Source organism: Oryctolagus cuniculus, chromosome 21, assembly GCF_964237555.1.
Source record: "Oryctolagus cuniculus chromosome 21, mOryCun1.1, whole genome shotgun sequence".
Lineage (NCBI taxonomy): Eukaryota > Metazoa > Chordata > Mammalia > Lagomorpha > Leporidae > Oryctolagus > Oryctolagus cuniculus.
The window spans coordinates 28,311-100,399 of NC_091452.1; the positions used below are offsets into that span (position 1 = coordinate 28,311).

Here is a 72,089-nt window from a genome sequence, read left to right on the forward strand (position 1 = left end):
GAATCATTGGTCATTTGGGATGCTGACATTGCAGGTGGCAGCTTAACCCATTAGGCCACAATGCTGATCCCTTCTCATCTTCTGACATGCTGTCAGCATCTCTGCAGGGCAACTTCCTTTCCTGGTGAAGGTGGATGGGATACGAGAGCTCAAATTTTTCATTTTGTTGATGCATGGAATATTTGTGCACACTGTTTTTTTTTTCCTAGAAATGAATTTAATGACAACACAACATATGAAAACCTATGGGATACAGCAAAAGCAGTGTTTAAGTTTAGAGCAATTAGCACCTGCATCAAGAAATTGAAAAGGCATCAAATAAATGATCTAACAGTGTACCTCAAAGACCTAGAAAAATAAGAGCAAACCAAACCCTAATTAATAGAAAAAAGAAATAATTAAAACTAGAGAAGAAACAAAATTGACACAAAAATTAATAAAATGAAGAGCTGGATTTTTTAAAAAATAAACAAACTAACTAGAAAATAAAGGGAGAATACTTAAGTTTTTTTTAGAGTTATTTATTTTAAATTTTAAATTGTGACACAAAGAGAGCATGCTCCCATCCATTGGTTCGCTACACTCCTGAAATCTCCACAATAGCCAGGAGGCCAAAAGTGGGAACTCAATCCAGGTCTCCCACATAAGTGGCAGGAACTTGACAACTGGCCTGCTGTCTCCCAGGGAGACAGGAAGCTGGAGTTGGGAGCTGGGAGTCAAACCCAGGCACTCTAATGTGGGAACCTAATTTTCTAAGTGCAATGCCAAACACTCCTATTTAATTTAGAGTAACATATGCCTAGGGATGATAAAGAGTAGACTAGGAAATGTAGCAGTCCACATTTAACATGCAACTATTAAATCACTTATAGTCCCCATCACCTTTCTGAGAAATGGTGGTAGTAATGGATGTCTTACCTAGCTTGGGCAAAGCAATATAAGAGATCACCTTCAAAACAAAAAGGTAAATTTATATAATTACTATGCTGATTTTGGGGACAGATTATGTGTGACTTGTGTATTTCTAAAGCAGAGAGATTAGTTAGCCCAATTAATAATTACTCAAATAGGGAGACAGTTATCTGGATACTCTATTGTGCTATGCTGATCAAAAAAAGGTTCACATTTCCTTGGTTTTCCTCTTCTCATTTCTAATCTAGTGTGATGAAAAAGTCAGTGGTTTCTTTTTGCCTATATTAAAGATGACAAGTGTTTGATTCTACCAGAATTAATTTGCAACTAAAAGGAAACATTTCTTGGAACCTTTCATTGTTACAGTTTAAACTTTCTTCTAAAACATAACTTTCTATAAGTTAAAATTAGCATCTTCATAGATACTAGCCAAGTCACTTAATCAAATATTAATATCAAAACATGATATGAGGAAGTTGGAAATTTATTTATGTTTCTTATTTTGCTGTAGAGCTGCTGCTTCACTGCATAAAACAGCACCAGCAAATGCAGTATATTGCACAAATTACGATACTATTGTTCTTTCTCTGGCACTGTACAACTAACAAAAACTGTTGTGTATTCCCAGTTACTTCCAATGGAAAGATCATTACATATTTTTTTTTTAAATAACAAGCTGTTTAATATTAAAGCAGAAAGGTACTGCCACAACGTGACAGAAGTACAGCTTTAACCAAAAACCCCCTCACACACAATGATGCATTAAATGCTATTTTTATTTAAGCAAGGCACCCCTACTTGTTCTAAAACATGGGATGTGCTACCCCATTGAAAAAGCAAATGAGAAGATTTTTTTTTCCTATCTAGAGCTGGTTTAAATTCAAGTGAGGCCATTAATGTCCTTACCAATCTGGACTGCTGACACGTTACTCCACAGTTCTGAGACTAACACACACACTCAAGGGTCACCCAAAACCAAAAAACTGCGGGGTGGGGGTGGTTCAGACAACTTTTAAGTTGAGACTAGAATCTCCCCTTACGTAGACAGGCACCAACGTTAAATGCCTTTAGCACAAGGCTTTAGAAAGGCAAAACATTTCTAAAGACATAAAACTGTCAAAATGTATGATTTACACTAACCCGTGATTTTTATGCTTTATTTGCTGTCTTTTTAATTCCTACTCCTATCTAAGTCATCAAATACAGCTAAAATTAAAAGTATTCTGCCAGACCACACTGGTTCAAAGGTCTGAAACCTTCCTTGCTTTGGTGAGCATTTGGTTAAAATAAATCATTATTTTACTCCATGAGAAGTATTATATCAGAGTTCTCAATTCATAGGCAAAGAAACAAAACCTCATACAGATTATTTTAAATGGGAGAGAGATTTTAAAGAACTGTGCTAAATAAAAATATGCAGTCTTCATAATGGGTAATATCCTCTATGAAAACAGTTTAAATCATATAAAGACCAGTTTTTAAAATCAAATCCTGAATAGTTTGAACAACAATTTTAATTTGTGGTTTGTTTCACAATCCCAAACTGAATTTTTTCTTTCTCTTTCTAAATAGTCCATTATGAATTTTTTCTTAGAAGTAATTAATCCAAAAACCCCAAAATCTTTTCTCTAGCAGCTGCTGCTAATAAACTGGAACGTTATATCCCATGTCCAAGAAAGATGTGCAAATGAAATGCTTCTTGCTTCATCCTTATTAGATGGAGTCCCCGGAAGTCTTATTTTCCTTTTGGACATGAATTTAGGAACAGTTCAATATACCTATGATGGACGTGGGACCGGTCCTTGAGCATGGCGGCAACGGTGTCCTCGTGGGTCTCGAAGTGCACATCAGCCTCCCCTGTGGCCTTCCCGCTGGAGCTGTACTCCATGGTGATCCTCACAGGCTTCAGTGGAGCAAAGAAGTTTATAATGTCTTGGGCATTGGCTTGGAAAGGCAGTCCTCTCATGTGGACAAAATGCAGTGACGGAGTAGTTCCCAGATCCACAGCCTCCGGAAGCTTTTCTGACATCTCCTTAGGCAACTCTATTTCCTTCTCACTTTCAAATGCTGTTATGGGGTGAATATCCTCGTTTACTTCATGTTCTTCAAAGACCACTTCGGGTTCAGTTATGTATTTAGCAGTAGGAGAAGATGCCATTTTCTTTCCCTTATGAGAGCCAACATGTGTTCGAACTTCATTCCTTCTGCTTGGAAATATCTCTATATACCGGTTACCAATTTCTTCCCTGTGTTTCAACAGGGCTTGGTTGGCCATCTCGGGTTCTTCAAACTGCACGTAGGCCTCTCCTGTTTTTCTCCTCCCTCTGTAGTCCATCACAAAAGTAATGTCCACTATATTCAGACCTGCAAAGAAGTCTACAATGTCTTTCTCATTGCAGCTATAAGGAAGTCCTCGCAAACGAACCACGCCATCATTTACCACAGGTGAAGATTTGACCTGCAGGCTCTTCATTAAGGCATCCACATCTTCATTGTTTATCTCATATACTTCCACGTACCGCTGACCCATGTACATGCGGTGCCTCTCTAAGACCTTCTGCACATCTTGCTCTGACTCCATTTCAGTTAAGGCATCACCCCTTCGCTTCCCATCTCTTTTTAAGAGGAAGTGTATTCCATTCTCACCATTGCGGATTCTGCAGTCTGAAAAAAAGCTAAGCACATCTTCCACAGTGCACGACCAGGGCAATCCTTGAGCTCGAATGAGAAAAACATCATCCACTTCCTCTCCTATCTTGGATGGGGCCAACTCATACTCAGGGAGCGGTGGAAGGTCTTCCAGGTAGGTAGTTTTGGACTCCTGGCTGTAGCCCCGCGCTGGGCCCGCGGCCGCCGCCAGCGACTGCGGCAGCAGAGGGGCGCGCAGGGCCGGATAGGAGGCGGCAGCCGCGGCTGCGGTGGAGGTGGCCGCGGGCGGAGGGCCCGCCAGCCTCCCGGCGGGCGCAGGCCCGATCTGGAGCGATCATTACATATTTTGACCCCAATCCAGGGATGAGTGTAAGCAAGTTACAATATTATATAAGGCTTAAGATAACAATGTTATCCTTGAATTACATTATTTGTAAAACTAGCTTTTACCACAGATAACTTCATGTATTCTGAATACCAGTGCCTAGGGCCTAGTATAAAAATCACAAGGTACTGTGAAAAAGATGCATATTGAGTTTTATCTGCAATCATTACAAAGTTAGGGTATATTTTCTTCCAGTAGCAGAGTTGAAAGTAGTATTTCTTCCATCAAGATTGCTTAAAGTTGCAGAAGCAAGACTATGACCCTAGAATCCTGACAGAAGAGGCAAAGCAGCTTCAGAGAGCAGTGATGAGGATGCGTTGTCTTTGAGCCAGGTGATTAAATCCCTCTGATTTTTGCTGATGTTGGTTATAATCTAGCTGGTCCAGCTGTTACCTCTGTGCAAACCTAGGCTGAGAATTTCCCAAGGAAGATCTGGACCTCACAGAGCACAGCCAGCAACTTTTAAAATAGTATGAATGGAGGCACAATCCTGATAACACAGAACTTTGCTCTTGCCGTTAAAACCATTGCAGTACCCCCTGACCACCCAAGGCAGTCCCTGGGTCCAGCACCCACCAGGAGTCAGCTGAGTATCAGAGGCAAGAAAAAGGAGGTAACATCCACACAGGTGACAAACAAGGGTCTATTTTCCTTCCTGCTTACCAAGCTGTCCTGAAGCTCCTTGTCAGAAATGTAGTGAGGCTTAGCCTCCGACAACCAGTCTTCAAATGGGGTGATGGTGCTGTGGGAAAAATATCAGGTCTGAATCCAGAGTGCCCCTGTCCAGGTCACAGTCCCCCAAAAGCTCGGAAAAACAAAGGGTCAGCAGGCCAGTGTCCTTCCATCAGGGAACCCCAAAACCAAAGACCTTGGAGCTCAGACAATAGTGAGAAGAGCAGAAACAGTTCTTCATAGAGGCAAGGGGCATCTGAAGGGCCCTGATGGCCAACTCAGCCCCCAGGTTGGGTTCAAACCCCACTGGGAGGGGGTAAATTACAGAGAATAACCCTGGACTTACCCTGGCCTGTTCTCTGGAGTCGAAGGCAACTCCCAGGTCAGACATCAACCTTCCAGTTACCTCTACTCTGGCCACTAGCTTCCCTAGATATCAAGGATCAGACACAGTCCCAACAAGCAGGGATCATGTTTCCCGATGCAAGTTGAAAAGAGGCCACATAAAACACCACACCTCCAAAGCCCAAGAAATTGGCCATGGACCTCCAAACACAACCCTCCAAGTCAACAGTTCCCACCATCTCCTGCGACAACCTGGCCCATGAGTGAAAGTGAAACCAGATGCACACCTTGGTGGTGAAGGTCCTGATGGCACTGCTGAAGCGGTAAAGAAGGAAGGCATGGACATCGCCAAGATCAGAAAGGATCATCACAGGAGCTGCAAAGCAGAAGCTTCGAGGTCTTGTTGGCAACTAGGGCCCCAGGAGCAAGCAGAAACAGAAGCTGATTGCTGGGGAGGTGGAGATGGTGCTGATTCCCAAGAGCATGCCTCTAGGACTTCCAAGGGGAAATAAAAAAGAGTGCAAGTGGCAATGGCAAAGAAAAAAGGAAAGGGGTCTAAGACTCTAATCTAAGAAGCAAAGACAAAGGACAGGACAAAATGGAAAAGAAGAAAGCAAAATAAAACCCTTATCCAAAGACCCCAAGTCATCATCCAGAATAAGGAGATGGGAGACAAGTAGGTGTGAGTAGTATTCCATAGTGTATTTATGTCATAATATGAAATGCTCTTTAAAAATATCACAAAGGATATACACATTATTGTTAACAAAATTAATAAACTATGAGTAAAAGTAATTAAGGTAACACAGGGAAGAGTAACACTAATATCCAGTTTCAGGTATTAAAACAATTCTTTACAGAGTATATAGCATTGTCAAGATGCTAGAAAAATTTTGTAAAACTCTTATGAGTACAAATTTTACTAGAGATCAAAATCCACAACACTTTAAAAATCAAATGCCCAAAACGCAAATATAAATTTTCAAAATCCAATATAACAAATGTAAAATAGGAAAACTCCAAATTAAACCAAGAAAGTTGAATCATAATTTGAAGACTACCAACCAATAAAAGATACAAGAATAAAACTTCAATTATAGAAACAAAATATTCCAAACAATTTAAGGAATAAAAAAAAGCCTATATTTCCCAGATGTACTGAAGTATAAATAAGCAGAGAATATTTTCAAATGTCTTTTAGAAAGCCAGCATTACATTGATAATGATGCAGATAGACCAGAACCTGAAATATGAATTAAGTATAAGCCTCTCTTTCTTAAACAGATGCATATATCCTTAGTATTTTTATAATAAATAAAATCAAATATGAAAATATAATGAATAACAAGTGCCACATAAGAAAAAAATGCAAAAGGTGGTTAACATTTCTAAACAAGCACTGTGTAGTTTCCAGGTAGGTAAAAAACTTGAAAACTTGAGAGAAACACATGACCATTTAGATTAAATGTTAAGAAGCTTTTAGAAATTAGCATGTAATTAAAAATCTGCTAGCGGCATAGTAAAAACTCAATAGCTTTCTTATTTGGATTAATATTGTTTAAAAGGATTCTATAACAAACAACACAATTAATACGGGATCATTGATAGCTTTTTCCCTTTAAGTAAACCTAGACCAGGATGCCTCCTCTGTCTCCAGCTTCTTACTGGGGGAGTAGTCAAGGGAAGGGGAAAGAGCAAAAAGAAAAATAAGGAGTAAAGATCAATTTCTAAACAATAAATTGCCAATAAATTGGAGATATTTATTTAGAGAGGATCCATAAAATCTAAAAACAAATAGAAATGAAAACTGATTTTAATGAGATTGTGAGAAAGATCAATATTTTTAAAACCTACTAGATTACCATCTACCAGCAAAAAAAAAAAAAAAAACAAATGAAAAATATTAAAGGTCAGTAGGCAGAGTGGAAAACAAATATTGACAGAAGAAAAGAAAACAAAAGAATTAAATCATGCGATGTCTTTAAGCATTCTTCAAATCAACATTAAAAAGTATTACAAAAGACCCAACAGAAAAATGAGCAGAAATATGAGGAAAAAGAAAGGCCCAGACCTGAAGCATGTTACTTACCACAAGCTCCAGGCAGGACCCATCAGGGAGAAGGATGGGGCGACACTCCACTCGGTGACCCTAGTGAGTGGCAGGAGCGCAGAGGTGAGAGGCCCTCCTGCTGATCCCATCCAGCACAACCTGAGGTTCCAGGTCCATGCTATGGGGGAATGCTGTTTGGCTACATCTTCTGTGAAGCTGCCTGCGCTCAAGGCCATGCAAGCTGTCCATTCAGGCATGGTGACGTCCACGAAAAGTCATCACGTGGGGTCTTGACATCACAATCTTTCAGTTATGAGGTGGAGTGTGGAGAGGGAGAGGTCTCTGCTGCCGCGAGGCTCCCGAGGCTCGCAAGGGAAGTCGGACTCTGCTGCTCTCCACCTCTGCTCAACCGAGAGGCTGGATATCTAGGAAGCTGAGAGCTGACATGGTGAGTGTGTGGACCGCAGTGTACAGAGGGGGAAGGCGGAGCCAAAGGTCAGGAGGGTAAGTGCCTCCAGAATCTATGGGCACCATATCACCATATTGGCGCTGGTACAGGGCCTCTCTCAGTCCCCTCGGATCCATGGCACCTGCTACCCCCATGCCCTGCTCCTTCCCTGCTAATGAGCCTTCTCAGCCCCCGGAGCCATAGATGAGTAGCTGTGTGGCGGCCGCTCCGCGTCACCCCAGATGTTGCTGTGAGGACGGGGTACTCACTAGGGAGAATGCGGGCTCTGGGTATGGGGTTCATCTGGAGCAGGAGCTGTCATTTATGCGGCCCTCCGTTCTTCCTTCCTTCCCCATGGGAACCTGGTTCCCCCTAGTTTTCTAAACCCGTTGGCTGCAGGGTCTCTTCCAGGATGCTGACCTCTTCGCATAGCTTTTTCTAGGGGGTATCACTTTAGTTCTCGTAACAATAACAGCAACATAGATTGGGTAAGGAAACAACAAAAGTTTTATTTATCCAGGTTTTAGAAGGGCAGGAGAACCTTGTAATTTGGGAATTATCATCTTAACCCTTACAGGCTCCCCTGACAGGCTGACATCTGTATTTTCACTTTCAAAATAGAAATTTTGGGCCGGCGCAGCGGCTCACTAGGCTAATCCTCCACCTTGCGGCGCCTGCACACCGGGTTCTAGTCCCGGTCGGGGCGCCAGATTCTGTCCCGGTTGCTCCTCTTCCAGGCCAGCTCTCTGCTGTGGCCAGGGAGTGCAGTGGAGGATGGCCCAAGTCCTTGGGCCCTGCACCCCATGGGAGACCAGGAGAAGCACCTGGCTCCTGCCATTGGATCAGCGCCGTGCGAGGGCTGCGGCGGCCATTGGAGAGTGAACCAATGGCAAAGGAAGACCTTTCTCTCTGTCTCTTTCTCACTGTCCACTCTGCCTGTCAAAAAAAAAAAAAAAAAAAAAGAAACTGGCTGCTCAAATTTCAAATTTATGTGTGTTTTAAAAAAAGTATTTCCGTTCCATGAAAGCCTTCCCAATCCTGAAGGTATGTATAGTTTACTAAGTTATTTTGGATTTATATTTTAATAAAGGAGTCAGTTTCTTTTTTCTTGTTTTAATTTTTTCAAGATTGACAGAATATGATTGACAAAATTTGTATATATTCAAGGTATGCAACCTGATGTTTTGATATGTGAAGGGACTTTAAAAGTTATGGACAATTTACATTATTTTAATTACATTTTTCATAAACTTTTTGGAGTCCTCTTGCACATATACGTTATGAAATGATTAGCAATTAACAATCTAACACATCCATCACCTTACATCGTTGTGTTTTTAAAACAATACCTAAGACATTTGCAAGCAGTGAGTATATAACAGTGTGTGTTGAATATTAAGATCTTGAGTTAATTTTATCTCATACTTGCAAATGTGTGTTCAGCTAGCATTTTCCCATTTCCTTCACTCTCAGCCCTGACAACCACCATTCTATTCTGTGATTAAGTGTGACTTTCTTATATTCCACATATGAGTGAGATTGTGTGCCATTTATCTTTCTGTGCCTTATTTCAAATAGCCTAATGTCCACATTCTCTTCTCTGTCATGGATCACCATACTGGATACTTTTCTCACCATAAAGTCCATGTACAACCATGCCTACATGCTTGCTAGCTAGAAAAATTCTTGTATATTCTAACAAAAAATGCTGGCTGAGAGCTACCCAGCTGCACCATCTGCTCATGGAGGCTCCCATGTCCTGTCTCTTCTTTGTCAGTCATGACACTTGTTTTTTTAAAAGCCAGAATGACAGAATCAAATCTCAAATCTAGATGATAAACTATGCTTTCCACAACTCTGCTAAAAGTTATATTGTATTCATAATCATGCATTATTTGAGTGAAGTTTCCAGAGACAGCAAGTAAGAATTTTCTGGAAGACAGAGTCCATGAAATAGCCAGAGTTTGGGTTTCAGTTAGCAGTAGTCAATATCACTGTTTAAGATTTTTGTTCAGGAAAGGAAGAACACCAACTAACTGATCCTTAAGATTTGGGGTGGGAAGGAAGGGAAGGAGGGATATAAACAAAAGCAAGTACCCTCTGATTTCCAGTCTTTCTCCAGTAGCCCCAGACTGAAACTCTTGGGGAGGGCCAACTGGTCTCTCTAGAGATACACTGGCCTGGACTCCATTTCCCAGAGAGGATAGGTGCCCTGAGGTATTCTGAATGCCTTTGCATGTGAATGTGGGAGAATTTGCACTTGCAAGGGCCTGCCCTTGAGGCTTTGAACTGGGAACAGAAAGCACATTCACTAATCAGAGTCAGCCCTGAGAGGGCACACTGCTCCTCCTCCCACTTTCACAGCCTCTCTTGCTCCACACGTGCAATATCTGGGAGTTTGAGAGCATACACTTAGATCCTGCCACCTGATGCTACTGTGCCTCTTCATCTGCCACCTGTGGGTCCCATGTGTGGGGGCCCTTTTTTGTCCTACACTCTGCTTTGCTCTTCATGTGTCCTAAAGAAAGGGGACATGCCTCTGGGACTTTCCACAGCAAGTATGGAAAACAGGAAGTGCGGGAATGCATGTATGGGAGAGGGCTGGGTGGGAGGGCCGCTGGTTGCTGGCGGCTTCCTTGCTTCTCAGTGATCCTGGCAGGTTTCCAGGTTTTTTCTTTTTAAATGAAGAGACTTAAATGTGGAATGTGGTCAAGTGCTTTTTTTTTTTTTTTTTTTTTTTTTAATGAACAAAATGGAGTGGACAGAGAGCAGATGTGAGTCATCAGTGTAATTCCATTAAACCAGTTCTGTGAGTGGTCATTTCTATAAGACTTTTTCCTTCAAGCTGGCACTATAAAAGCAGGCCAAGAGATTCCATTCTTAACCCTCTTCCAAATTAGATTACTTTGCTCCTCATGCAACATAAGGAATGCTGGCAGTCATTGACTGAGTTCTTTGAATGCTTAGGGTTGAGGAACTGAGACTTACTATTGACTCCATTTGATATGTGCTCATCTCTCTTCCTGATTTTGGCTAAGACCAATTGTAAGAAATTTCCCCTTTGTATTCATTTGTATTCTCACCAGAGGAAAGAACCTTGGTATTACCCTCCTATGTAGTAGAGGGGGATCTCTGGATTCTGTTACCAGTTGGCATTGGCAACAAGTTTAAGAATAGGGATCCTTGGTAGTAATAGGGTACCACCAACTATTTCATCTTGGGAATCCCTCCTCCCTTGGCTTCTGGAGTATTTGGCTGCCATTGTCTTCTTCTAAAAGACTCAAACACAGGTACTCCTACACATGATGAATAACTTATTACCCACTATTCTAAATATCAGTGTCTCCTTGTTTTGCTAGAATTTCACTTTGTCTATTCTATTAAGACATCAAAGATAAGTGTTTCCTAAATTTTTCTTTTGGTAATTTTCCTAGAGCTTATATTAGACATTTAAAACTGGTTTAAACTCACCTTCAATTAGCATTACACTATTCATTGGGAGATTAAATTATATATCTATAATTTCTTTTTAAAATATTTTTATTTGAAAAAGTTACAGGTAGAAAAGAGAGAGATGAGAGGGAGAAGGAGAGGGAGAGAGAGAGAGAGAGTGAGAGAGAGAATTTTTCATCTGTTTGCTCACTCCCCAAATGGCCATAATTGTCAGGGCTTGGCCAAGTTGAATCCAGGAGCCAGGAGCTTCTTCTGAGTCTCCTATGGGAGTGGCAGGGGCCCAAACAATTGGACCATTTTGTGAGAATTCATGTAGGATGCGTAATTCCCTAGGAAGCAGACTGAAGTAATTCCCTTTTAGTGTCCTTCCCTGAGGTACTTATTGATGTTCATTTCTCAATGACATAATGCTAATATTTACAGACCAATTATGAATAGTCCATGTGTGTCTTACATATGAATTGTCCACAGATATGTTTTCCAAGGCCTTTAAAATAAAGTAAGGAAATTTTACAACAGGAGAGAAGGGTAGCATTTTCTGCTGTCTTGGGTTAGAATCTGCACATTTATTACCCCCTTAGCACTCTATTGTTGTGTTCATCTCCTGATGATTCTTTTTAGGCCACTTTAGTGTCCAGATTCCTGAATGGGTAACACACTCTTTGGCCAGAGTACTGGTCTGTTCACCCAGCCTAAATTAGAATCAGCTAGTTTGTTTACCCACTCCAGGGTCAAGGGGGCCCAGAACTGCTATGGCTGAATCTGCATTCTTGCTCACCCCAGAGATGAACTCTTGAAATCTGTTGGCTCATAGCAGTCTCTGGATTAATGCTTTGCTCTTATCTGTGAGGTATTTTAAAGTTTTCTCTCAAGTCCTAGAAGCCTAGGTTGGTGTTATTTTATAATGAAACATGTGTTTATAAAAGGCAGGTATCAACTAGGACTGTGTGTTCTCAAAATCAGCTGAACTTACCCAGGCATAGATGGAGTGCCAGGATCCTGGCTTCAGGCTGGCACATTCCCAGCTATTGTGGGCATTTGGGGACATACCAGCAAATGGAAGAAATTCCTTTGCTCCTCCCTCCCCTACCCCCATGCCTTTTAAATGAAATGAAAAAAAAAAAATAGATTAAAAAATGATGGGCTCGCATTGTGGTGCAGCGAGTTAAAGCCTCTGTCTGCAGAACTGGCATCCCATGTGGACTGTTCCACTTCCAATCCAGCTTCCTGCTCATGTGCCTGAAAAAGCAGCAGTGGATGGCCTAAGTCTTTGGATCCCTGCATCCATGTGGGAGACCTGAAGGAAGTTCTTTGCTCCTGACTTCAGATGAGCTCAGTTTCAGCCATTGCAGCCATTATAGGGAGTGAACCAGTGGATGGGAGATCTCTATCTCCCACCTCTGTCTCTAGCTCTCTTGGTAACTTTGTCTTTCAAATAGATTAAAATAAATCTTTAAAATATTGCAAAAAATAAACAATGTGTTTTGTCTTATCTACCAAGAAAAATTTACTCTTGTAAATCTCAAAGTCTTGTTGAGCACTGGTTTCTGGGCTTCCTACTTTAGTTCCCATTTTGGGGTGCATCACCTTCTATCATCTGCAATTCACTGTGGGTGCTCATAAAACAACAAACTGTCTCCTGACTTTGTTTCCTTGTGTTCTTTATACATAACTTGACCATGATCTTACTTTCTTTAGCAGCATGCTAACTTCTTTTTTCTTTCTTTCTTTCTTTTTTTTTTTTTTTTTTTACAATTTTATTTATTTATTCGAGACTTGGAGTTAAAGCAAGAGGGAGAGACAGAGAGAAAGGTCTTCCTTCTGCTGGTTCACTCCCCAAATGGCTATAAAAACTGGAGCTGCATTGATCCAAAGCCAGAAGCCAAGAGCTTCTTCCCAGTCTCCCACACGGTGCAGGCACACAAGCACTTGGGCCATCTTCCACTGCTTTCCCAGGTCATAGCAGAGAGCTGGAACTAGAACCATTGCTCATATGGGATGCTGGTGCTGCATGTGGAGTATTAATGTACTGCACTATAGTGCTGGCCCCAGCAGCATGCTAATTTCTAAGATGCTTCATAGGTGAAGAAATGGTGCTGTCATTGCTTTTCTCTGAGGCTTTGTCCTAAGGGTTATTTTATGAAGTTGATTCTGGTTGTTAGGTAGAGCTTTGCTGGATCAGGAGTCAGGATGCGGAGGTTTCTGTTAGAGAAATAGGGCTGGCATTGTTTTTTCCACTGAGACCCACCCTGCAACCCATGCCTGTCCTTGGATTCTGTGTTTGGAGCGCTGGAGTGAAGCAGTACTGATGCAATAAAGGAAAGAACTTTTCATTTTTAAATACTTTTATTTAATATATTTATATATACAGGACAGATTCAATGTATTTCACAGATACAATCTTAAGAACGTAACCAAACTTCCCTACATAACACTTCCTTCTTCATTCCTTTCTTTTTTTTTTCCTCCCTCACCTTCAGCCTTCTTACCCATTTGTTCCTACATTACAATGTGGTATGTTTAGGGTTGTTTTCTCCCCTTTCTTTCATCCCTGTTTTTACTTTCTCTCACCCCAGTTCCCAAGAAGGTGTAATGAATAAAAATCATGAGCTATTGTTTCAAAAGACAGGAATCCCATCCAATATGAAATATAGGAAAAGAATTCCATTGTTTTTAAAGTTACCTGTATTTCCTTTTTTTAAAGGTTTACTTATTGAGTTGAAAGCCAGAGGGATAGGCACACACACACACACACACACATACAGAGAGTGGCAAGGGGCGGGAAAGAGAGAGAGGGAGGGAGAGAAATCTTCCATCTGCTGGTTCACTCCTCTAATGATTGCAACAGCCAGGGCTGGGATAGACTGAAGCAGCCAGGAGCTTCATCCAAGTCTCCCGTGTGGGTGAAGGGGCCTAAGCACTGGAGCCATCCTCTGCTGCTTTCTCAGGTTCATTAGCAGGGAGCTGGATCAGAAATGGAGCAGCCAGGACTCAAAATGGTGCCCATATGGGATGCTAGCACTGCACGTGGCATCTTCACTCACTATACCAGCCACAGATTTCATTTTAACAAAAGCCAATACAGAATTCTTCTAGAAAAATTTTCCTCATGGCTATACCAATAGGAAGTTATTTCTTATAATGTGACCCAGATTAAGTTTTGCCATGTATCCTGATTAATATTTTGTGTTGGTTCAGGAGGCTGGCAAATTGGGAGACCAGTGATACAGCACTTGTTTTCTATTCAGTTGTGCTGAAATTTAGGGAATGTATAAGGGGAGTTTGAGACCAGCAAAATGAGGTTGGCAGTATGAGGGATGGCAGAAGGTAAATGTAGAAGAAATAAATACAGGACCATCGTAACAGAGAAGTGAAAAGAAGGAAAGAAAACTTGAAGATAGAGGTCAGAAGAAATGGGAAATTGGAAGCATCTGAAGGAATTCTGAGTCTGATCACACACACTTGTTGAAGGTGTGGGAAAATAAGCACTTTCACTCTTATTGGTAGTAGTGCAATGTAGTAGTCTCTTTGGAGGATAATTTAAAGGATCACTATGAAAAATACTTTAAATTCAAATGTCCTTTGGTAGGACTCAACTAAAGGATTTTATCTTACATATATTTGGCCAAATATATAAAGATTATGTAATTTATTTGTAATACTGTTTATGATAGGAATACAACATAAACAACCTAAATGAATATTGATAGGTAATTGGTAAAATACATTATGGTATATCTGTACAATGAAATAATAAATATGTTATGGCCAGAAAAATTATTTAGGGATAGAGTGCTTATATATAAAGCAAAGTACAGAAAAAATGCCCCTTTGTAAAGAAAAAAAGATGCATGCATATATATCACTTTTAAAAATTTTATTTACTGGGACCAGTGCCATGGCTTACTTGGCTAATCCTCTGCCTGCAGTGCCAGCATCCCACTTGGGCACCAGGTTCTAGTCCCAGCTGCTCTTCTTCCAGTCCAGCTCTCTGCTATGGCCCGGGAAGGCAGTGGAGGGTGGCTCAAGTGCTTGAGTGCCTGCACCCATGTGGGAGACCTGGAGGAAGCCCCTGGCTCCTGGCTTTGGGTCGGCACAGCACACCAGCTGTAGCAGCCATTTGGGGGGTGAACCAATGGAAGTAAGACCTTTCTCTCTTTATCTCTCACTGTCTATCTGACAAATAAAAAATATTTACTTATTTTCATTTTATTCATAAGGCAGAGAGACAGGCAGAGAGAGATTTTTGTCTGCTGATTCACTACCCAAGTGGATGCAATGGCTAGGGATGGGCCAGGCTAAAGACATGATTTAGGAGCTTCACCCAGATCTCCCATGTGGGTGTACAAGCCAAGGATTTTGATCATCTTTCACTGCTTTCCCAGGCTTATCAGCAGGAGTTAGAGCAGAAGTGGAGCAGCTGGAACATGAACTATTGCCCATATGGGATACCAGCTTCAAAGATGGTGATTATCCTATTATGCCACAATACTAGCCTCATGCATATATATTCTTTTTTTATATATACATTTTATTTTAAAAAATTCTTCTCAATGAATGCATTTTCTCAAGATTGACAGAGTAGGAAATAACAATTACTTACAGTTTTATATTTATGCACAGATTATTTTAGGACAAGTCAAACATTTGAGCATTAAGTTTCAGTTTAGAATTTGAAGTGTTTATTACATCTACCAGGAGGACCACTTTCCAAATGGAACTTCTTTAGATGAAGTTTTCTAAGCTTTTCTTTGTAGCTTTTAAAAATCTGTAATGTACGTTATCAGCATTTCCTAATTTCGAGGTTTCCCTAGGACATGTAACCACCAGGAGCTGCTATCATCTGAACAGAGTGGGAGATTTGCAAATATTCAGCACTAATTTTCCACAGTCTTTACTCATGAATTAAGTCTTTCCCTTTGTCCTTTACTCCTAGGACAACTATGGAAGAGTCTGATCTTGTACTGATAGCAGTAAAGCTCAGTTCCCTTTAAGAGACTGATAAATTAAAAGGCAAAGGCTCACGGACAATGCTTAGTTACACTGCGAGTCTCATGAGAAACTGGGCGACAACTTATCAGAATGCAGAACTCAGTCTCGCAACTCATTAGCTAGCAATTCTCAAATCTTTCTCTCAATGAGTAAATTATGAAAATAACCAAGTGATTGGGACAAGTTTGTACACCCATGGCCTTAATCTGTTACTTCCTCCTTTTGGTGAGTTGAATGCATGACAGAGCAGAGGCATAAAATCAGTTCTTAAGGCATTAAGTCAGGAAGGTCAGAGCTTCCACAGCATGGCGACAGCTTTGCAGATGCCCACATCATGATAGTTGAAATAACAAAGGCCAGCAAAGGTTAAAGCCGAGAGTGCCAGAAGGCCTGCCTTGGCAGCTTTCTGTGGTGCATCCCCATGCACGTAGTCAGTAACAACTTGTCCAAGGCCCCCGTGACTATGAAGAGACAGAACTGCAGCCAAGGAGTAGTCCATTGCAGAGCATGGATTCAAATAAGCAGCTGGAAGCAAGCCCAGGAGCAAAACACTGACAACTCTCTCGCCAGTCCAGTGGAGGGATGCAGCCTTGGAACCAGAGTGGCGACTTGGTGACAGGTGAATATGCTGCACTCCACACCATCCTGGGGAAGGCCGGTCCTGGAGAAATGCTGCGACGTGAGTGGGTCTCACCACCAGGCTTCGGAGGAACACAGCTCGACTTCCTTGGGCACCGCAAAGGACACTCAACCTCCCGAGAGTCGCCATCTCGCTCCCGCATATATATTCTTATGAAGGCATTTCAAAAAGTTCATGATCTATGATCATGATCATGATCATAGTGAACATTTCCCTTGAAGATGGCATCATAGAAGCAGACCAGGAGACTCCATTCTTGGCTATCTTCCAAATTAGATCACTTTGCTCCTCAAACAATATCAGCAATGGTTGTAGCCATTGATTAAGTTCTTTGCAGGATTAGGGCTGAGGAACCAAACTTGCCATTGACTCCATGTGATTTCTCTTCCTGACTTTGGTTAAGACCAATTGTAAGAAATTGCCCCTTTGTATCAATTCGTATTCTCACCAGAAGAAAGCACTTTTATATTACCTTCCTATGTAGTACAGGGAAGTCACTGGACCCTGTTACTAGTTAGTACCGGCAACCAGTTTAAGAAATGGATCCTTGCCAGCACCAAGGCTCATTAGGTGAATCCTCTGCCTATGGCACCTGCACCCTGGATTCTAGTCCCTGTCAGGGTGCTGGATTCTGTCCCAGTTGCTCCTCTTACAGTCCAGCAGTCTGCTGTGGCCTGGAAAGGCAGTGGAGGATGGCCCAAGTGCTTGGGCCCTGCACCCCATGGGAGACCAGGAGGAAGCACCTGGCTCCTGGCTTCAGATCAGCACAGTGCACTGGCCACAGTGCGCCAGCCGCAGCGGCATTCGGGGGCGAACCAACAAAAAAGGAACACCTTTCTCTCTGTCTCTCTCACTGTCCACTCTGACTGTCAAAAAAATAATAAATTTTTGATTTTTTACTAGTCATATTATTATAGGGTATAGTGGCATATTTGAACATATATACAACATACAAATTGATCAAGCTAGGCTGCTATGTTTCCAATTTCCTCTTTATAAATTTGAGCCTACTAGCTCCTCTCCTCCAGTCCCTTACACAATACCTAATGTGGTGAACTGTAGTCATCAAATTGTATTATGGAACACCAAAGTTACTTCTGCTTCAGTGTATTTTGCTGCCTGTTATTCAGTCCCCCTCTATCCCTAGCCTCTACCCTTCCCAACCTCTAATAATCTCAATTGTATGGTCACATCCATTATTTTTTTCACTTCCATAGATGATGACATGGAACACATTTGTGTTTCTGGTCCTGGCTTATTTCAGTTAATTTTATGACTTCCTTCTTTACATTTTGCAGGATATAACATTTCATTCTTTTTGTGTCTAAATGATGTTCCCTTGTCCACTTTTTCACTGATTGACAGCTAGATTGGTTCCAAATCATAGCTGCTGTGAACTGCATTGTAGTGAGGATAGAAAAAATGTTGTCTCTTTGATATGCTATGCTGATTTCATTTATTTCTACTATATAGCCAAGAGTAAGATAACTATGTCATGGTAGATTCACTTTTATGTTTTTTGAAGAATCGCCAAACTGTTCTCCATAACACCTGTACTAATTTGCATTTTCACCCATAGTGTATGATGGTTTCTTTTCTCATGTCCTCTCTATCATTTATTATTTTTTATCTTTTTGGAATAAGATGATATACCATTGTCTTTTTCTTTTATCAGTTTATTTTTTAACTTTTGTTTTATAATTATAAAATTTCCAAAGTACAGCTTTTGGATTACAGTGACTTTTTTCTTTTATCAGTTTATTAATATTTATTTAATTGAATGGAAAAGTTATAGAGAGAGGGAAAGACAGGCAGATCTCTCATCTGCTGGCTCATTACCCAAAATGTCACAACAGCTGGGGCTGAGACAAGCTTAAGTCAGGGTTTACTCAGGCCTCCCACATAAGAGGCAGTAGTCCAGGTCCTTGATTCATCTTCTGCTACTTCCTCAGGTGCCTTAGAAGGGAGTTGAATTGTAAGTGAAGTAGCCTAGACCCAAACTGGTACTCAATGGGATGTTGGCATCACAGGTGGCAGCTTAACTCACTATGCCACAGTGCCAGTCCCTCTCAGCACCAATTTAAATTCTGCAAAAAAGTCTTCAATGTTGGTATAAACCCAATTTCCTTTATTTCTATTATTCAATTTATTGAAGCCTTATTTTTATTCCCAGTATTCCTCTCAAATTGCTCTTTCCAAGGTCATTTGTAATTACTGTGTTGGTTAATGCAATTTATGCTTCTAATTCCTTATTAATTGAGTAAATGTCATTCACTCAGCACTTCATTAAAGTTCTACTATGTGCCAAATATTTTTTATGCACTGAATATAGAACCTTTTCTCTTAGTGGTAACATGATCACATGCTAATAAGAAAATATAAAATACAAGTTCATTAAGAATAAATTTTATTATGAAAGTAAAGCAAGTTAATGGGATAGAGACAAATAAGAATAAAGAAAGGGATTAGAAGGCATCATCTGACACATTTCCAAGCTCCCTCCTCAAGCACTGCCTCTCTCAGCATACATCATATTTCATATCCTGGCTTTCCTCTGAACTTTTGACTACTCATTTTGAGTTCATTTGCCATCACTTCTGCCTAAAACTAAATATTGATATTGCTCAAATGTTTACCATTGCAGTGGTTGTTTTCACACTTTACACAAATGTGTAGTGCCTGGCTAATTTATTCTACTCCTCATGATTCATACCTTATATTATACTAAAGAAATTTACATTTCTCCTTAGCATAGAACTCATATATCAACTATAACCTTTACAGGTTCCTCAAAATCAATATGAGCAAAATTAAAAGTAAAACTTTCTTCTACTTTGCTAATCCTTATCTTGGAATATGTCACTAACATTCAAACTACTCTAAAAGGCAAATATTTGGGAATCATCAATTCTTTCCTTTTTCCATTCACTGTCCATGACTGGATAATTCTATTCCTTAGCTGCTCAATTCTCTTCATTCCAATTGCCACCTCCCTGCTCAAATCTCTTCATTCCACTAGCCACCTTCCTTAGATCTGCTGTCTCCTACACAAATGGAATTGCAATAGTTATCTAACATGGCTCCTGGTCTTGCTCTCAACTTCAATCAATTCCTCAAGCAGAAAGTAAAACACAATAGCTGCCACATTATTCCACCTTCATATCTTCACGCTAATAAGAAAGCTACATGACTTTTTTTTTTTATCTCACTTCTGCCTACTTCTCCATCTTTGTCCTTGTGAATGGCTCCTGACTCCAACTCTGCTTTAAGCACAGTGAACTTTGCTTAGTTTCTGGCCTATGCCTTGCCTTTTTTTCAACTTTTATTTAATAAATATAAATTTCCAAAGTACAACTACTGGATTATAGTGGCTTTTGCCCCCATAAGCTCCCTCCCACCTGCAACCATCCATCTATCACTCCCTTTTCCATCCCATTCTTCATCAAGATTCATTTTCAGTTATCTTTATATACAGAAGATCAGTTTAGCATATATCAAGTAAAGATTTCAACAGTTTGCACACACATAGAAACACAAAGTATAAAGTACTTTTTAAAGCACTCTGGCCTCAGAATCAGCCCTTAAGGCATTCGGCTGAAGAGCCCAGAGCCCATGAGAGTATTTTAGGCATGGAAATCCAAGACACTCTGGCAAGAAAAAAAAAAAAAAAAAAAAAAACTAAATGAAATATCTCTGCGAGTGAGATCCCAGTGGAAAGAACAGGCCATCAAAGAAGGAGGAGAGAACTTCCATTTTGGCTATTACCTTGTCTAAATAAGATCAGAGTCAAAAGGCTTCCATAGCCTTGGCAACTAATGACAAGAGCCTAGGTTGATTACTGATGCCATAAACAAGAGTGCCAATTTGTTAAGTCAACAACAGGAGTCACTGTGCACTTATTCCTCATGTAGGATCTCTGACCTTAATGTGCTGTACAATGTGAATTAATGCTATAACCAGTACTCAAACAGTACTTTACACTTTCTGTTTCTGTGTGGGTGCAAACTGCTGAAATCTTTACTTAATATATACTAAATTGATCTTCTGTATATAAAGAGAATTGAAAATGAATCTTGATGTGAATGGAGGGAGAGGGAGCAGGAGATGGGAGGGTTGTGGGTGGGAGGAAAGTTATGGGGAAGGAAAAAGCCACTGTAATCCAGTAGTTGTACTTTGGAAATTTATATTTATTAAATAAAAGTTAAATAAGTACTGTTTGAGTAGTAGTTTTACCATTAATTGCATAGTACAACACATTAAGGACAGAGATCCTACACAGAGAGTAGGTGTGCAGTGACTCCCATTGTTGATTTAACAATTGACACTCTTATTTATGATGTCAGCAATCACCCAAGGCTCTAGTCATGAGTTGAAAAGGCTATGGAAGCCTCTTGACTTCACAAACTCCAATCTATGCCTTGCCTTTAACAAACTACTTGGCATGTAGTCACTAATGAAAACTGAAGAATGCATAAATGAATGGATCTTTTGAGGGTCACAATTCCTTGGAAGAACTTAATAAGAGACAGAAAGAATAAAACAAAACAAGACAAAATGTATCCTCAATAAATAGAAGGAGTACTATACAGAGAGGAGATTAAATAAGAGTTTACAGAAGGAAATTAGTGAAACTGCAAAGTTTGTGGCAAGGCTAACAAGCACTGGTCAAGATTCAAACAAGCCTATTAGAAAAAGGTAAGATTTTCTTTGCCTACATGTAGATTCTTCTCTCTGCAGGTGAATAGGATCTTCTAAACCCACTCAATGCACAGACAAAAACCTGAGCATTGCATTCTCTTATAGGTTTTGGATCCTCATATTGTGGTTTGGTTTACATTTCCCTAATGGTTAGTGACATTGAGCACTTTCACATGTTTTGACCATTTATATTTTTTTTTGATAGAATGTCTATTATGGTCCTTGCCCATTTCTTAACTGTGCTATTTTTTTTGTTGTTGTTTAGAGTTTTTCCAATTCTCTATATATTCTGGATATAAATCTTTTGTCATATTCAGATTTTTCAAGTGTTTTATGCCACTGTGCTCATTGTATCTTGACTCTGATGATTACTTTGTTGTATGAAGTGTCTTATTTGATATTACCAAATTTGTTTTTATTTTTATTGCTTGTGCTTTTGGAATCTTATACAGTAGCTGTTTCTATGCCAGTGTTCTACACTTTCCCTATGTTCACTTAGTTTTTGGTCTTCTATTTAGGTATTTAATTACTGTGAGTTCACTTTTACAAAGTGCAAGAGGTGTTAGGTTTTATTTTTAGTCTTCTACATATGAATAATCAGTTTTCTCTGGACCATTTTAAAAAAGATTCTTCTTTTTCCAGGGTATTTTTATTCCTTTGTTAAAGATAAGTTGCTTGTGGAAGTGTGGGTTTATTTCTGAGATGTTTGTTCTGTTGCATTGAACTATGTGTCTGATATTATGCCAGTGTTTACATTGCTTTTATAATGTCTTGAAATTAGATATTGTGGTGCCTTCAGATTTATTATGTTGTTCAAGATGGCTTTGAAATTTGGGTCTCTCTGATATTATTTGACCTGCTAAAAAGCACTTTCTCCAGGTAGAGTCATGTTGGTGGTTAGCACTTTAATGTGTGAGTTTTAGGAAAGCACATTTCAGTCCATAACACTTAGAGGGGTCTTGTGGTCTGACTCATAGACACCCATCTCTGGGGAGGACAGATTTTGAAATGAGTGTTAATATTCCTCACAGTATTACTTTTTAAACTATTTATCAAAAATTGTGCACTCATATACACACACAGACACAAAACTTCTTGTACACATAAACACATATTAAAATGGAAATGCCTGATCATTGTGTACAGGTAATATCAATACAATTTCCATAAAATGGCATAATAGCAGACATTAAAAAGAGAATTAGAAAGAATAACAAAATCCGCAGCTACAAAATATGTAAACATATATACATATACATGATATTTAATATTTATAGTTGCCAAAAGATAAATACTAATGTGTGGGAAATAAAACCTAAACCTTACCTTACAATATTACAGACTAATCTACATGAAGGATATCTTCCTAAAATTTATCACTGGGCCAACGCTGTGGCTTAGTAGGTTAAACCTTCACCTGAAGCACCATCATCCCATATGAGTGCTGATTCCAGTCACTGCTGCTGCACTTCCAATACAACTCTTTGCTAATTGTCTGGGAAAGCAGTGGAAGATGACCAAAGTGCTTGGGACCCTGCACCCATATGGGAGACTCAGAGGAAACTCCTGGCTCCTGGCTTTGTATTTGTCTAGCTCCAGCTGTTGCAGTCATTTTGGGAGTGAACCAGTGGCTAAAAGACTTCTCTTTCTATCTCTTCTTCTCTACGTCTGTAACTTGACCTCTCAAATAAAAAATAAATCTTTAAAAAACAACAAAAAAAGCCTTTCTGCTACTCAAAGCTAGCATAGGACTATATTATATGTATAGGCAAGTACATTCTGAAATCATAAATCTAGTACATTGTAGTAGAAATTTTAACAAATACTTCTGATTTTCTCAGCATTTATATATACTAAAATAGTGACAGTGAGTCATTGTGGGTTTTTAAGCTCTTTGCCAACCACTTATTGTACTTACCAGCTTTTCCAAATTTACCAATATGTGTGTTTTTTAACACATGCCCTGGATTTTACCAGTTTAGTGCATATGGAGTTATCTTTCACAGGATTTTTAAAAATGCATTTTAATGACAAATGTAATCAACATCTGAAAAGCCTCCAGAACATATAAATAATACCATGAATCAGTTCTGAGACTAATATTTGATTGAGTTTAATTCTTTTAACTAAAAATAGGTAAATTAACTAAATTTATCATATGTGGCAATTACAAATGTAATCATTAATTAACTAAGCTCATAAGCATTAAAATTGAATGATTTATAGAATTTAAGCATGACAGTGGGTAGCAGTAGGGACACTTTTTTAAGTAAAATGTATAAGAATTACTTAAAATCTAAACAAGAAGCTGTTAGAGTAAATTCAAAAGACATACAGGAAGTGAAGAAATATGACAGAATGTTTAAGATTCAGTAAGAGCAAAGAGATTTGGTGCTATTTGAATCCAGGTCTATTTTTTTCTCCCTTGTCATGACACAGTGAAATGTTGTGAAACAGCCAATTTGGAGGCAAGGCATCCTCTTTTGTGTTTTCTCCAGATACTTTATTGCCAGGAACATGTTCTCTGTGTGTGTGTGGCTGAGAGGTTGTGCCCTGTCCTATCTGAATCATGGAGACTCTATTTGGCAAGAGAAAATATGAATCCCACCTTCCATTAAATGTCATGTTCACAGTAAGCATATCTATAGACAGAACACATTTGTGGTGACTTTAAACTGGAAGATCTGGGTTTAGAGAAGATTTATCTGTTTTTTGAATAAGTAATTTTATTTAAAAAATAATTCAAGTCTCCAATACAGCTCAAAGGCTAACACCTATTTGAGACATGGCTTTTTAGGTGATTTTCTTCCTGCTTTTGCAGGAAACTGGAATTGAATCAAGATTGGAGCAGTCACTCAAATGGTGATTTTTGGTGAATCTTGGCTAGATTCTACCTCTTCCACAGGCAGGACCAAGGGTTTTCCAGAAGATAATTGTGTCAAGTAAGGAAAATCTGAGAAGGCAAATATTTTTACAAACTATCTGTTTCTGTCACATTTATTAATATCTCATGGGTAAAGCAAGTGAAATGGTGAAACACAAGGTCTTGTGAAGGGATGAATACAGGGAATGTTGCTATTTGGAATCATTACTGGAAAAGTGTACTACAGTAAATATACAGTAAATATACATTTTAGTGACAACATAATGCTTATCTCTTTGATAACTTCATTTATTTGAACAATAACCCTTGATATTTTATTTTTTTACTATTATATTATTATTTTAAAAATTAGACAATGCTTTCACTGAACCAATGATAACTTCAGTTTAATCTCTGCCACTTAATAGAAGTGGGTGCATATTATTATGCATTTCTGTGTTTAAAGTTTTATTCTTCCACTGTGACATTGATGTTTTCTCAAATAATGTATTAATTATTCTTAATTCATTCTATCATATTCTTTTTTTTTTTCATAGATCAATGTGGAAGGAAACCAGATAAAGACTTCTTTTAACTCCTTCCCTTCACTTTCTCTTCCAGGTGTGGTTCTGGCACCTGCACATATTTCTAAGAGAAAAGAAAATTAATAATTCACCTGTAAGTGGTTTTCTAAAATATTCCTTAGCTTGTTATCAGTTTTCATTTTAGGAAGTTTATAAGAATTTATTAATTAAAATGAAAAATACACATAAAATTTATTCTCAGGGAATATACACAAACAAGATGAATGATGAATGTGGCATGGTAATGAAACATTATAGTCATCTAAGATATGACAATTTGGTCTTTGGTCTTTCTTTTGCCATAGAAAAACATATGTTACATGATTTGAATGGTAGCTTAGAGTACAATATGCTAAATGGGGGTCATGGTGTCTGAAACAATCTTTATTGTCACATAAATGATGTATTGAGGAGTTTTAATGCAATCATGGAAATAAATATTTAGCATTCTGCAAGGGTAAGAGTTACCTAGTACTAAAACACAAATCAGGGCTGGCACCGAGGCTCACTAGGCTAATCCTCCGCCTAGTGGCACCAGCACACTGGGTTCTAGTCCTGGTTGGGGCGCCGGATTCTGTCCCGGTTGCCCCTCTTCCAGGCCAGCTCTCTGCTGTGGCCAGGGAGTGCAGTGGAGGATGGCCCAGGTGCTTGGGCCCTGCACCCCATGGGAGACCAGGAAAAAGCACCTGGCTCCTGGCTCCTGCCATCGGATCAGCGCGGTGCACCGGCTGCAGTGTGCTGGCCGTGGCGGCCATTGGAGGGTGAACCAATGGCAAAGGAAGACCTTTCTCTCTGTCTCTCTCTCTCTCACTGTCCACTCTGCCCATCAAAAAATAAAAAATAAATAAAAAATAAAAAAAGGAAAAAAAACACAAATCAGTTAAGTTTGTTTTTGAATTGTTAGAGTAAGACAGTCTAATAGTTTTGAAGAGCTGAGCTTGATTCAGGGATGAGGTCAGGAATATGAGGAAAAGAATCTAGTGCAGGTTATTTTATTTTTTTAAGATTTATATTTTGTTTGAAAGGCAGAATTACAGAAATTGGGAGGGACAGAGAGACAGAGATATCTTCAATCTACTGGTTCATTCCTCAAATGGTGACAATGGCTTGGACTGGGCCAGGCCAAACCAGGAGCCTGGGACTCCATTTTGGCCTCCCATATTGGGGAAGGGACCCAAATATTCAAGTCATCTTTGACTGCTCTTTCAGGCACACTAGCAAGGGAGTTGGATTGGAAATGGAGTAGCCAGGACTCATGTTGTCTGCTCACATGGAATGCCAGCAGTGTAGGTGTAGGCTTAACCCATTGTACCACAATACTGGTGCCAATGGTAGGTTCTTAAATAAATCTTAATGTATTTCTCTCAGTTAGTCACAAATGTAGACTCCCAAGATCTGTTTTTGGGCAAATAATTCCATTGTTTTCACTTTAATTTGGTGTAATGTTATTTCAGTTCTTCAAAATTTTATTAGCAGAATATGCATAGACAAAGCCAAAAGCTACTTACTATTCTTTTTCTTTCTTGAATCTTCTCTCTTATTTCAAAATATGTAAGAGCTTGGCAGAGAAATAAGCTGATGGACTAAGTGATAAACAGCTCCCATATACTTATTCATTCCCTATATAATCATACCAAACAGAAGTGGGGAAGGACTGAAGCAGGAGTCAGGAATGAAGTCTAGGCCTCTCTCATTCTGGGAGCTAGGAACTGAACCTGGTACTGGAAATCCAACCTGGGCACTCCAAGGTAGAGCTAATGTATCTTAGCTAGCATGTTAAGCACTAAGCTAAATGCCTGGCCTCTCTTTTAAAATATCTTTTCTTTGCCATATTTGAAGTGATTGTGAATTATGTTTTTCTGGAAATTCTTCTTTGTTCTTTTCCATCATAGCTTCAGTGATGGGTCATTGTCTTTTTCCCTGAATACTTCTATACTCTTCTCCTGAACACTACTCATCCAAGGGTCAATATTGTATCCCTTTCAGTCTGTAGTATAATTCCCCTTGACAGATGTGGCCCTTTGTGATCTAAAACTCCTGTATCCCTCCAGCTGGGACATTTTTCATGGCTTTTAGATATGAAGTTTGACTTCCTGTTGAATGCTTCTGTGTGGCTGTCCAAAAGTTCAAGTCTAAAGTGAAACCTCATCCTTCCCTTCTTTCTTCATTCCCATATACAAGATATACAACTCTATTAGTGTTTGCTTTGTGACAGAGTTGTTATGCTGAGCAGAAGCATTCTGTTACAGATAATGATACGGTTTGTAGACCAGGCTGTGTATTTCATCTGGGAGGAATGGCAGAATATGAATAATGCTCAGAAAACCCTCTACAGGGATGTGATGCTGGAGACCTACAGTATCTTGTTCTCCTTGGGTAAGTGACACCCATCACATGCCAAATGGGAACCTTTCTTGCTAGTTTACAAACAAGAGAACACCTTAAAAAGTTTAATTATTGATAGGTATAGAATTTGATAAAATGAATAATCTGAATGTCTACCATCTAGGATTGGATTCAAATTGGAACATTTGTTGCCTAGAACCTGGACCAAGCTGTAGTTCTTTAAATAACCCAAGATATCTATTTCACAAAGTCTTACATTGTTTCCATTATTAGGATACTGCATGACCAAACCTGACTTGATCTCCAAGTTGGAGCAAGGAGTAGTGCCATGGATGGTGGAAGAATGCCTAAATCAGAGCCTTCCAGGTCAGTCTGCACATACTGGGCAGGGAGGCCAAGGCAAAAACAGTGCAGTAGATATTGACTGGTACTCTTTCCATGAATTTTTCCCAAGACTTACTCCTGATGACAGCTGGCTGTGTATATCAGACATAGGCATTGTAGAGTGTCTAGGGATACCAATATCTCTGTAATTATTTTGTTCTTGGTGAAGATGTTATTTGATTTAAAAAAAACTCCAATCCTTTTTTGTTGTTATGAAGGCTTTTTTCTAGGCTAGATTCATTCCCCAAATTCTAACTTATCCTTCTCTACACTTTTCTACCTTTTCCTTTAAGCATTTATTAATTCCTTCAGTGCTTGTTAATTGAGCAATTACAGAAATTTATTTCTTACTAATTGCTCCAACTGAGTTCCCACTCATGGATTTGGCTACACACATAACTTAATATTTTAAGCATCTCAGGGCAGAAACAATAAATGTGAACTCTCCCTTTCTTAGTCTCTTTTTCTTTTTTTTTTTTTTTTGCCTCTAAAATAAATAAGAAAGTGTTAAATTGTTGGGAACATTTGAGGAGTGAGCCTGTGGCTGGCAACCCTCTATTTCATTCTCTCTGTTTCACATTCTCTGTCTCTCTCACTCTCAAGTAAGTAAATAAATAAGTGAATGCTAAAAAATGATCTGGAGTAAGCCTCTGTGCTGTGATAGCAGAATTCATAAGGAAATCATGAACTTATATAGGAACATGAAAATAAATTATCCTAGACTCACCAAGAAAGTCATGAAATTCTGAGTAACAAGGTCAAGTAACCTCAAGGGTTCATCTTGAATGGCTCAGATTTGTTTAGAAAAAGAGTTTGAAGTTTGGATTCTTGTTTTTTCAACATCATTGAAAAACAACAAAATGATAAAAAGGCATAGGAAATGAAAATCTGTGGAAATAGGAGACAAAGGGTCAAAAGTCCCCAGAAACTCAAATTATCACACAGGAGTGTTTATAGAAAGAATTAAGAGGAAATAGCCAGTGCTGGTGATTTCAGAATGAGTTACAAAACACTTTTCAAAGAAGGTGGACACACCCTGGGTTGCAGAAACAAATTCTATAAACCAGTAAGGAATTTATACCCAAGGTGGTATATTGGGACTTTTCTGTACCTATTGTAGTTATAAGAAGCTGAAGACATCTGGTTCCCATAGGAATATGGGGAAGCTGTCATAGAGTGCAGATAAAAGCAGAGTTTTTATTTTGAAAAATTTCACAAATTTTGTTTTCCTAGGAAGACAGAACAAGAGACAACTACAGATTAAAGTGTCATTTCTTAAATGTGGTCCTGCTTAGAGTGCAGACACATTTCATTCTTCTCCACCTGCAAGTAAATGATACAGTGAAACTTTCCCATATTTATGGTTGAAATACCAGAGAAAATATTTTTATAAATATAAATTGGAGAAAAAGAACAGGGAAAATTGGTTTGTAAGCATGGGTGAAGTTTTACTTAATATTTGTCCATTCTTTAACATCTTATATAATTGTTTCATCTTTGTGAAATGCAGAATGACCATTTGAGGAAGGAGAGAAAGAGATCTATTAGCTCACTTGCCAAATGCTTACAAGACTTAGGATGGACTATCATGAAGCCAGAGCCCTGGAACTCCCTAGTCTACACTGGTGTATTACAGGGTCTCAAGCACATGAACTGTATTAGAAGCAGAGTATCCAGGAATCAAAATGGCCCTACTTTGGGATGCAGGTCTCCTAAGCAGTGAATTCACACACATATTACCACAAAAGCAATTCTGCCATACTTGAAAAAAAATCAGGTAGTAAGCAGAATCATGATTGGACATGGGGAAATCTGTTTGCACAATTTAATATATTAATGTTAAGGAGAAAAATTATATATTTTTATATAAACATCTTGTAACAATTTTGTTAAAAATCTTATGCTATTTGGATAAAAAATAGCTTCATTCCACTTACATGAATATGCCAGGAGAAAATTATGTTTCATTGATATGGTTTTTTTTCTCATTTCAGTTGCCACAAAAAAGGATGACATGATTAAGACCAACCAGGAAAGTCAGGACAAAAATCTGAATCAGGATGTTATGAAAAATAATAAGACAACCACTCCCAAGTGAATTGAATTAATAAAAACACTTAATGTAAGTTCAATACATATTCCAAAACTGATTCTCAAAAAGGGAAATTATTGGCCGGCGCCGCGGCTCACTACGCTAATCCTCTGCCTAGCGGCGCTGGCACACCGGGTTCTAGTCCTGGTCGGGGTGCCGGATTCTATCCCGGTTGCCCCTCTTCCAGGCCAGCCCTCTGCTGTGGCCAGGGAGTGCAGTGGAGGATGGCCCAGGTGCTTGGGCCCTGCACCCCATGGGAGACCAGGAAAAGCACCTGGCTCCTGGCTCCTGCCATCGGATGAGCTCGGTGCGCCAGCCGAAGCGCGCTGGCCACGGCGGCCATTGGAGGGTGAACCAACGGCAAAGGAAGACCTTTCTCTCTGTCTCTCTCTCTCACTGTCCACTCTGCCTGTCAAAAAAAAAGGGGGGGGGAATTATTCAAGAATGAAACTTGAGGAATGCAATGTATGTTCCAATGTGTATCCCCCCAGTGGACTTGATAAGCTACAAGCTGGAGAGAAATTTGATGCCAGTAAGGTATCTGGGACCTTACTCCAGGTCTGTGAGCCTATTGGTCAGCATTATAAGATTCAGACTGTGAAGCAGCCATTTGAACATAATGGACAAGGGAAAGTCTTGACAAAGAAGATATTCTATAAATCTGACAGAGTTCATTTAAGAGAAACCTGTCAGAAGTATACTGTCACTTTTGGAAAGATAGCTCAAATAGTAAAAACTTTCCATAAAAAGTCTAACCTCAGTGTAGATCAACAAACCCACACAACAAAGAAATTTTATGAATATATTAGTTATGTGGAACCTGTCATTTACCCATCACAACTTGCAATAAATCAGAGACCACACAGAGGAAAAAAAAACCTATGCATATAAATCTTTTGGAAAATCATCCAGTTGTAAGTCCTTCCATACCATCCATCACAGTACTCACATACAGAAAAACCCCCATGTGTGTAATGAATGTGGAGAAACCACTCACCAGATGTCAGATCTCATTAGACATCAGAAAATTCACACACAGAAGAAGCCTCATGTATGTAATGATTGTGGTAAAGCCTTTCTTCTGAAATCATACCTCATAACACACCAGAGAATTCACACAGAGGAGAAATCTCATAAATGTATTGACTGTGGAAAAGTCTTTTTGTGCAAATCAGACCTTGGCAAACATCAGCAAATCCACACAGAGGAGAAATCTTATGAAGGTAATGACTGTGGAAATGCCTTTGGCCAGAAGTCAGACCTCACCAAACATCAGAGAATTCACACAGTGGAGAAACCATATGCCTGCAATGACTGTGGAAAAGCCTTCAGCTGGAAGCAAACCTTGTAATGCGTCAGAGAACTCACACAGGGAAGAAACCTTTTGAATGTAATGACTGTGGAAAAGCCTTTGGACAGAAGTCAAGCCTCATAATACATCAGAGAATTCACACAGGGAAGCTATGTATGTAATGACTGTGGAAAAGCCTTTTTGTGCAAGTCAGACCTTGCTAAGCATCAGCGAATTCACGCAGGGGAAAAGCCTTATGAATGTAATGTTTGTGGAAAATCCTTTGGCCAGAAGTCAAGTCTCATAATGCATCAGAGAATTCACACAGGGGTGGAACCTTATGAATGCAATGATTGTGGAAAAGCCTTTGACCAGAAGTCAAACCTCATAATGCATCAGAAAATTCACACAGGAGAGAGACCTTATGAATGTAATGACTGTGGAAAAACCTTTCACTGGAAGTCAAGCTTCATAATACATCAGAGAATTCACACAGGGGAGAGACCTTATGAATGTAATGACTGGGAAAAAAAGCCTTTCACTGAAAGTCAAGCTTCATAATACATCAGAGAATTCACACAGGGGAGAGACCTTATGAATGTAATGACTGGGAAAAAAAGCCTTTGACCAGAAGTCAAACCTCATAATGCATCAGAGATCTCACACAGGGGAGAAACCTTTTGAATATAATGATTGTGGAAAAGCCTTTGGCCAGAAGTCCGATCTCATCAAGCATCGGAGAACACACACAGGGGAGAAACCTTATGAGTGCAATGACTGTGGAAAAGCCTTTGGCCAGAAGTCAAGCCTTATAAATCATGGGAGAATTCACACAGGGAGAAGCTATATGAATGCAATAACTGCAGAAAAGCCTTTGGCTGGAAATCAAGCCTCATAATACATCAGAGAATTCACACAGGGGAGAAACCTTATGAGTGTAATGACTGGAAAAGCCTTTGGCCAGAAATCAAGCCTCATCATTCATCAGAAAACTCACAAAGGAGAGAAACCTTATGAATGCCATGACTGGAAAAGCCTTTGGCCAAAAGTCAGACATAATCAAACAACAGCAAATTCACACAGGGGAGAAATCTTATGAGTGTAATGACTAGAAAAACCTTGGTTCAGAAGTCAAGCTTCATAATACATCAATGAATTCACACAGGGGAGAAACCTTATAAATGTAATGACTGTGGAAAAGCCTTTGGCCATAAGTTAGCCCTTATCAAACCTCAAAAAATCCGCACATGAGAGACACCCAATGTAATCACTGAATATCTGTGGAAAAGCCATTTGCCAGAAGTCAGGCCCCATCAAACATCAGATAATTCACACAGAAGAGAAATCTAATGTATGTAATATCTGTGGAAAAGCCTTTAGCTGAAAGTCAGACCTCATGAAACCAGAAAATTCACAAAGTGGGGGGGGGGGACCTTATGAATGACTGTGAAAAGCCTTTGGCCAGAAGTCCAGCCTCATAATATTTTCAACAAGTCACACAGTACAGAAATCTTACAAATTTAATATTTGTAGAAAAGTCTTTGTCCAAAAGGTTGATGTTATCAAACGTCATAGGATTCACACAGGGTAGAAACCTTATGAATGTTCTTTAGGATTAGTCACATCTCAATTCATCAGATAATTCACACAGGGTAGAAACATCATGAATATAATGGCTGTGGAAAAGCCTTTTGTTATGAATCAAAGCACAACCAGTGAATTCACACAGAGGAGAAACTCTGTGAAGGTATTGACTATGGAAAAGCCTTTGGCCAGAAGTCAGACCTCATTGAGCATCAGAATTTACACAAGGGAGAAGCCTCATAAATGTGATGACTGTGCAAAATTCTTTTGCTATAAATCACAACATATAACAGACCAGAGAATTCACACAGGATTAAAGTCTTTTTAATGCAATGACTGTGGAAGAGCCTTTGGCTATAATTGACAACTCATAATGCATCAGAGAATTCACACAGGGGAGAAACTTTATGAATGCAATGACTGTAGAGAAGCCTGTTACCATAAGTCAGACTTCATAAAAGAATTCACGCAAAGGAGAAATCTTATGAATGTAATGAGTTAAGAAAGATTTAACCAAAATTCAACACGCTACTGCAATCATATTCATATAGCAGAAAATCTTGTTGAATGCAATGCATGTAGAAAATCCTTTCTCCAGAAGTCACATCACATAAGACATCAGAGAATTCACATGGGAAAGAAATCTCATGAATGCAATGAAAGTTGGAAAGCTTCTTGCCAAAATCACATTTTATAGCATCAGAGAATTCACAAGGAAATTCATGAATGTAAAAGCCTTTTGTTGTAAAATAATGTCTCACTACATGATATTGAAACAAGGGAACAACCTTAAGAACATACTGAATGTGGAAAAGCTTTTTCCCCAAATCAAAGAAACAATTGTGACGAATCCTTTTGCTGGAAATCATAACCATTACTACAGGTACTCTCGTAAGGGAGAAAGCTTGTAAATATTATTAGTGTGAAAAAAATTATCAGAAATCAATCATTATATATCATAGAATCACACAAGGGTTTTATTAGGAGTGCAATGAATGCAGAAAAAATATTTTCCTGGAATTCAAACTTACATAGATACAGAATGCATGAAAGGTGATATCCTTTGGATGCAGTAAATATGATAAAACCATTAGCTGGAAACCAGATACCAGAAATCATCAGAGAAGTCATAAGGGGTAAAAGAAAATCAATGTATTGAATGTTTAAAAAATCCCTCTCCAATTAATAAGTATTCAGTTCTCTTGAAGAGATCAGAAATGAGAATACCAGGCCAGCACCATGGCTCACTAGGCTAATCCTCTGCCTAGTGGCACTGGCACACCAAGTTCTAGTCCCGGTTGGGGCGCTGGATTCTTTCCTGGTTGCCCCTCTTCCAGGCCAGCTCTCTGCTGTGGCCAGGGAGTGCAGTGGAGGATGGTCCATGTACTTGGACCCTGCACCCCATGGGAGACCAGGAAAAGTACCTGGCTCCTGCCATCAGATCAGCATGGTGCCCCGGCCGCAGCGCACCGGCCACAGTGGCCATTGAAGGGTGAACCAATGGCAAAGGAAGACCTTTCTCTCTGTCTCTCTCTCTCTCACTGTCCACTCTTCCTGTCAAAAAAAATAAATAAAAAAGAAAAGGTCTTAAAAAAAAAAGAAATGGGAATACCATAAGTCATCTGCCAATGTTTAACTAAGTACTCACCAAAGGAAAAATCCTATGACTGTAATGTATTTGGAAAACCCTTTACTATAATCCAAAATTTTGCAAAACTTGGCAGGATTACAGAGAAATCTCTGAAAATGTAATGTGTCTGGAAAAACTCTGGTGTAACCACACCTCAGCAATTATTAGGCAATTCACATGATGAATTGTGGCAAACTGGTTAACCATTATTCAGAAATTCTTTTGTTATACAAGCTGCATTTTTAATTTCCCTTTAAAGTGGGGCCAACTAAATGAACTGTGCTTTCATTTATAAATTTTGCTAACAAATAAGTTAAGTTATCATAAATAGTCATTTGGAATACCATCTTCATAAACTACAAAGTTCACTTGTTGTATAGCAGTTTTGTTGTCTGCCTAGGATTCTTTCCTCACATCATTGTAGTACAAACCATGATGTGACCACAGGCATATCATCTGACACATGTCCCAGCCATAATATTGTTCTCCAGTCCTGGATGGGGAATGTTGTATCTAGCTCAGGCAATTAAACTGTGGTCACATGTATACTCATATGATAATTTTCAATTTATCTGTGTGCATATCTGAATTAAACTACCCAAGTTCTATTTGAATATTCAAGTAGACGTTGTCCCACACATCACCCTCATTCTATAAAGGGCAACCTCAAATCCTATAAACTGTAATGCTCCTTATCTGAATTTTTGTGGTTTTTTTTTTTTGAGTGTCCAATCCATTTTAAATTATTTCATTCATGATCCCCCTTTTTCTACTTTTCTTCCTTCAATTCTGTCTTGCTCAGAGAAAAGAACTTGGAAAGAAGTTGATCTGGGTGGTACCCTTTGCAACAGAGAAGCATGTACATGAATGTAGTACACTCATGTATTAATGTAACTTTACAATGATTTTGTTATTTTTTTAGTCATATCCCCCCAAAAGGTGATGCTCAGTTTTATTAAATGTGTGTTTTCATCTCTTCACAAATTTTACACAGTCCTTTCTGAATTTTAATCAGATTTACATTCAGCTCAGTCCTTGGTTTATACTCAGGATGGAGAATTTACTCAGTTTGCATGGCCATTCCTTGATTACTGGGCTACAAATGGTGTGATGATCTTCTAGCTGCAATAACTCTTTTATTTCCTGTTTGGAAGACAATCCTGTATGCCATCTCTTCCAGCTCCATTACAACCCATTGGGAAGAACTCATTGTCCCTGTTCAAGTCCCCTCAGTGTCATCCAAGTGTTCATCAAGTTAAATCTCAGTATAATCAGAGACTTAAAAGAAAATGAACAGTGTGGCTGTAGGCAGTTTCAGTGATGTTAAGTGGTTTGCTGGACTGCTGTTTTGTTTGGGACAGCTTCCATGTTAACTAATTTTCCACAACAGTGCTTGGCTGAGGACTTTTTCTAGGCTCTTAACTAAGTTTATGTTTTTATCATTTAACCTTGGAATATTATGTCGAAAAAATTTATATATGTGATTATATATGTATATATATTTATATATGTGATTGGGTTAACTTGGGTTTTCCATATAGTCCTGCCTATAATCACAATTGTTTTCACAATCCAAAGGCAAATAGAGGTTTATACTCAATGAAAATGAAAATTGACATCATGTAGATAAAAAGGAAAGTGATGTAACTGTGAGCAGTGACAGGTGCCACCAGAAGCTGGAAGTGGCAGAGATTTCCTAGAGACTGGAGGAAGCACAGACCTCCTTGCACTTCAGCTTGAGCCAGAAAATGATTTAATTTTCATCCTTCAAATACTGATAGTATACATTTCCATTTTTAAGTCATTAAGTGAGTTATTATTTTTGACAGTAGCAATAGGTAATGAGATTCTCTTGTTACTTGAATCCTGAAGTTCCATGAGACAGATGAGCACAATCTTGTGGTAGAAATCAAAGACTGATCAGATCTGGGAAACTTGACAGAAACTTGCTAGTAGGGTCAACAACAGATTAATCATTAGCTCCTTGATCCATGTAGAAGTATTAATACATGACAATTATTTTCTTATAATCATCATTGTTGGACTATAAATAATGTGGTGTGCCTTTAGAAGCCATTTCTTTTTTTTTATCTTTTATTTAATGAATATAAATTTCCAAAGTATGACTCATGGGTTACAATGGCTTCCCCCCCCCATACCGTCCCTCCCACCCACAACCCTCCCCTTTCCCACTCCCTCTCCCCTTCCATTCACATCAAGATTCATTTTCGATTATCTTAATATACAGAAGATCAGCTTAGTATACCTTAAGTAAGGATTTCAACAGTTTGCTCCCACACAGAAACATAAAGTGAAAAATAATAAATGATTTTTTTTAATGATGATGAAATCAGATCAGACTTATTGTCATGTTTAATCCCAGTGAGAGTCAAGTTGGGAGTTGATAATTTCTTTTTTTTTTTTTTTTACAGAAGATCAGTTTAGTGTACATTAAGTAAAGATTTCAATCGTTTGCACCCACATAGAAACACAAAGTGAAATATACTGTTTGAGTACTCGTTATAGCATTAAGCCTCAGTGTACAGCACATTAAGGACAGAGATCCTACATGAGGAGTAAGTGCACAGTGACTTGTGTTGTTGACTTTACCAATTGACACTCCTGTTTATGGCATCAGTAATCTCCCTATGCACCAGTCATGAGTTTCCCAGGCTATGGAAGCCCCTTGAGTTCTCCGACTCTTATCTTGTTTAGACACGGTCATAGTCAAAGTGGAGGTTCTCTCCTCCCTTCAGAGAAAGGCACCTCCCTCTTTGAAGACCTGTTCTTTCCACTGGGATCTCACTCACAGAGATCTTTTTGCCAGAGTGTCTTGGCTTTGCATGCCTGAAATACTCTCATGGGAGAAGCCATTTCTTAAGTCTAGATGAAATTACTGTTTTTTGAATTAATTTCTATTTATTAATAATGTGATTATTGCTTTTCTAATGTTTCTAATCACTAAAGCCTCAATAAATTCCTTTCCTCTAAACCTCATTGGCATATATTTTATTTACAAATAACCTCGAGGCACAGGAAGAGGACTGTTAAATTCAGAAGTCCACTAATTTTTCCTAATTTTAGATTTGGTGTTTGATTCCTACATGTGTTATGGATTCTATTGAGTGAGACACAGTTTAGTTTGCTGACTGATAATGGCATAGACACTTGTAACAGGTAATTGTACATTTGCTGGCATGGAGTCTTATTTTACTTTATACTGAAGGAGCCTGAATTTCCATATGGTCTTCATTTTATTATGTATGACTTGATCAAAGTAGGGGATGTTTTGACCTGCTTGAATTTCTTTCCATCTTAGTTTTATTTTTCTGCAAAACAAAGCTGAATCAGTAGCATGTATGAGTATCTTATGTAGGACGTGATGCCAGAGAAAGAGTGAGTGCATAGGAAATGTGAGAAGAGGAAGCAAGTTCACAGAAGAAAGCACTGTAGGCTAATGTGAGCCAGCTGGTCTCCGTATCACTTTGAACTGTATTCAGCCAAGAAATTGGTGTCAACTAATGTCCTGAGATTTGGAGTCTGAGATCATTGTATATCACTAGAAATTGTCTCTGATATTTTTGTAAGCCTGTTAACATGAGTGAACTTTAAGAGGCTGATGAATCCAGATGAATGAAAGAGCTCTATAGGTTTGTTGTAGCAACAAATGTCTGGTGATGAACAGCAGGTCACATGGGGCCACTCAATAGAAACAATTGCTCACAAGATTGAAGTGATGGAATATTGTGAATGAGCATTATACGATGAATTCAGATTGAAAATGGGTTGATTTGGAGAAAAGTCTTTTGTACAGTGCTTAATAAAGTGTTTAGGATGTCCACACCCCAGTCTGAATACCTGGATTTGAGTCAAGCTTCACTTCAGATTCTAGCTTCCTGATAATGCACATACTGGGAGGCAGCAGGTGATGGTTAAATATTTGGATCATACCATTCAAATGGGGAGCCCAGATTGAGTTCAAGACTCCTGGGTTTAAGCTTTCCTGATCCAGCTGTTGTAAGCCTTCAGGGATTAGACCATTAGGCAGAACATCATTTTGCACCTCTGAGTGTCTCTGCTTTCAAGATTAACAAAAACTAAACATTGAGGCCACTGCTGTGGTGTAGTGGGGGTAAAGCTAACACCTGTAGTTCTGGCATTCTACATGGGTTCTGGTTCAAGTCCTGGTTACTCCACCTCCAATGCAGCTATCTATTTATGTGCCTAGGAAGGCAGAAGATAGCCCAAGTACTTGGACCCCTGCACCCACATGAGAGACTGAAAAGAATCTTCTGGCTCCTGGATTCAGAATGGCTCAGTTCTAGCCATTGTAGCCATTTGAGAAGTGAATCAGCAGATGATAGACCTCTCTCTCTCTCCACTCTCTCTCTCCCTCTGCTTCACCATCTCTGTAACTTTGACTTTCAAATAAATAAATCTTTAAAAAAAATCCTGAAGATCATATAATTTTATTAATTCCTTTTTAAAAAAAATTTAATTTTAAAATTTTAATTTTTAATTTTTTATTTATTAATTCCTACTCCTCTTAGGGTAAAGGATTGGTCCATGGTTTCTTATGTGTCTGCCCTGTGGTCAGGTATACAGTGGGTCAACTGTGATGATCCAACAGAGCAAACACTCTGGGTGGGGTCAACCATGGCTTCTTAGAAATGCCAATGTACAACCATAAGTCCAGAGACTAGATATTGAATAAACACAGCTTTTAAGAAAAGGTGTACAAGAATTTAACCATTGAAATCTTTACAACAGAAATGGACTAGACCATCTGGAGTATTTGAGTGGTCTGAATGCTAGTACAAAATTATACACTATTCTCTACATCTCTATGTGCATAAAATGTTTTATCATGAGAATAAAAAGGACTACAAATAGAAGTATTCATTTTTTAAAATGTTATTTAGAGTGTGCCAATTTCACATAGTTAATAAAAATCCAGGAACATAGTATTACTTCCCACCCTACCTCACACACACCCACCCTTTTTCCTCCTCCTTACCTTATTCCCATTTTTGTTTTTACAAAGATCTACGTTCCAGGGTTGAGCCAAGATGGCGGAATAGTGAGGGCACACACCGATAGTCCAGGAAAAGATGGTTTAATAAAAGTGCAGTTACTGTAGCCTCAGTAAAAGGCTAAGGAAAAAATTGCAGAGGAAATTCTTCCAGATCTAGTGGATGTGACATGGAGGACCTATGGGGAGAGCAAGGTCACCCATCACATGGAAGCCGAGTCACCACAGAAGCCAAGCTGCAGAGTCTGTACACCAGTGCTGGAAGGGGAGGTGAGACAAAAACCCCAGTAACCAGAGACATTGGCAGGGAAAGGCAGAAAGTGCCTTCAGGGAACGAGGCCTGAACCCCCCTGGGGAAATCTCACCAGGCTGACTGGAGGAGAGAAAAAAAAATGAATAAGGGGAACTGGCACAGACATTAGCCTCTCTCTCCACTCACCATACAAAGCCAAGCAAGACAAAGAGCAGGGACCATTTTACGTATGTAAAGTGGTGCCCTCCATTAGCCAAGCAGAAAACCTGACTCTGTTGGGAAGAAATAACAGGAGGTTAAGACCTAGTGAGAGTGGGGAGCTAGAAAGCTAACGAATTGAGACTGTGAAAAAATCTGGGGAGGGGGGTGAGAGCTCACCAACTACACACTTGGTAACCTGGGCAACCTGGTGAGAGACTGGAGAAATTTGAGACCACACTGAGGGCTGAAAACTCTTTGTGTGGTCCCAGGGGTAAGCAGATGAATACCCACAGGGGCCAGATTTCGTACATAAACTACCCTCAATTCCACTCAGCTGTGTGGAATTACTTCCCAACTGAGTCAAAAAAATATAAGAGAGAGAGAGAGTGTAAGTGAGCTAGAGAATAATCTGGGTGAGTCACCTGTGGCACACCCTTAACCCTGAAGAACCAAACAGAGCTCTCTGGCCACACCCATCACAGCCTCTAAGGATCCATCAAAAGCAGACAGTCCACTTAATCTAGAGTCACAGTAGAACAAGAAAAAAACCACACTGAAGAAACTAAAGAATATCTCCGACATGCCAAACAACAAATGCAGAAACTGAGGTAACAAGAACAATGATGACACTATGATGCCCCCAAATAAACAAAACACCCCAAACCAAGATTATGAAGATGATGAGATAGAAGAAATGCAAGACGTGGATCTCAAAAAATTGATAAGAATATTAAGAAGTTCTCAAAAATAAATTCTTGAACTACAGAAATCCTTAATGGACAAGATAGAAAATCTCTCTCATGAAAACGAAATATTAAGGAGGAATCAAAATGAAATGAAACAACTAGTAGAACATGAAACTGTGATAGAGATGAGAAATCATAATGAAATGAAGAATTCAATTGATCAAATGACAAACACATTAGAGGGCCTTAAAAACAGAATGGTTGAAGCAGAAGAGAGAATATTGGACTTAGAAGACAAAGAACAGGAAAATATACAGTCAAACCAAAGAAAAGAAGAGGAAATTAGAAATCTAAAAAATATTGTCAGGAATTTTCAGGATACTATTAAAAAAAACGAACATTTGGGTTCTAGGAGTTCCTGAAGGCATGGAGAGGGAGAAAGGGTTAGAATACCTTTTTAGTGAGATACTAGCAGAAAATTTCCCAGGTTTGGAGAAGAACAGAGATATCCTAGTACAGGAAGCTCATAGAACCCCTAATAAACATGACCAAAAGAGATCCTCACCACAACACGTTGTAATTAAACTCACCACAGTGAAATTTAAAGAAAGGATCCTAAAATGTGCAAGAGAGAAATGTCAGATTACTCTCAGAGGATTTCCAATCAGACTCACAGCTGAATTCTCATCAGAAACCCTACAAGATAGGAGGGAATGGCAAGATATAGCTCAGGTACTAAGAGAAAAAAACTGCCATCCAACAATATTATATCCTGCAAAGCTCTCATTTGTGAATGAAGGTGAAATAAAGACCTTTCACAGCAAACAGAAATTGAAAGAATTTGTCGCCACTTGTCCAGCCCTGCAAAAGATGCTTAAAGATGTGCTACACACAGAAACACAGAAATACGGTCATTAATATGAAATAAGGTAAACAAAGGAAACCTCACAGCAAAAGATCACAGGAAGTTCAAAGCATATACTGGAAATATCTTGGGAAAATGGCAGGGCAAAGTTACTACTTATCAATAGTCACATTGAACATTAATGGCCTGAACTGTCCAGTTAAAAGACACCAATTGGCTGATTGGCTAAGGAACAAAACCGATCTATTTGCTGCTTACAAGAAACACATCCTTCCAACAAAGATGCATACAGACTGAAAGTGAAAGGCTGGAAAAAGATATATCATGCCAACAGAAATGAAAAAAGAGCGGGCTTAGCTATCTTAATATCGGACAACATAAACTTTACCACAAAAACTATTAAGAGAGACAAAGAGAGGCATTATATAATGATTAAGGGATCAATTCAACAGGAAGATATAATGATGATCAATGTATATGCAGCTAATTACAGGGCACTGGCTTATTTAAAAGATTTGTTAGGGGACTTAAAGGGAGACTTAGACCCCAATACAATAGTACTTGGGGACTTCAATACTCCACTCTCAGAAATAGACAGATCAACAGGACAGAAGATCAACAAGGAGACAGTAGATTTAAATGACGCTATAGCCCAAATGGATCTAACAGATATATACAGAACTTTTCATCCTACTCAGAAAGCATTTATATTCTTCTCAGCAGTACATGGAACCTTCTCTAGGATTGACCACATACTAGGCCATAAAGCAAGTCTAAGAAAATTCAAAAGACTTAGAATCATACCATGCAGCTTCTCAGACCATAAAGGAATGAAGTTGGATATTAGCAACTCGGGAATCCCTAGAGCATATGCAAACACATGGAGATTGAACAACATGCTCCTGAATGAAAAATGGGTCATAAAAGAAATTAAATGAAATCAAAATTTTCTGGAAGTAAAAGAGGATAACAGCACAACATACCAAAACTTATGGGATACAGCAAAAACAGTGTTAAGAGGAAGGTTTATATCAATAGGTGCCTACATCAAGAAAATGGAAAGGCACCAAGTGGATGAGCTATCAATGCATCTCAAGGATCTAGAAAATCTGCAGTAAGCCAGACCCAAATCTAGTAGGAGAAGAGAAATACTTAAAATCAGAGAAGAAATCAATGGGATTGAATACAAAAAAAATTACAAAAAAATCAGCCAACTGAGGAACTGGTTTTTTTGAAAAAATAAACAAAATTGACACCCTATTGGCACAACTAACTAAAAAAAGAAGAGAAAAGACCCAAATCAATAAAATTAGAAATGAACAATGAAATGTAACAACAGACACCACAGAAATAAAAAGAATCATCAGAAATTACTACAAGGACTTTTATGCCAGCAAACAGGAAAATCTATCACAAATAGATAGATTCCTGGACTCATGCAACCTACATAAATTGAACCAGGAAGACATCGAAAACCTAAACAGACCCATAACTGAGACAGAAATTGAAACAGTAATAAAGGCCCTCCCAACAAAAAAATCCCAGGACCAGATGGATTCACTACTGAATGCTACCAGACATTTAAAGAAGAACTAACTCCAATTCTTCTCAAACTCTTCAGAACAATAGAAAGAGGGAATCCTCCCAAATTCTTTCTATGAAGCCAGCATCACCTTAATTCCTAAGCCAGAAAATGATGCAGCACTGAAAGAGAATTACAGACCAATATCCCTGATGAACATAGATGCAAAAATCCTCAATAAAATTCTGGCCAATAGAATGCAACAACACATCAGAAAGATCATCCACCCAGACCAAGTGGGATTTATGCCTGCAATGCAGTGATGATTCAATGTGTGCAAAACAATCAATGTGATACACCACGTTAACAGACTGCAGAAGAAAAACCATATGATTATCTCAATAGATGCAGAGAACGCATTTGATAAAATATAACACCCTTACATGATGAAAACTCTAAGCAAACTGGGTATGGAAGGAACATTCCTCAATACAATCAAAGCAATTTATGAAAAACCCATGGCCAACATCCTATTGAATGGGGAAAAGTTGGAAGCATTTCCATTGAGATCTGGTACCAGACAAGGATGCCAACTCTCACCTCTGCTATTCAATATAGTTCTGGAAGTTTTAGCCAGAGCCATTAGGCGAGAAAAAGAAAACAAAGGGATCCAAATTGGGAAGGAAGAACTCAAACTATCCCTCTTTGCAAATGATGATTCTTTATTTAGGGGACCCAAAGAACTCTACTAAGAGACTATTGGAACTCATAGAAGAGTTTGGCAAAGTAGCAGGATATAAAATCAATGCACAAAAACCAAGAGCCTTTGTATACACAGGCAATGCCATGGCTGAGGAAGAACTTCTAAGATCAATCCCATTCACAATAGCTACAAAAACAATCAAATACCTTGGAATAAACTTAACCAAGGATGTTAAAGATCTCTACGATGAAAATTACAAAACCTTAAAGAAATAGAAGAGCATGCCAAATAATGGAAAAAATCTTTTATGCTCATGGATTGGAAGAATCAATATCATCAAAATGTCCATTTTCCAAAAGCAATTTATAGATTCAATGAGATACCAATCAAGATACCGAAGATCTTCTTCTCAGATCTGGAAAAAATGATGCTGAAATTCATATGGAGACACAGGAGACCTCGAATAGCTAAAGCAATCTTGTACAACAAAAACAAAGCCGGAGGCATCACAATACCAGATTTCAGGACATACTACAAGGCAGTTGTTATCAAAACAGCATGGTACTGGTACAGAAACAGATCGATAGACCAATGGAAAAGAATAGAAACACCAGAAATCAATCCAAACATCTACAGCCAACTCATATTTGATCAAGGATCCAAAACCAATCCCTGGAGTAAGGACAGTCTATTCAATAAATGGTGCTGGGAAAATTGGATTTCCACGTGCAGAATCATGGAGCAAGACCCCTACCTTTCACCTTATGCAAAAATTCACTCAACGTTGATTAAAAAATTAAATCTATGACCTGACACCATCAAATTATTAGAGAGCATTGGAAAAACCCTGCAAGATATAGGTACTGGCAAAGACTTCCTAGAAAAGACCCTGGAGGCTCAGGCAGTCAAAGACAAAATTAACTATTGGGATTGCATCAAATTGAGAAGTTTCTGTACTGCAAAAGAAACTCAGGAGACTAAAGAGGCAACTGACAGAATGGGAAAAAATATTTGCAAACTACACAACAGATAAAGGGTTGATAACCAGAATCTACAAAGAAATCAAGAAACTCCACAACATCAAAACAAACAACCCACTTAAGAGATGGGCCAAGAACCTCAATAGACATTTTTCAAAAGAGGAAATCCAAATGGCCAACAGACACATGAAAAAATGTTCAAGATCACAAGCAATCAGGGAAATGCAAATCAAAACCACAATGAGGTTTTCCGTCACCCCAGTTAGAATGGCTTACATTCAGAAATCTACCAACAATAAATGCTGGAGAGGATGTAGGGAAAAAGGGACACTAACCCACTGTTGGTGGGAATGCAAACTGGTTAAGCCACTATGGATGTCAGTCTGGAGATTCCTCAGAAACCTGAATATAACCCTGCCATACAACCCAGCCATCCCACTCCTTGGAATTTACCCAAAGCAATTTAAATTGGGAAACAAACAAGCTCTCTGCACATTAATGCTTATTGCAGCTCAATTCACAATAGCTAAGACATGGAACCAACCCAAATGCCCATCAACAGTAGACTGGATAAAGAAATTATGGGACATGTATTCTATAGAATACTATAAAGCAGTCAAAAACAATGAAACCCAGTCATTTGCAACAAAATGGAGGAATTTGGAAAACACCATGCTTAGTGAACTATGCCAGTCCCAAAGGGACAAATATATGTTCTCCCTGATCAGCGACAACTAACTGAGCACCAAAGGGGAAACCTGTTGAAGTGAAATTGACACTATGAGAAACAGTGACTTGATCAGCTCTTGTCCTGACTGTTAATGTACAATGTAATACTTTATCCATTTTAGTAATTTTTTTTTATTTTAGTACTATTGGTTGAAATCTGTAATTAACACAAAATTATTCTTAGGTGTTTAAATTTTAATTGAGAAGTGATCCCTGTTAGGAATTAGGAAAACATTATGCTGAGTGAAATAAGCCAGTCCCAAAGGGACAAATATCATATGTTCTCCCTGATCGGTGACAACTAACCGAGCACCAAAAAGGAAACATGTTAAAGTGAAATGTACACTCTGAGAAACAGTGACTTGATCAGCTCTTGCCCTGACTGTTGATGAACAACTTAATACGTTATCCCTCTTAGTTTTTTTTTTTGTTTGTTCTACTTAATACTTTTGGTTGAATACTGTAATCAATGCACAATTCTTCTTAAGTGTTGAAATTTAACTGAAAAGTGATCACTGTTAAATATAAGAGTGGGAATAAGAGAGGGAAGAGATGTGCAATTCAGGACATGCTCAAGCTGATTTGCCCCAAATGGTAGAGTTAGAAACATACCAGGGGATTCCAATTCAATCCCATCAAGGTGGCATGTACCAATGTCATCTCACTAGTCCAAGTGATCAATTTCTGCTGACAATTGATCATAATGATAGGACTAAGAGCCAAAGGGAGCACAAAAACAAGACTAGTGTCAGCAAATACTAACTGATAGAATGAAAAAGGGAGAGAATGATCCAACATGGGAAGTGGGATACACAGCAGACTCATAGAATGGCAGATGTCCTAAACAGCACTCTGGCCTCAGAATCAGCCCTAAAGGCATGTGGATGCAGCTGAAAAGCCCATGAGAGTATTTCAGGCATGGAAAGCCAAGACACTCTGGCAAAAAAAAAAAAAAAAAAAAAAAAAAAAAAAAAAAAAACACCTAAATGGAAGATCTCTGTGAGTGAGATCCCAGTGGAAAGAACAGGTCTTCAAAGAGGAGGTACCTTTCTCTGAAGGGAGGAGAAAACCTCCACTTTGACTATGACCTTGGCTAAACAAGATAAGAGTCGCAGAACTCAAAAGGCTTCCATAGCCTTGGAAACTCATGACTGGAGCATAGGGAGATTACTGATGCCATAGACAGGAGTGTCAATTTGTTAAGTCAACAACAAGAGTCACTGTGCACTTACTCCTCATGTAGGATCTCTGTCCTTAATGTGCTGTACATTGAGATTTGATGCTATAATGAGTACTCAAACAGTATATTTCACTTTGTGTTTCTATGTGGGTGCAAACTGTTGAAATCTTTACTTAATGTATACTAAATTGATCTTCTGTAAAAATAAAAAGAAATTATCAATTCCCAACTTGACTCTCACTGGGATTAAACATGACAATAGGTCTGATCTGATTTCATCATCATTTAAAAAATCATCTATTATTTTTCACTTTATGTTTGTGTGGGAGCAAACTGTTGAAATCTTTACTTAATGTATGCTAAACTGATCTTCTGTATATAAAGAGAATCGAAAATGAAAAAAAAGAATCTTAGAGTTATCAAAAAGACTTAGGAATTAGTATTTATTTGCCAATTCTTTTCAGAGTTTAATTACCTAATTCTAAGACACCCATTTATGTTTTAAGATTAGACAACACATTTCTAACATTGTGCCAACTCATCTGTTTGATTTTAATCAGATATGCTAAGGCCAAAAAAAAACTTGTTAAGTCAAGAACAGGAGTCACTGTGCACTTACTCCTCATGTAGGATCTCTGTCCTTAGTGTGCTGTACATTGTGATTTAATGCTATAACTAGTACTCAAGCAGTATTTTTCACTTTGTGTTTCTATGTGGGTGCAAACTGTTGAAATCTTTACTTAATATATGCTAAACTGACCTTCAGTATATAAAGAGAATTGAAAATGAATCTTGATGTGAATGGAAGGGGAGAGGGAGCGGGAAAGGGGAGGGTTGTGGGTGCAAGGGAAGTTATGCAGGGGGGAAGCCATTGTAATCCATAAGCTGTACTTTGGAAATTTATATCCATTAAATAAAAGTTAAAAACAAAAACAAAGATCTACTTTCCATTTGATATGCTTATAAGATTAGGCATACACTAAGTAAAGAGTTAAACATATAGTATGAAGGAAAATAAAAACAAAAACAAAAGCACCAAACCTCAACAGTAAAGCCAAGTGCTCTTAAATATCATGATTCAAAATGTCAGTTTCACTCTATAGATTACTTTTTGAGTACTAGAACCCGGTGCCCTTATGAGATGCCAGCGCCACAGTTGGGGGATTAACTAAGTGATCCATGGTGCCAGCCCCTGCACTGCTTTTATCATATCTTTTAAGTTTCAATGTGTTGTATTACCATCATTTTGTACCAGAATTTTTTTTATTTCCCTTTTGATTTCTTCTATGACCCACTATTCCTTCATGGGCATGATTTTCACCCTTCATGTGTTTTCATATGTTATAGAGATTCTTGAGTTGCTGATTTCCAACTCCATTCATTGAGAAGATGCATGGTTTGATGAATTTGCTGATACATGTTTTGTGGCTTAGTAAATGATCTATCCTAGAGAAAGTTCCATATATAGATGAGAAGAATTTGTGTTCTACATGTGTGGGGTAATATGTTCTCAATATTTCAGTTAGGTCCATTTGGTTCATGGTGTCAATGAACTCTGTTATTTATTCACTGATTTTGTTTATTAGATCTGTTCATTGATGCAAGTGGGATGTTGATATCACCATTAATTACTATTGTATTGAGTCTGTGTTTCCCTTTGTACTCATTAGCATTTCTTCAAATACCCTGACACCTTATAATTGGGTTTATGTTCATTTATTTTATTTATATGATCCTTTTGAATGGATCTTTTAATCATTACATCATGTCCTTCTTTATTTATATTAACAGTTTTTGCATTAAAGTCAATTTTTCCTGATATTAGGATGGATGCAACTGTTCTTTTTCTTTTTCATTAACACCAAGTATCTTTTTCCATCCTTTCATTCATTTGTCTTTGTTGATAAGGTGTGATTCTTGAAGGCAGAAAATTGAGGGGTCTTGATTTTTAATCTAGTCAACCAGTCTGTATCTTTTAACAGCAGAAATGAGGCCATTTACCTTCAAGGCTACTATTGATAAGTAATTAGTTGGCCCTGACATTTTCCATAAATATTCCTATTGTTTATATTTTATTCCCTTTGTACTTTCACTGTGAGATTTTCTGTCTTCACATTCTCTCATAATGATGACTATCTTTCTGTGTTTCTATGTGTGGCATATCCTGAAACATCTTTTGTAAGTCTGGATGAATAATGACAAATTGTTTCAATTTCTGTTTGTTTTGGAAAGCCATTATTTCACTTTCATTCATAAATGAAAGTTTTTCAGGGTTCAGTATTCTGGATTTTCAGTTTCTTTTTTCTCTTAAGACTTGGGTTATATATCTCCATTCTCTCCTAACCTATTCAGATTCTAGTGAGTCTAGTTGGAAAGCCTCTGAAAGTAATCTGGCATTTCTCCCATACATATTTAAGAATATTTTCTTTATATTTCACTGATGAAATTTTGACTGCAATGGTGAATATCTTTTCTGGTAATGTCTGTTAGAGGTACTTTGTGCTTGCTGCATTTGCACATCCATTTCTTTCTCCAAATCGAGATGGTTTTTTGTATTCATTTCATGGAAAATGCCTTCCAAACCATTTTGTCTTTTCACACATTCAGGAACTCTTAAGACTAGTATATTGAGTTATAAGATTATATCCCATAAATTTCCAATATTATTTTTATTTTATTTTTAAATTGTATTTAAGTTTTTGCAATTTTCATGTATATCATATATACAGAGAGAGAGAAGAGAGAAAGTTTTGGAAAAACAATGACATTACCCATTTTAACCTCCCTACCATCCAAGCTCCAACTCTTCTTCCTCCTCTCTGATCTATTCTTACTTTTAATTTTTACAAAGATCCTTTTTCAATTTATGTTATGCTCATAAAATTTGTTGCACTCATAAGGTTAACCCTACATTAAGCAAAGAGTGCAAAAAATTATATGAAGAATAAACACTGCTCTTTAACAGAAGTTACATGGATTGTAAACAATCAAGGAACCTCAGAATGTCCATGTCATTCCAATACATTATATTGTAGTTACCATAGATCAGAGAAGAAAGATGACATTTGTGTTATTGGGACTGACTTATTTCACTAAATATCAGTAATCACCCTAGGCTCTTGTCATGAGCTGCCAAGGCTATGGAAGCTTCTTGAATTCACAAACTCTGACCTTATTTAGACAAGGCCATAATCAAAATGGAAGTTTTCTCCTCCCTTCAGAGAAAGGTGCCTCCTTCTTTGATGGCTTGTTCTTCCCACTAAGATCTCACTCTGAGAGATCTTCCATTTAGGTCATTATTTGCCACAGTGTCTTGGCTTTCCATGCCAGAGAAACTCTCATGAGATATTAAGCCAGATCCAGATGCCTTAATGGCTGATGCTGAGGCCTGGGTGCTGTTTAGGGCATTTATCATTCTGTGCATCTTCTGTGTATCCTGATTCCCATGTTGAATTGTTCTCTCCTTTTAATTCTATCAATTATTATTAGCAGACAGAGGTGTTACTTATGTGAATACTTTGACACAATTTTATCTTCATGATCAATTATGAACTTAAACTGATCATTTTAAATAGTAAGATGGCATTGGTATCTGCCAACTTAATGGGATTTGAAGTCCCATGGCACATTTCTAGCTCTACCATTAGGGATAAATCCGAGTAAGCATGTGCTGAACTGTACATCTCTTCCTCTCTTATTCACACTCTTATTTTGAACAGGGATCAATTTTCAGTGGAATTTAAACACCTAAGAATAATTGTGTGTTAATTAAAGAGTTCAACCAATGGTATTAAATGGAAAAAGAAAACACTAAATAAAATAAAATAATAAACTGTTCTTTGATAGTCAAGACAAGGGCTGATCAAGTCATTGTTTCTCATAGGGTCAGTTTCACTTCTACAGGTTTCCTTTTAGCCATTCAGTTAGTTGTCACCAATCAAGGAGAACATATGATATTTGCCCCTTTGGGACTGGCTTATTTCACTCAGCATGATGTTTTACAGATTCCTTCATTTTGTTGCAAATGACTGGATTTCATTTTTTTTTACTGCTGTGTAGTATTCCATAGAGTATATATCCTTTGATTTCTTTATCCATTATTCCATTGATGGGCATTTAGGTTGATTTGATGTCTTTGCTATTGTGATTTGGCTGCAGAAAATGTTGAGGTGCAGATAGCTCTTTTATTATGCCAATTTAATTTCCATTGGGTAAATTTCAAGGAGTGGGATGGCTGGGTCATATGATAGGGCTACATTCAGGTTTCTGAGGTATCTCCAAACTGTCTTCCATAGTGGCTTTACTATTTTTCAATTCCACCAACAATGGATTAATGTGCCTTTGTCCCCATATCCTCACCAGAATCTGTTGTTTGTTGATTTCTGTATGAAAGCCATTCTATCCAGGGTGAGGTGAAACCTCATTGTAGTTTTGATTTGCATTTCCCTGATAGATAGTGATCCTGAGTATTTTTTCATGTGTCTGTTGGCCATTTGGATTTCCTCTTTAAAAAATATCTGTGTAAGAACATTGCACCTTTCTTCATCATGTTGTTTGTTTGTTGTTGAGCTTCTTGGTCTCTTCATATATTTTAGTTATTAGTCCTTTATCAGTTGAATTGTTCGCAAATAATTTCTTTGGTTCTGTCAGTTGCCTCTTCACTCTGTTAGTTGTTTCTTTTGCAGTACAGAAACCTCTCAATTTGAGGCAGTCCCATTTGTGAATTTTGGCTTTGATTCCTTGTGCCTCTGGTGTCTCTTCCAAAATGTCTTTGCCTATGCCAATGTCTTGCAGATTTCCCCAATGTTCTCTTAATTTGATGGTATTGAGTCATAGATTCAAGTCTAATTGATTTTGAGTAGATTTTTGTGTAAGGTGTAATATAGGGGTCTTGCTTCATGTGGCAATCCAGTTTTCCCAGCACCATTTGTTGAAGAGACTGACCTTGGTTCAGGAATTGATTTTAGCTCCTTTGTCAAATACAAGTTGGTTGTAGATTCTTGGATTGATCTCTGGCATTTCTACTCTGTGCCGTGGTCTATCTGTTACTGATTTGTTTATTCATATTAATAAGCCATGTGTGGTCTTGTTACATATTCAGAGAAAAATTTTGAATCCTGGCACAAATAAACCATGCAACATGATAAGTTTAAGCTTTTTATTCAGTGAGAGAAATTTATAGGGGAGTGAGGGTGTTAATCTAATCTAAGGGAGAGGAGAAAGTCTAAGAAATTAAGTTGGAATTATACCAAGTGGGAAGAAAGCCAAAAGCCATGTGCAGCAAGTGTTTGGTTTTGAATAGATATAAACAGCTTATCATGGGCAGCGAAGCGAAGGCAGAGAGAGAAGGTGTCTTAAAGGTTACTTGCCCTGAAAGTGCAGGGCAACAAGGGTCCATAATGGTGGAAAAGGGCAAAAGGGCCAGGCCCTTCATGTTTCAGACCTTCAATCCACTTCTAAAAGGGAGTGGTTAATTAGTCTGATTGGCAGGTGGGTGCACAGGTGTTTTCAGGTAAGGGCAGGAGATCACTGAGGGAGCATGGTGAAAGTATGGTATTCCAACTCACAAATCTAATCAATTTTATACTATATGCCTGCCAACATCATTCCCCCTCAGATACTCCATTCCCTTAACCCTAAGTGATGTTGTAGTATGTAAAATAATCATATCTTCTATAGCTCCTTCATACTTACAAGGGGCATAGTGCAGGCCCTGCCTTTCCTGGGTCCGTAAGTCTCTGCCTATCTTATATAACAAATTCACTTTCTTGTGAGCTGGGGCAGTCTCAGTCACTGCCAATGGCCATCTCCCCTGTATGGTCATTTAGTCCCAGAAGTTGTGTTCTGAAATGTGTTTTTAATTAGCATAAGTAAAACTGGAATAAGACAAATAGTGATTGGGGTGCCCCTAAAGATGAAAAGGCTACCTTTATGTAGAATATAAAACCCATTTAGCTTGAGCATAGACAATTATAAAAGAAGAACCTATTAGGAGTTTTATTGTCAATAACAATTCTCAGAAAGAATCAAAAAAGGAGAGGCAGTTACAACATGTCTGCTTTAAGGTGCAGCAGTCGATGTGAGGAATGTAAAAGCTTTACTTTTGCTTATGGCTTCTTATCAGCTTACAGGAATAATCAGGTGAATCTTTTGAGTTCACTTGTGAAGAGTTAAGAGGTAGAAGTTTAATCCTAATTTAACTGAGGTGGCCATGCTCTGTAGTGCCTGGTAAGGTCCTTTTTATTTAAGCTGTAAGTAATCTGAAGAGGATTGTTTTATGAATGGCTTGCTCAGGAATTCCTAATGTTGCAAATTTTGTTAAAAGCTCTTTAATTCTTTGGAGCACCTTTTGTAGCTTCTTTGCCCAGCACAGTGTGTCTTGTGTCAGGGCCTTTCAAAGCACATACAAAGGCTTAGAATCCAAATTCTGGAATTCATATTCCATAGAATCCTGCCATCAGCAATGGCCAACGTTGGAGCTTCTGTTAGAATCTCCTTAACTTGGAACAAGTTTTGTGGCTGCCTCTTCCAGCACAGAATCTGCATCAGTGCCTTTTAAAACACATACAAAAGCTTGGAATCCAAATTTTGGAATCCAAATTCCACAGAATCTTGCCATTCCCAGACATATCTTTAGCTATCTTTATATAGAATAGCTTCTTTTCCCTGGACTGAAAGAACACTCTTTCCTGGAGTTTGAACATATCCCAGGTAATTTACCTCTAGTTTAGAAACCTGAGCTTTTGTTTGGAAATTCTGTATCCTCACTGTCCCAGATTCTGGCTTCAGTGAGATGCAGAAGAAATTATCCCTTAGGCAAAGGTTTGGGACACAATAAGAAGAATTGAAACAACGGTTCCATTAGTAGTCCTGAGGCCTTTAACCATTTTATACTCTGTATTTGACCTTATGTTAAAACATACGAGATAGGAATATCAGATACACAGATTCAAGAGTTTACGTTAGAGACACATACTAAACCTTAAAGAAACACATAAGAATACAGGCAATGGAATATTTAATATTTAGACATAAATAGAACTTATAATGCACTAGATCAAGGTAAATCATTGAGAACAAGTTTTATCATTAATGCTAATACTGTACCTCTTCAAGGACATAGGTCCTGCATGGGAAGTTAGTACATAGTGACTCTTGTTAATTTAACAATTAACGTAATCATGCATGATGTCAGTGACCACCTGAAGCTCTTGACACATGCTGTCTAGGCTATAAAAGCCTTTTGAATCCACAAACTCCATCAGTATTCAGACAAGGACCTAAGCAAAGTGGAAATTCTTTCCTCCCTTTGGAGAAAAGTACATCCTTTTTTTTTTTTTTTCTCAGTTAGACAGGCAGAGTTAGTGAGAGGGAGAGACAGAGAGAAAGGTCTTCCTTCCATTGGTTAACCCCCCAAATGGCTGCTATGTATGGTGTGCTGCACTGATCTGAAGCCAGGAGCCGGGTGCTTCCTCCTGGTATCCCATGTGGGTTCAGGGGCCCAAGCAGTGCCTTCCTGGGCCACAGCAGAGAGCTGGACTGGAAGAGGAGCAACCAGGACTAGAACCCTGTGCCCATATGGAATGCCGTTGCCACAGGCAGAGTATTAACCATGTGAGCCACAGTGCCGACCCCTACATCCTTCTTTTATGACCATTTCTTCCCACTGGGGTTTCACCCAGGTTTTTCCTCCATCTTGGGACACTTTTTGCACAAGTGTTCTGGCTTTCCATGCTTGAAATGCTCTCATGAGATTTTCAGCCAGACAAGAATGCTTTTAGGGCTGACTCTGAGGTCACTGAGCATTACTTATTCTATGAGTCTGCTGTATGGACTCCTTCCCATGTTGGAACATTCACTGCTCTTTCATTCTATTTATTATTAGCAGTAAATACTTAATCCTATTAATCAGATCACTTGAACACTTAATAACATCTTATGATCACTTTAAAACTTAATTGTATCAATATAGCCACTTTAACAATTAACATGTTACTTTTACATCTAGCCCATGGAGATTTGAGATCCCATGGCAAGTTTTTAAACTGTACCCCTTGAAGTAAGTCCATGGGAATGCATACAGAGCTACACAGCTTTACAGTTTCTTTGTAGGACCTAAAAGATAAAAACAGACACAGCTCTTTGTGAGCTTAATTATCCTTAAGAAGTTGAAATGGATACATTGCATTAGTTATAATTCCTTAGGAGTGCAGCTAAACAACTTCTGTTCTGTAACACAAATCAAGTTCTGAAGTGTCACTGAGACCCATTTATTGGCCATGTTACACCATTTCCCAAGATATAGGTAGGCCATAATACTATAACTAGTACTGAAACAGTATTTTACACTTTGTGTTTCTCAGTGGGTGCAAACTGATGAAACCTTTACTTAGTATATACTAAATCAATCTTCTGTATATAAAGATAATTGAAAATGAATCTTGATGTGAATGGAATGGGAGAGGGAGTGGGAGATGGGAGGTGTGCAAGTGGGAGGGGAATTATGGGGGGGGGAAGCCATTGCAATCCATAAACTGTACTTTGGAAATTTATATTTACTAAATAAAAAAAGATAAATGATTCTGGATATTTATAATGTTGTTTTAAAAAATATTGCACAGAATATTCATCCTTTCTAAGTAATCCTTAGAAATCCCATCTAGTCTAAGGGCCTCCCATTATTAAGTATAGATCCTAAGGGAATCTACATGGAGCAGATGTAGATTTACTCATAGTTGAATCACTTCATAACTTGGGAGACAAAATATAGATAGGGCTATGTGTGGGCCCAGTTATATCTCTGAACATGTGCTTAACTAGTAATCTGATATCCCAGAGTTACTACACCTACTATAGTTTAATATATATATTGTTTAATATATACCCCACATATATTATTTATATACTATATAAGTTACATATATTATACATATCACACACATGTTCCATATATATTACATGTAATGCATATGTGTTACATCCATATACACTGTGTATATATATATATATACACACACACACACCCATGAATGGGGTGGAGCACATGCCAAGCTGTTTAAAACACCTAGACAGAGCCACAAAAAATAAAAAAGTACTCTGTATATTTATTCAAAACACCTGGGTAGAGCTGAAAAATAAAAATAAATCTATATATATATATATACATACATATATACATGTATATTTAAAACACCTGGGCAGAGCCAAAAAATAAAAACAAAAAATATATTTGAGAAGAGGGTGGAAGAAGCACAAGGCTATTTAAAATAACAAAAGAGAGAGAGGGAGAGACAGAGAGAGAGAGAGAGAGACCTGGGCAGAGCAAGAACAAAACAAACTGAATATTAAAATGGGTTTAGAAACATCTTTAAAAAAATAAAGCAGAATAAAATTGCTCAGCTAACCAGGCATGTATCATGTGGCTAGCCATGGGGGCCATCATCTTGGGGTGGAATCTGTTGTCCATCTTCAGGTAAGGTTGAAAATTCCCATAGGGGGATTGCCATCTTGGGATGGAAGTCCCACCCTCTGCAGCAGGAAGTGGAGCATCCACCATGTTTAATGCTCTTCCTCCCTGATGCTAACACATTTCTAAGCAATCAAACCAGTTCTCCAACTCAAAATTAATAATTGAAAAAGCACACTTGATTCAAAAATCAAGAACACAGGAGAAAAGCCAAAATTCTCAGAACCTTTTTAACCATCTGTAGAAATAAAAGGTTTTTTTTTTAAGTTTTAACCTTAAAAAATATGCAAATTGGCTTTAAATACATTACAGATAATTTAGGACACTTAGAAGCTAGCCCTCTGTGAAAATCTTTCTCATCTCTCTGAACTCTATTAGCACTAACACCACATCCTTAAAGACAGAGACCACAAAAGGAAACCAATGCATGCTTTTTCCGAAAGCTACCATTGGAAAAACCTGTTCGGGCTGGCGCCGTGGCTCAATAGGCTAATCCTCCACCTTGCAGCACCAGCACACCGGGTTCTAGTCCTGGTCAGGGCACCAGATTCTGTCCCGGTTGCCCCTCTTCCAGGCCAGCTCTCTGCTGTGGCCCAGGAAGGCAGTGGAGGATGGCCCAAGTGCTTGGGCCCTGCACCCCATGGGAGACCAGGAGAAGCACATAGCTCCTGCCTTCGGATCAGCGTGATGCGCTAGCCACAGCGCGCTGGCCTCAACGGCCATTGGAGGGTGAACCAACGGTAAAGGAAGACCTTTCTCTCTGTCTCTCTCTCTCACTGTCCACTCTGCCTGTCAAAAAAAAAAAAAAAAAAAAAAGAAAAGAAAGAAAAAAAGAAAGAAAGAAAGACAGACCTGTTCAAATCCTGTCATTTGTTTTGAATAAAAAGCCTACAAGTGGCAGAGCAGCTGTGGCTTTTTCTCTGGCAGGGTGGGGTAGGCTCCAGCCCTGAGCTGTGAGTCACCACCTAGGCAAGGCCCCTCCTTCCCTCATGAAATTCACCCAGACAGGGAGCCACTACACATTCCAGGCAAGCATTCTGGGAGTGGCTCAGTCCCTGTGAGCACCCAAGCAGGCCCGAAACAGGGGAGAGGAAGGTCTGGGGTTTTGGATGCCATCTCAGCTGTCTCAGTCCCTGCCCCTTCCTTAGGCAAGCACAAACCAGGGCACCCAGCGCTGGAACAGTGGGAAGGCCCAGCCTGTAGAGCCAGAGGAATATGTACCCTCCAATCCAGGTCTCATGCCACATGTAAACTGCCCCATCCCCCAGCTGCAACAGGGCACCCTGGGCAGCTGTGCTTTTGACAGTGGAGCCCCTTCCCTTAGCTGTGACTGGGTGTCCAGCTGCAGCCCAGAGCATGGATAGGTGAGGATGTGCAGAGAAGGAGGATGAACAGGGTTGCTAACCCTGAGAAGCCAGCTCTTATGTTGCTGGTTTTTTTTTTTTTAAATAAATTTTGGGGAATCCCTCTGTTATTAAAGGTCTGATCTCAGGTACCAAATATATTCATATTGATAAACCATGTTGTTGTCTTTTGATTTCAACGACTCACTGTTCATTCAGGAGCATGTTGTTCAGTTTCCATGTGTTTGTGTATACTCTAGATATTCTGAGCTGCTGATTCCAGCTTCATTTCATTTCAGTAAGAGAAGATGCAATGTATGGTTTTGATGTTTTTAAATTCTTTTAGACTTATTTTATGAACTAGCATGTAGTCAATCCTAGAGAATGTTCCATGCACTAGTGAGAAGAATGTGTATTCTGTGATTGTAGGATGGAAAGTTTTGTAGATATCTGTTAGGTCCACAATTCTTTTTATTTCCTAAAATTCCTGGTCCAATTTTAATTTTTATTGTTGTAATAATTGTAGAAATTTCAGTTTCATTATTCGTGGTGATCTTCCATGCATTTAATGTTTGTATGTATTTATTTACAGTTGTAACATTTTATTGAGTGTCATTGTTTCCATAGACATTAATTGTTATTTTATATTTGGAGCACATGATGAATTTCCTTCATCTATTATTCTGGGTGGGATATCAGTTGTAGTTGCTTTAATTTTTTTCAAAGATTTTATTTATTTACTTGAGAGGTAGAGTTAGAGACAATGAAAGGGAGAGATAGAAAAGTCTTCCCTCCATTGCCTTGCTCCTCAAAAGGCTGCAATGACTGGAGAAATGCCAAACCAAAGGCAGGGTCAGGTGCCTCCTACCAGTCTCCCATGCAGGTGCAGGGGCTCAAGCACCTGGGCCATCTTTCACTGTTTTCTGAGGCTATAGCAGAGAGCTGGGTTGTAAGAGGAGCTATCAGGACTAGAATTGGCACCCATATGGGATGCTGGTGCCACAGGCAAAGGATTATCTCACTGCACCATGGCACAAGCCCCCATTGTAGTTGTTTAAACTAAGGAGAATTCTAGTGCTGGGCTGCTTGTAGTTTTATATTTATGTTTATATATATATATATATATTGCTTGTAGTTATATATTTATATATATATGTTTATATTTATATACATATGAGTGGTGATATTTGAATAAGGCTTTCAGTTTTAAATATTTGTCCATCTATGGAGGGATTTTTATTTTATAATTCAGCGATAAGCAGTCCTATATTGCTCTCAGGTCAGGTTCATGTGTCTAAGAAATAATTATAGGGGCCAGCGCTGTGGCTCACTTGGTTAATCCTCTGCCTGCGGTGCCAGCATCCCCTGTGGGCACCGGGTTCTAGTCCCGGTTGCTCCTCTTCAAGTCCAGCTCTCTGGCCTGGGAAGGCAGTGGAAGATGGACCAAGTGCTTGGACCCCAGCACCCATGTGGGAGACCAGGAAGAAGCACCTGACTCCTGGCTCTGGCCATGGTGGTCTTTTGGGGGGTGAAAAACAATAGAAGGAAGACCTTTCTCTCTGTCTCTCTCTCACTGTCCACTCTGCCTGTCAAGAAAAATAAAAGAAAAAATTAAAATTAATTATAAAATTTTTGCCTATTGTAATTGTGTATCTTATAAATTAATAATTCTCTGTTATTTTCAGATGCCATATGCATTAAATGCTGAAGTTCTGGCAAGGAAGCCTTTGGAAAATCCTGTTGTGGAAAGTGTAAAATGATTTTCTACAGGAATATTATGGTGTACCCAGGGTGATTAATAATAATTTAGTCTAAGCAGGGAAGGAGCCAGAGCTTATTCCAGGTCTCCCAGTGGGAGGCAGAAGGCCACACTCTTGGGCCATTTGCCACTGCTTCCTCAGGCATGAAAATAGGGAGCTGGATTGGTAGTGGAGCAGCTGGGACTAAACCAGAGCTCCCACATGGAAGGCCAGCATTGTGAGCAGTGCTGACCTAACACACTATGCAGAAGGCCATCCCCTAAGTTAACCATCTAAGGAAACATCTGAGTCCATGGAGCAGAGATCTGGGGGCACTTTGGGAAAAAAAAAATGGCAGACATTCACAAAATTGGAACAACCCAGAGAGCAGCATCTGAAAGAGCCTAACTATGGGTGCAGGAGGTTTGTGATGTAAACTACAACACGACCAAAGCCTTGCAAGAGGAGTGGCAGCATGGAAGAGGTGGTTCCTCTGAGGCAGAGGAGAGCCATGGAGACTTCTGCCATTCTCCCGCCACCCTCTCACATCCTGCCAGTGTCAGCTTGTTCCAAAGCCTGGCACTCTCAGCCCTCAGTGAAAATTTCTTGGGGAACCATTTGCATCCGGTCAACTTCCCCACATCTCCCATAACCCAGTCGACATTTTGCTTAGCCCTTGGGTACTATTTTCTGTACCATGCTAATCCAATGAATCACTTTTCCACCTTCGCTATAACTTCATCATGCAAATCCAATGAGATCTGAAGACAGAGGCTCTCTCAGTAGTGGGTTTGGTGGGTGGGTCAGGTGAAATCCTGTAAAAGGGGACACACCTAGAAGAGTTTAGACCAGAAGAGACGATCTTGAACTGGAAGCAGCTGTGCATTGGAGAGCTGAAAGACCAACCACATCTGCCCTTCCATAGGTGAGACCTCTCGAAGCACACACTGTGAGTGTCAAACTTAGAGGATAGGCTTTCATGTTCAATTTCTTTTACAAAATACTTTAAGCTTAACGATCAGGTTACAGATGTTTTCTCAAAACTATCCTGTGGCTTTCCTACTTATTTTAAATTTTATCAGTAAAGAAAGTATCCATGATTAGAACATTCAGATATATTGATTTGTGTGCTAAATTATTTGACTTTGTATTCCATGTCTTTATACGTTACTAGATTGTAAGTTGTTAAAGATTTCTGTTTTTAATTTTTACACAAGTCACAAGTCAGAGAGAGAGAGAGAGATTTTTTTCTATCTGCTGGTTCACTCCCTAGTGGCCACAATGGCCGGTGCTGGGCCAATCTGAAGCCAGGAGCCAGGAGCCTCCTCCAGGTCTCCTATGTGGGTATCAGGGCCTAAGGACTTGGGCTACCTTCTACAACATGCACAGGCCATCGCAGGGAGCTGTAGCAGAAGTGGAGTAGCCAGGACTCAAACGACACCTGTATGTGCTTGCCAGTACTGCGGGTGGCAGCTTTACCTGCTAAGCCACAGCAAGTTCCACACCATACCATTTATATAAGGGATTGAGCATCTGTGAATTTTGGTATCTGCCCAGGCTTGGTGGAACCAATTTCCTGTGGCTACTGAGAAATGAATAGTAGCCTTTATACAAATCAAAATATTCCTAAATGTGTTGAAATAATTTGAAAACCATTATTTCAGAGTGCGCTACCTTGCTTTGTAGACTAATTGTGGAAAATATTCAAAATAGAGCCAACCAACAGAAAAGTGCTCCCAAGATATGACATTTGTCTCTTTGGGAAAATAAGGATGAATCATTCATGCCTCATTATCTGCATCTATGGATCTTCTAGAATTGGAAGGAAATCTAGTGTTCATTATCATTGTGGAGGCTTGATTTAAAGAACAATTGGGCAGAGGCCAGCACTGTGGCATAGCAGGTAAAGCCGCCACCTGCAGTGCTGACATGGTGCTGAAGAGTTAAAATTGTATATGTGCGGTGCAAAAAGTTAAGCTTAAGCTTACAGGTTTAAACCTTCCTGGTACAGCTGTGAAAATAAGAGTAAAGTAGCACCTTGACAGTAGAGACTCCATTTTGGAGCACTTGAGACTCCAATTTGAGAAAGCACCCCCCCACCGTGAGACTCTGGTCTGAAACTATGATCTCAAATAGTCGGACAATAGCAGTGCACTACATCACCCTTGGAAGAGCACAAAAACCCCCTAGCATGATTGCTCAAGCTTAAAAGTAAAAGGGTTTCACCTGGGTTACCTGGGCTAATAATGAAGATGTGATTTGTCTGTGTCTTACATTAATGTCAAGTCCTAATTGCTAATTGTAAGATTGTAACTGGTATTGTCAAGATTATGATAAATATTAATTTCACTTAGGTTTTAGGTTATGTTGACCCCAGTAACCATATACTCTCTTTTGGTTTTATGTACTCTCTTTTGATTTTAGCAACTGTGTATAGCAACCGTGCATAGCAACCATGTATTCCCCCCTTCCCGATTTTGCAGTTTTTGCCTTTATAAACCCTAACCTTTGGTTATTCGGGGCTGCTCTGTTCATGTATGATCAGACAGCCCCAGCATGCTGGATAATCAATAAATCTTTAACCCTTTTCTGGTTGCATGAGAGAAAAGTCTCTTGGAGTCGTTCCTCGGGCGGTGGGCTTTTTCAGACTCTAACAGTGCTGGATATAGTCCTGGCTGCTCCACTTTTGATCCAGCTCTCTACTGTAGGCTGGGAAAGCAGTAGACGATTGTCCAAGTCCTTGGGCCCTTGTACCCACATGGGAGACCAGAAGAAACTCCTGGCTCCCGGCTTCCACCGACACAGCTCCAGCCATTGTAACCAATTGGGGAGTGAAACAGTGGATGGAAGACCTCTCTCTCTCCCCTCTCTCTCTCACTCTCTCTCTCTGCCTTTCCTTCTCTCTCTAACTCTAACCATCAAATAAATAAATAAATATTAAAAACACAATATGGCAATTGCTGCCCATTACTGTAGCTGACAGTTCACATTTCCAGAATGTTACAATCTCTCTGATGACATGAACTGACTCTGAGACAATCATATTTTCTCAAACTGAATATGATTTTTGCATTTTATTACTTGAAGAAAAGGCCTTGGGTTAAAGCTTAAAAAGAAACCCACCTGCTTAATGTTTTAGAAGTCGAGCATTCAGCTTAACACTTGTTAAATCAAACAATCTTAGATTAAGCCTAATCTCTTAATTGATTTCTTCAGAAAAGTCCCTCTGTGAGTTGGAAGACAGCGAACATAGAATTTTAGTATAGAGCCCCGTGGTTTTGTGACCATTAAAGCCAATGAGTCCTGGAGGAATGAATAGCAGAGAAGAAAGAGGGAGAGAGAGAGAGAGAATTACCATCCATTTTGAGGTTTTTAACCCAAATGTCCTCATGACCAGGGTGGGCCAGGCTGAAGCTGGGACTCAGGATCTTCTTTTGGGTCTTTCATGTGGGTGTCAGATGTCAAAGCACTTGGTTCATCTTCCATTGCTTTCACAGGCCATCAGAAGGGAGATGGAGCAGAAGTGGAGGAGCCAGGACATGACCTGGTGCCCACATGGAATACTGGTTTAGCAGGTGGCCAATGAGCTCACTACACTAGCACAGCCTTGTAATTTTCTACCACCTTTAATACCCCAAATCTAAGACTCAAATAGGTCAACTTGTGCAAATATGACCACTCTACTTTATTCAAATATACTATTATCAGAAAAAGAGAACAGAAGAAAAAACATTAGTGGTCTCAATACTATTCTCACAACCACTGCCATTTCCAATAAGTAAGGGGGTGAAATATGTAATAATATAGTCCATGTTGCTAAATCTCATAATTATTCTGCAGGAAAAACTTTTAAAGGAAATGAATACTTTATGAGAATGGATCCAGGAATTGAAAAACAATGTGACACAGGAAATTAAAAAGGAACATTCATTCCAGGTAAGAATAAAAAAGATGTTCTTCAATTACTATAATGCTTTACAATCACCATACTGCTTTAGCAAATTCGGGTTACCATGAAGAGTTCATGATTTCCTCCCAGAAGAAGTGGTGGTTTCAAATAATAACTCAGTAATCACAAATCCTGTGCCCGCCAAGAAACATAGCGAGAAGTATACCAGGGTGTAGTGGAGACAGGTCATCACAGATACTCCAAGTCCAACCCTGAAGGTTTACAGAAACCTTCTCCAACACTAAAGAGAGCACTAAGTATGGCTATGAAGAAGCAGTGGAAAGTAGAATCATATCTATGAAGGAAATGAAGTCTTTCAACACTACTCTGTAGGATGGGGAATGTACCTAAATATGTTTAATTATTTAGAAGAATCAGGCAAAGGAACAGAACAAAATTAAGAAGGTTACTACTACAGTCAAAATAGCTGATGGGGTCAAAATCCTGAAGAAGCTTCAGAAAAGGAGGGAGAGAGAGGGAGGTGGGGGGACACCTGCAATCCTTTGCTGAGTCTTGATTTAAACAGAGAAAAAGGCTAAGAACCTACAGGAGGCATGCGCAGAAAAGACTTGCATGTACTCAAGAGGTTTTGCATGGGTGAGGCAGAAAGTCTGAAGAGAAGTACATTTTGAAAACTTTATTTAGTTGAAAGATAGGATGAGGGGAGCATCCATGTGCTTGTTCATTCCCTAAATTACAGTGGCTGGCACAGGATGAGAACAGGAGGCTGAAACTTCATCAGAGTCTCCCATATGGATGGTAAAGGCCCAAGCACTTGGGCCCACCAATGCTTCCTTCCCAGGCATGTTAGCAAGTAGATGCATGGGAACTAGAACAGCAAGAACTTGATGAGGCAATCCTAGGGGTGTCAGTGTCTCAGGCAAATGGAGAAATAATATTGCCAGTTTCAATTTTCTGTTTAGCATGAGGATATGTAATCTTTAACCCAATATCTCCACAGGAATATGTGTCCTTAAGGGAGTTGATGATAAAAGCTCAGTACCAGAAGTTGCATATACTTCTCTACAAGGAAGAAGAACTGCAGCTGCAGGCTCTGCACAGAGAAGCACAGGAGATTTCCCAGCAGCTCAAGGACAGTGAAATGAGAATGACCCAACAGAAACACCAGCTGAAAGAAACGTACAGAGAGCTGGCTGAGGCATGCTGGAAGCCTGACCTGGAGTTACTGCAGGTGAGCAGGGAGAGCCCTTGTTCATGGAAAGAAGTGCTTTTCTGGGCAAGGTCATAAGAACCTGAAAATGTTAACTGCACATATCACTACTTATTCCGCTGCAGGATTCAGGTTGCCCTGTATCTTTATTTTTGCCCAATCACTTGGTTCTTTATAATCTGATAATCTTTTGCATGCTTTCCTTTGTCATAATTCACACTGGATAAAATTCTCTGCAGTGTAAGCAAGAAAATTGCTGTAGAAAAAATTATCCAGGAACTCAGTGAGCACAAAATGGTTACAATTTTAAATTGATTTTCTATCTATATTTCCCCTTCAGGGGTGCTGAATGTCCAATCAGAGTGTTATAGAAGGTCTGGGAAACCAATTGGTTCAGCCTTGCCGAGGCAACCCCAGAAAATTCAAAAAATCTGCAGAATATTTATTTCTCAGCTGTTAATTTGGAATGTCTATATATGATGGTATCACTATCCAATTGCCCTTGACCAAAAAAAAAAAAAAAAATTCCCTACACCTGCCTCATGCCTCCATAAACACTGTGGTGCCCAAATTAAAAAAATATTTTCTGAAGACATTGAGGCCTTGACCTTTGCCTAAGCAAGTTTTGGTAATCAATGGTGGTGCACTCTGATTTTCAGAGGTTTCCCCGCTTTGCAATAAACGTCAGTAGAGGTCAGACCTCTCTCTGGAATATGAGTGGGGGAGAGTGACCCTGCAACCTAGAACTTTTTACATTGCTGCACAACTTCATCCTCAATGCCATCTTAATTCACACAAAGGAAGTCCTTCTTGGATCAGCTCTTAGTCTGTTATTAACAGACTCTGATACATCTTTGCAGAGAATAAGAAGAAAATACATTATTGAAAAATATTAAAGCAAGGCTTTTATATGGCCGGCGCCACAGCTCACTAGGCTAATCCTCTGCCTTGCGGCGCCGGCACACCGGGTTCTAGTCCTGGTCGGGGCGCCGGATTCTGTCCTGGTTGCCCCTCTTCCAGGCCAGCTCTCTGATGTGGCCAGGGAGTGCAGTGGAGGATGGCCCAAGTACTTGGGCCCTGCACCCCATGGGAGACCAGGGGAAGTACCTGGCTCCTGCCATCGGATCAGCGTGGTGCGCCAGCCACAGCGCACTGGCCGCAGCGGCCATTGGAGGGTGAACCAACGGCAAAGGAAGACCTTTTCCTCTGTCTCTCCCCTCTCACTGTCCACTCTGCCCATCAAAAAAATAAAATAAAATAAAAAGAATTTTATAGAGTACAGAGGAGAGAGTTCTCATGACTAATTATTTTTTAAATTTTTTTTCTTGCAGTATGGGGAGTGTATTAGAAAGGTAAGTTTACAGTGAGAATCTCCAATCTGTAAGTAAGTTATGCTGTTGTTCATGTAGCAGATGCTTCTGTTTTGAGTGATTAACTTTGATCTCCCTGACTATTTACTATTTTGTTTGATAAGGGATCCTGAAGTTTTCTACTCTTTGGTGCCAGATGAGATGTGGCTGAATTCACATATGTAAAAACAATGATTTGACTTTCTGGGCTTTGTTTCCCCTTCTCTCCTCCCCTTTCTCTGGAACTGCCCCAACCAACCTTTATGAACAGATTATTCTGAGAAATCCCAGAGGAGGCCCCACCCTTCTGAGAGGGAAAGGGAAAAAAGACACAGGAAAGAGGAATTCCCATAGCAGGGGAGGAGGAGGGAGGATTCCCTCCTGGGAGCAACAGTGAGCAGGTCCTGCCCTCTCAGCCTGTCCCAGTTGAAAGCTGGATCAGGGGAATCAGCCACCTCAGCTCCCTCAGGACCATGGCTGCCAGTCTGGAATTCCATTCCCTTGCTTGGCAGAAAACTCACAGCCTCCTGGCTCAGTGCAGATCCTTTTGACTGTACTGGTGGGGATGTCTGTTGACTGAATTCCCATAGATTCTGCCTAAAAGCCCTGCTCTCTGCAAGCTACCCAGGATCTCTGCTTTCCCTGAAATCAAGTGAGGGGTACAGGGGGAATGACTGTTATTCCAGAGGTTGGATAATGTCTGAGAAGAAAGAGGCAAATGGCTTAGATGTGAAATTTAGATAAAAGTACTAATTTTATTTCTCCAAAGAATGTTAATAAAATTTATTCTTATTAGCCAATAATGGGAAAATTCCCAGTGAAATATTTTGGATTTGCAGCTGGTGATGTTGTCTTGACCCTGTGATTGCCCTTTGACCTGGAGTGTCCCTGGTGTGATTCTTTACAGAGCAGTACTGGCACACTCAGTCCCCAGCTGGTAAACCCAGAGCTGACGTTATGGAACATCACTGGACTCATAGAGATGCTATACAACTTCAAAGGTAAGCCTCAACCTCCATCCTTCCAGCCCTAATTTCCTTCTTCTTCACTGCTTTTGTGCCTGAGCCATTTCCCATTTTATTTTGTTCTCCTTCCCTGAAAATCTGATAGGTTTTTTCAGAAACTGTGTCTTCTCACTTTGTTTAATCACATTTCAATGATCAAAGCTGAACCTTGTAAATAAGCATGCTGATATAAGCAGAGTATGGGAAGATATTCAGGTGATTTGATTAAGAAGGGATACAATGCTCAATTCTTAGCACGGCAGTCAAGACTGTATGTTGACTGCGTTCACTGCAATTTTTGTAGGGAGAGACAGTAAGGGAGCTCTTTCATCTGTTGTTTTCCTCCCAAGATGGCTGCAATGACCATGGCTAGCACAACCAAAGCCAGGAGCCAGGAGCCAGGAGCCAGGAGCATCTTCTGCATCTCCACAAACTTTTGGGTCATCTTCTGCTGCTTCCCCAGGCCATTATTGGGGAACAGCTGGGACATGAACATCCTGTGGGATGCCAGTGTCATAGGCATCAGCCTGAACCACTATGCTACAACACCAGCCCCATCTCACTACATTTCTGAAAGCTTAAATATGGCCCTTGATTTTTTAATTTGTCCTATATGCCAAGTATATTTATCATGCACTGCTAAAGTAGCTATTATCGTTGATAAACTCAGAAAGATTTGACCAACCCCAAAAATGAGAAATTGTCAAAAGCAGACCCATTCCAATGCTATCTCCTGATTCTGAAAACAATTAAATGATGAGACATCTGTGAATGATGTTAGGCCTGCACTAGACAATAGTTCAGAGAGCAGAGGGTTGAAACCCAGATTAGGCGAAATCCACGTTCTGAACAGAGAAGCAGAAGTCAGAACATTCTTTAGAGATATTATTTATTGGGGCATGTGTTTTATGTTGAAATATTCAGATGTACAGCTTATTTCCCAATTAATAAGTATCATATTTCAAATAGTGTTATTTACTAATGGAATTAAAGAAAAAACTCAAGAACTGTTTTCTAGCCAAGAAAGTAAAAGTTGTAGGTTGGTCTCAATACAGGCTATCCAGTGGTAGGCATTTGGCACAGCAGTATGTATCTTGGGCACCTGTACCCCGTAGCAAAGTGCCTGGGATTCAGTCCCATCTCAGCTTCCATCCAGCTTCCTGTTAATGCACACCTTGGGAGGCAGCAGATGTTTTCCCTAATATATGGATCCCTGCTACCCATGTGGCAGACCAGGATTGGATCCTGGCTCCTGGCTCAGGCCTGGCCAAGCCCTGGTTGTGGGTATTTGGAGAGTGAACCAGCAGATGGAACACTTCTCAGTCTCTGTGTCTCTCTTTTCAAAGAAAATAAACATATATATTCAAACCTATTGAAACAATTAACACTCCACACCAACCAAAACCCTGCTTCACACGGTGTGTGATATGTCCAAGTTCTTTTTCTTATTTTTCTCTGTTGTTTGATTTCTTTTTTCTGTAAAGTCACTTGAACCCTCCAGTTTCTCAGTTGAGCAAATCTCAATTCATTGTGCTTCCTTTTCTTCTGTTAGTTTTCCTTGCAAAGTCAAGGGAAGTGATTCCATGGGCAGAAAACATTTGTATTCAGGCCATATAAACAACATTCATTGATCAGATTATTCTCTTTCTGAAGTGGATCATGGTCTGATGAAGGAAGTGGCCCGCCGCTACATAAAGCTCTCTGAGGACCTCAGAAGTGCAATAGTTGGAGAAGAACGTTGTGGTGTCCCCAGCCATTCCCAGAGAGCAGAGAGCTTTGCTGTGTAGGGTGCTCAAGACCTTCACCTCTGGCAAACATTACTGGGAGGTGGATGTGTCATCCTCTTCCAACTGGATTTTGGGAGTCTGTTATGATTCCAGCACAAGTGATACCAGTGACATTATTAATCTCGAAGAAGCATTTCTCCTGGCCTCCCTGAAGAGTAACAACCATTACGTCCTCTCCGCCAGTGTTCCACCCTTAACTCACTATGTGGAAATGCCCCTGAGTAGGGTTGGAGTGTTTCTGGATTGCGACCATGGAACAGTGAGTTTCTATGATGCTGACATAGGTTCCCTCATACATTGTAATGTTCCAACCCACTTTACTTCTCCTCTGAACCCCTTTTTGTACCTTTGTCCACCATGAAATGTCTTTGTGAACCCCCATACGGAGGAAACTGCTGTCCTGGGATGTTTTTATGTGAGACATCAGGATTGTTTTTAAGCACACTGTAACTTAATGAGCACAGTGTAATCATAATTAGAGCATGGTTGTAAAACACACAACATACAACCGCAATGAATGTATGAACTTTTTCTCTTAAAATTTATTTTAATAAAGAGCTTTGCAACTCTCATAGTTATCTGATCCCAATACTTTTTCATCACCCAGGAAGAAACAATATACTCCCCCTGGGCATACTTCCTACTCCATCACCTGACAATTCCTTTTCTGCTTTTTCTTTTGTGGATTTGTATATTCTAAACAGTTTACGCTACTAAAATGATGAAATATGTGGCTTCTGGGGTCTTGTTTTTCCATTTAGTTAAATGCTACCAAGGCACATCCACATGCAAAAAGCATTTTATTCTCCTATTTGATTATGTGTTGGGTAGAAAAGTGAAGTGTCCTCTCTCTCAGTTTACTAAATAAAACAAATTTGCAAAGGTTTCTCTTTAAATCTGGCCTTTTGGGGTAGATACAAGTGCCTGATAGGCAATCACTTCAACCAGTCCTGATCACGCATCACATCTCTGCTCAAAGCCCTTCGTGACCTTAGAGACCACAGTGACTTTTCTTACTACACACTCTACACATAACATCCAACATCACCAATAACTTCCAACATGAATTCAAAAACTGATAGTTAGTGATGTCTGCTTGAGTGCAAATCCCAAAATTTACAAATGGAAAATCTTACCTGGTGCTGTATTGCTATTACCCCGAGTACTGCTTAGGACATATTACACAAAACAAATGTAGTGAATAAGTGGACTAAAGAACAAATAAAAGATTAGTATTAACAAAGCTACTCTAACATCAGGAATGTTTGGCTTATTGGTTTCAGAGCCACTTGCTATATCCACATCTCATATTGGATCACCTGGGGACATGTACTTCTCCTCTCCAGATTCTAGCTTCTTGGTGGCAATGGGCACTGTGGGAAGCAACAGGAGATGGTTCAAGTACCTAGACCTAGAAATACGTTTCTGGCTGCTAGCTTTGTCGTAGCCCAGTCCTGGCCATCTTGGGGAGTGAATTGGCAGATGGGAGCTTGCCAGATGCTCGCCAGCGAGAGTCCAGCATAGTAAAGACACGGTCGCTGCTTACTCGGTTCTCATGGAATTTTATTCATCCAGATGCAAGGCGAAAGAAAAGAAGCCAAGCCCTCTCTGCACAATACTATCCCCATTATATACCCAAGGTTCCCCTAGCAGGACGCTCCTAGCCAATGGCAAGTCTGTTCACATGCAGTCCATGCAGGCACAGTCCAATCAAGTTGAAGGGCACATAGTGCCTCAGGTTGAAAGTTCATCTTGCTCCATCAGGGTTGTTTGTGTGTCTTCAGAACATCCTGTGGTTAGCACTTCCTTGACTTGTTTTGCTCAGCAGCCAGCACTTCCTTAACTTGTTTTGCACAAGTTGTTACAACAGGCCAGGCAAACAGCAAAGTGAGGAAGTTCCCACAGGTGGCCAGCCTGCGGTTCCCCAGGAGCTCTGTGGGCTTAATATTAGGTAATTTACTAACTCAAGTCACTACTAATTCAACTAAGTGTGATGGTCAATTCTTTCTTAAATTGGACATCAGATGTCCAAAATCAATGTTATTTTTGGGTGAGACATTGAAGGTGTTAGAAGTTGAGACTAGTTTTATTTTTTTTTTTCTGCACAACTACAAAATTTTTGTTTTAGACATAAAAACATCAGGGGTTGGGTGGGTGGGGGGAGAGTTTATTGTAAAATACAAAAAAAGCAATGATGCCAGCAATTGAGTTTCTACTTTGGACTCCCAACCAGAACACAAAATGACAGGATTTCTTCTTCAATTTCAAGTTTAAATAAAGAAATAATAATAATAATAATAATAATACCACCATGAAGATGCGATCACATTAAAATCTCTTTTTTGGGGGTTGAAGCACTATGATCCCTTTCTGCATCAAAAATATATTTCCCTGCACTTGTATTTAAGTTTTCTGCTTATTTTTCAAAGTATATTCCCTTTCTTGTAAGAAATTGATGAAGCTCCTTATTTAAATCAATACAAGGTTGCAGCTGAGCTTCTGTAAAAGCTGAAAGATCATTATTTTATAGTTCACTGTCCTCTAGGTTTTCATTTTTAGGAGTTTTTAAAATATTTTTAAAGCTTTTACTTAATGAATGGAAATTCCACAGGTACAAATTTAGTGTTCCTTCCTCTGGTGCCCACCCTCCCATACCTACTCCCATTTCTTCTCCTACTCCCCTTCCTATCCCATTCTTCATCAAGATTAACTTTCAACCAACTTTATATACAGACCAACTCTATACTAAGTATAGATTTCAACAGTTTGTACCCCCACCTACAGCACACACACACACATGACATCCAAAACCCTGTTTGAGAACAAGTTTTGTAGTTAATCTCACAGTACTTTTGGTAAGGAGTTACAGGGCGAGGGAGAAGGAAGGGGATGGAGTTGGAGAGGCAGAGAGAGAGTTATACCATCTACTGACTCCTTTCTCAAATGGCCACACTAGTTAGGGTTGGGCCAGACGAAAAAAAGGTGCCTGAAACTCCATCCAGGTCTCCCACATGCATTCAGGGACCCAAGTATTTGGGTCATCTTTTGTGGATTTCCCAGGTATATTAACAGCTGGATAAGAACTGGAGCACCTGGGAATCATACCATCCCTCTTGGAATGCCAGAGTTGTGAGTGGCAACTCAATCAGCTATGCCACAATGCCAGCCCCTCCTCTGTTGTTTTTTTTTTTTAATAAATATTTATTTATTTATTTGAAAGAGTTACACACAGAGAGAAGGACTGGCAGAGAGAGAGAGAGAGAGAGAATCTTCCATCTGCCAGTTCACTCCCCAAATTCTACATTGTGTGCTAAAAATATTTATATCTAATTAGTATTTCTACCCTTTATGTATGATGGCCATTTTTGAGTGCTTATTTTGTTCCTAGAAATCTTAATAAAGTATGATTTAAAGTGTTTTTCTAGATAAAAAATCAGTTTTGAAGCATTTACAATTTTTATAGCACAAGTTTCCTTTTCTATATATGTTCATTTTGAGTATCAGACACAATGGTAAATAATAGTAATGATTTGATCTCATCTTCTGACTTAGAAGCTAATGGCTGCAACCATAAACATTATTTTAGCAAATCATTTGAAATAAATTAAATATTAAGTAAATGTTGGGTTTATATGTATTAATTTTATATTTTTAAAGTATTTATTCATTTTACAGGCAAAATGATAGAGAAAAGTAGATCCTTCATCCACTGGTTCAGTCTCTAAATGGCTATAATGGCTGAGACTGTTCCTGGCCACAGCCAGGAGCTTGGAACTCTAACCTGGTCTCCCACCTGGGTTGGGGGGTGTCCAAGTACTTGAGCCATCTTTGGTTTCCTTCCCAGGCATATTAGCAGGGAACTGGATCAGAAATAGAGCAGTTTGGACTCAACCACAGTTGATTTGGGTTGCCAGTGTCACGAGTAGCACCTCAACCAGCTGTACCACAATGTTGGTCCCAGTATTAATCGATTTTAATCCATAATGTTTAGGAATTTTATCAAATATCTTTTCTTATATATCAGTGTAATTTATTCACCATGGATTAATCAGGAATCTCCAGAGAAACAGAATAACAAAAACTTGTGTTTCTGATTCAAAGCTTGTACTGCC

General features: G+C 39.2%; 2 protein-coding genes and 3 pseudogenes across 2 annotated transcripts; 3 read left to right on the forward strand and 2 right to left on the reverse strand.

The window, feature by feature from the left end:
* Positions 1-2,408: 2,408 nt before the first annotated feature.
* Positions 2,409-4,026, reverse strand: LOC138847410 (G-rich sequence factor 1 pseudogene; annotated as a pseudogene).
* Positions 3,886-31,427, forward strand: LOC138847462 (zinc finger protein 485-like; annotated as a pseudogene).
* Positions 15,574-16,702, reverse strand: LOC100346169 (succinate dehydrogenase [ubiquinone] cytochrome b small subunit, mitochondrial). Its single transcript, XM_017337704.3, has one exon. The coding sequence runs from the start codon at positions 16,673-16,675 to the stop codon at positions 16,196-16,198; it is 480 nt and encodes a 159-aa protein (XP_017193193.3). The 5' UTR covers positions 16,676-16,702; the 3' UTR covers positions 15,574-16,195.
* LOC138847463 (zinc finger protein 3-like) lies at positions 31,368-32,055 on the forward strand (annotated as a pseudogene).
* A 26,609-nt stretch (positions 32,056-58,664) lies between these two features.
* LOC100357275 (tripartite motif-containing protein 64C) lies at positions 58,665-70,093 on the forward strand. Its single transcript, XM_070065689.1, has 6 exons — positions 58,665-59,642; positions 62,558-62,653; positions 63,628-63,858; positions 65,169-65,189; positions 66,094-66,187; positions 67,844-70,093. Exons 3-6 carry the CDS (start codon positions 63,652-63,654, stop codon positions 67,975-67,977), a joined length of 456 nt encoding a protein of 151 aa, XP_069921790.1. The 5' UTR covers positions 58,665-59,642; positions 62,558-62,653; positions 63,628-63,651; the 3' UTR covers positions 67,978-70,093.
* The last annotated feature ends 1,996 nt before the right edge of the window (positions 70,094-72,089 follow it).

Excerpts from the sequence above, each read along its gene's own strand:
- LOC100346169 (XM_017337704.3), bottom strand. The coding sequence starts at position 16,675 with ATGGCGACTCTCGGGAGGTTGAGTGTCCTTTGCGGTGCCCAAGGAAGT.
- LOC100357275 (XM_070065689.1), top strand. The coding sequence starts at position 63,652 with ATGATAAAAGCTCAGTACCAGAAGTTGCATATACTTCTCTACAAGGAA. Across the intron at positions 63,859-65,168 it reads CTGACCTGGAGTTACTGCAG|TATGGGGAGTGTATTAGAAA; the intron begins GTGAGCAGGGAG and ends TTTTTCTTGCAG. Across the intron at positions 66,188-67,843 it reads GATGCTATACAACTTCAAAG|TGGATCATGGTCTGATGAAG; the intron begins GTAAGCCTCAAC and ends CTCTTTCTGAAG.